Here is a 72,089-nt window from a genome sequence, read left to right on the forward strand (position 1 = left end):
CAGCTTAGTGGGGATATTTGGCTGTAAAGGGGCTGTAACACAAACAATACTAGAAAGTTCTCCAGGGTCAGAAAGTGGTCAAGTGAGTAAATGAGTTTGTTATAATGGGACTAAACGTACACCAGTGGCTTGAAGAGGGCCGCAGTGACCTCTTGAGGCATTTGCAGTGGGAACGCAGAAGCTACTTAGTTTGAACGTAGAGGGCAAAGGTTGGAGAAATAATAACTGTCGCTCAAAAGGTCATAACCCAGGTTGTCGTATAGTGCGTAAGAGAGCAGGACCTACAAGTGTAACACGAATGCCGCTTACAGTGAAGTTTGATCTTTAAATCATTAAATCTAAATCCAGGATCAGATATTATTAAAGCTTTGTTCTCCTATCATTAATTTTAGATAACAAAAACCTAGGTTTGAGTTGTTATCTCGTTAATTATCACAACTTGTAGCTACAAACTAAAAAATGAGATAATCACACAGGAACTATTAGATGAATATGTATGGGATGCAGTAACACAACAGGTATTTTGTATATTTTATAATGTGTGACGTATGAGGTGTGTTCTATGTTTTTAGTGTGTAGCTTTTTATGTTAATTTTAACGTTTGTTAAAAGTGTCTTTGAGTACTTTGAAAATTCGCATGATCAGTTGCTCCCAGTTGGGTTCCAATGTAGGAGAATTATTGATATGATATGCCTCCAAAGCAGAGCACAGGCGCTGTACTTTTGATGAATACAGTTGATTTATTATTCAGATGATTTATCAACCAGTTCAAGTTTTTGCTGCTTGGCTGTTTTGAAAATCTATAGGTTTTGCATTATTGCTCATAAGGGGCATGATGGTGCGTTGGTTAGCACTATTTCCTCACAGCAAGAGGGTTCTGGGTTCGAATCCTGGCGGCCGACCAGGGCCTCTCTGTGTGGAGTTTTCATGTTCTGGGTTTTCTCTCTCCCACAGTCCAGAGACTCACATGTTGGGTCAACTGAGAGACTCTATATTACCCGTAGTTGTGACCAATATATTTTAGATCTGATAGATTGTTTTTCACCGGCCTTTGAGTTGAACTACAAAAATGAACTGTACGTGTTTATTGTAAAGTCGCTTAGTAGTGTTTATTTTTCTAGTAGAGAAAAGACACTGGAATCTCAGTAGAAGTGCCGTAAGAATGTTTCCTGTTTAGGGCTAAAGAATAACTGAGGCCAGAGGTAAATTCTGCTCGAAACTGTTTGTCATTGAACTGCACTGTGTGTTTAGAGACAGTAAGAAGTGACGGCCACTTTGAGCTCACCTCACCTTTCTTCAACTCTCTGACAGTTTACTGTGACATCTTATTGTGCTGCTTTTGTTTTCACAACAGGAAGTCAGTTGCCAGCCTGCTTATCTGGCCTGTTTGGCCTCTTATCACACGATCACTTATCACACAGTTACCACCATTTTGATATCAGGCTGTTTTTTGATGACGGGAAATTAACCATCTAAAGAATAAATATGCTTATACTGCACTGTCAGTTCTCCTGAGAAAGTGTTAAATTGAAATGTCTCGTGATTATTGCCTGAATACGTCAGTCATTTGAATAAGCAAGATTGTTTTTTTTTAAAGTCTGACAGAATAAACCCTTTTAGTGCCAACACCACAGATCTTTGTCAAGTGTCTGTTGAATAGAAAATGGACCAAGTGCTACTTTATAGTTTTGCAGGCAATTAACGAAACATACACTTTAAATCAAGTAATGACAAGAAAACATCCTGTCAACATCTTTGACATCTCACTGTGATTAAACTCGTGTGTGGGGTTAAAAAAAAATGCAACGCTGCAGCCTGTTGTATCGAGATAATGAGATAATTATGTCATGATTATGAGAAACAGTTCGTTATGAGAGTGAATGAGATAAATTAACGTGTGAAGTCGAGATAAAGGGCCTTGAGCTGCTCTGGGCGTCACCACTTTTTACCTCAAATAATGAACCTCCTGTACTCCACTCACAGGGCTTAACATTTTCCTGTCTTAACAGTCATTCCTGAGGTTTAAAACACCCATGGGTGAACTTTGCACATCCTTGGACCACAGCTCCAGCCTCTCATATCTTTATATCTCATATCACAAGAGTTTTGGATGTGCCGCTGAGATCTGTGAACTGCGGCAGTTGACATAACTTATTCTGAGCTGATTGTGTGGGTTTGAGAATCTGTTGCTCCCGCTGTGAGGGAAATTGCTCTCCTGGCTGCTGGTTCTGAAACTGTAAAAGCAAAACAAACCTTAACCTTGTTTTTTAGCCATTCTCATTGGCACCCGTCTGGACCGGCTTCCCGAGACCAGTCTGTCATCGCGAGGGAGAAAGAAAATAGAATTTTTTAATTGTTGAATAGCCGGTAGAGTGATGAGCTTATCAGCTGAGTGCAGATCGGTGGGTGTGTTGTTTTTACTGTTTGCATGAAAGTGTGTGCTCGCAGAAGCCTGGCAGGATGTGGGTTAAGTTGGCAGCACAGGGAAATTACAGTTGAGACGTCCGTTTGTGCTGGTATGCACCTTTGAGATCGTTTAATGAAAGATGAAGAGGAATGCCAGCGCTAATGCACTTATCTCATAACCTTGACTTGTGGCACAGTAGATGCATATTTTCTGTACACACTTACACTCAGACCCACACACACACACACACTGCAGTGAAAGTCCTTCTGTTTGGGATATAGCAATGCTGTTGCGCTCTGGAAACAATTACCCCGGCAATAATCTTCACATTCTTTCATCCCACCAGCAGCTCAGCTGATTGGGATATTCACTGCTAACCTCAAACACGCTAACACACGCTCGCACATTTAATGTTTCTACTGTAGAGTCCGGTATAGGTGCTCCCGCTCCCTCTGTGGTTACTCCCGAAGGCCCACTCTGTTTCTCAGGCTCGCACACACACACACACACACACATACACACACACACACACACACACACACACACCTGACATCTGATTCCCGAGCGATGATTAATGACCCTCGAAGTCTTTCAGCAGGGACCACCCAGGGTCAGAACAACTTGCCATAAATACAGAAGCAGTAAATTACCATTCAGTCGCCACTCTCCTATTTGCACGTTGCCCCTGAAGCATCTTGCAGGAGTGAGAGTGTGCATGCGCATAAGTGTGTAGAATGGTGGACAGGTTAACTGCGAAAAATGAGCATGACCCCTCCTCACTTCTTTGATGATTAGTGGGGAGGGGGGGGGGGGGGGGGGGGGGGGGGGTTACTTTGCTAACACCCTTCAAACTGCATAACCTCACATTCATTTTCTGCCCTCTTCTTCCTTTTCTCTTCTCTTCCCTGTCTTTCAACAGACAGAAGAATTGCCCCGGCTGTCCTCTAATCTCTCCGTAGAGCTTTTTTCCCAGGGTGGAAACACTGCCATCCTTTTTTCTCTCCACTGTTCCCCCCTTCCCCCTCTTTATCAGTGTCAAATGATTACCCGGAGGGGAAACCGACCTTGGCAACAATATGCGTCAGGTGAGCCACGGGGGAGTGCGGCCAAAAACATCTCCTCTACCTGTACCCTCCCTTTATCCCTCCATCCATCCATCCATCCATCTCCCCTTCTCCTCCTGTCATGCCCTTCCATCACCCCTCCCATGTAGGTAAGTGTGATGGCGGACCCCCAAGTCCATCTCAGAGGAATTTCCCCGTCGAAATTTATATCAATTTCAGAGGCCTCAAGTTTATCCCCAGCGTGTGAAAAACTAAAACTCCCCTCTCCCTCCAGCATTCACTTTCCATTCCTTCCTCTCTCCTCTGTCTGCTGCGTTCTTTAAATGTTTCTCTCCCTTTCTGCTTGTCCTCTCCACATTTCCCCTCTTTTTTTTTTTACCGTTTCCTTCACAGTAGCCCTGCTCCTCAACTATTTATCTCTTTAAATTCGCTTTCCTTTAGCTTTTTTCCCTTTCTCCCTCCCCACCTTTTTTCACTCTGCTTAACGGCCCTGCGTAGGCACAGCTCGGTGAATGCCAGGCATTCCTTTGTAAGGTTAGAACAGACAAAGGTGGACCACATCACCTGAGAGAAAACGGCCCTTTTTGGGACATCGCCCGAGTGGATAGACGCTGATAGCGAAGAAAAGAGGGAGTGTAAAAGCAGAGGAGAAGAGAGAGATGGAGGCAACGAACACCTGTCCTTCGCTGTCCTCGTGTGAACCTTCAACTCTCACCTTTGCTATGTTATGCCTCGTTTGAATAAATGGGCCTGAGCTGAAAGAAAAGGGCTTCAGGTGTAGGTGCAAACGCCCAAATCCAGCGTTGAAAAAGCGACGTGTTTGTGAGCTTATAAAGGGGTTTTCTGTGCATCCGAGTAACGAGATCGAGAACATATTTAGCTCGTGCTATCAATGCATTTACTACCATACAATACTTCACTCAGTTTATTCAGGGACTTGAATAAACAAGGTTCACATTACAGCCCCAAAGTTAAATCCAATCAAGGTCACAAACACAAACAACTCCACCCTTCGACACACTCCTGCCATTTACAAAACCCAGTCAAGGGAAATACACGCTCAACACACCCCCATACAAGTTCACCCCACCACCGCCTCCGACGAGAAGAGACCCCTTCACGTGAACACATAGTGGGCCTATGTCTGGTGATGCTAGGTGTGGTGCAGGGTGGAGTGTATCGGTGACGCCAACGCGCCCTTCACAGCTTATTTTTGGGCTCTTTGACCAACATCAAGGGCAAATGTGCCTGCGTGATGCAACGCAACGGTTTTCCAGTCAGTTAACGGCTCCTGTTTGTTTTTACTCTTACTAATGGAACAGAGCGAAGGGGGAAAAAGTAGGTGAAAAAAAAGACGCTTATGACGACCAGGTGTTTTTTCCCCCTCTTCTCGGGAATGTTTCACCTTGTAAAAGCAAGCGAGTGGTGGGAGGGGACTTTGTGTGCCATGCTGAAGTGAATGGTTTGGGGATTTGTCAAGGGGTGTGTGCTGACCAAAAGGGTATGAGTGAGAATGAATGTGTGTTGTGTGAGCGTATAAGAGGGTAAGCTGAGTGTTTTTGTTTTTTTTTAAGATGCCAGAAGGCAGAATTCTTCAGTGGAACTGTAGCATAGCCATGACTGGAAGAGGCGGAGGCTTTCTCGTGCTTGGGTATGAGCCTCCACCAACCAATTTTTTGCCTCATTGAGCCACAGAAAGCTTTTGCTCTTTTGCGGTAAGGGTGTGATTCACAACACACGCACGCACGCTCACGCAGAAACACACACCTGGGAGGTTGAATGAATGGCAGGCCTGAGTACCACACAGGGCTCCTATTGATGACATCATTGCTGGGCATCTGGTCACTCCACCCTTTCCATGTTCAGAGAGCCATTCAGTCAACTTTCGACTGCACCATGGTTCTTTTACAGACATGACGGCAATTGCTTATTTTTTGGAAATTATTTAATTAAGCCGGCCCCAGCCGCGAACAAAATATTTTTCAGTCGACCCTAATAGCACAATCAACAGTCGGGCCGCTTTCTGACCTGCGTCAATTCCATCCTTTATTCCTCTAATTCATGTTTAATCACTTTGCAACAGAGAAAAAGAAACATAAAAAACCATGTGCACTGTAAAAGTTGACATAATGACACTCATTACACAAATATGTCCTTATTGAAATGTAGGCTATAGTTCTCATGCAAGGGACGGCTGACTTTGTTTCTAATGGTTGGTAGATTACACCGTCTGGAGAAGTTTATTAGTCTTCATGAGCAAAACATGAATGAAAGGAGGCCAGCCGGTCTGCCAGCTTTTGATAACTCGCTGGAATTTATGCAGCGATTGAAAGTAATGAATCAGCGGATGTTACAGACCTTTTAATAAATCAGTCCCAACCTGATGACCTACGAAGCCAAAATAAACTTAATTCTTTCTACCTCTCTCTCCTCTCGCTGTAGCATTTCAAGATCGACTTGGAATAACAGTCTCTATCTGATCTCCGACTCAGCCAATGGCTCAGTCCAAGCAGGTTCTTTCAGGAAGAGGCTAGGCCAGCTTTCCTGCCACTCGTCCAATCACGAGCACATGCACAGCTCGCTCTTCAAGGTTCACTACCATAGCATAGGCCCAGCTAACACTCTGCCAATTAAAAGCCTGAAAGCTAAGCCTGCACTGAACCCTCTGCTCCGTTGAAAGTTACAATAAGAAACCCCTGTAGTTCGTCCAGGTTGTTCGCTAACGTCCCCAAAACACGATTTCCAATTACCCATGTTGACGAGATTTCATGTGTTTTCCCAGCAAACGCTTGGCACGTTTTAAATGTAAGTTCTATTAGATGCTTGTAATACATCTTTTAGAAATGAATGGCTGGACTTGTAGCAGCGAAATGTGAACCGCTGTCATTTACTGCTGTGCTTTGGTGATTAACCCCAAGAGAGTGCTATCATGTAATGACTACAGGTGAACTGCAGCGGGTTTTGGGCGGCAACACAATGCTCCTTTATGTATTATACACTTATCCAGCGTTATGTCATGGACACAGGTTATTAATTGGCCATTAGAACCACAAGGTGAGTGAAGAGAGAAGTTTGGTCGGAGACTCTATGATCAAAATCTCTGGGGTGTGTCATACCAGCAGGTACCGTTGAATTTCGATTTGATGATTTGATGATTTGATTTGTGAGCGTGTTTGAAAAGCAAAAGAATGAAGGGCCGGGTGATATCATGGAAGGTGAGTTTGAGAAGGAGAGGAGAGGACAGTGGAGGGAGGCAGAACATGAGCGAGAGCCGCCTCCCAGCTCCTCTCTTCTCCTCCCGTCTTTCTTCGTTCCCTGCCCTCCTCTTCATCCTACCCCACTCCTCTTTGCGCGGCTGCTACCCCACCCCTTCCTGATCACTCCCCTCGGTGCAGCCAGCCACAGACACTTGCTTTTTGTGTGAAGGGGTTTAGCCCAATGAACAATCCAGTCTGTCTTTTCCCAAAAATAAGCCAGTGGGAGAGGGATCGGCGAGTAAGCCAGGGAGATTGGAGCAGCAAGGTGCACAGCCCCTGGTTATAAGTCCTGGGAGTGGGAGTGCAGCCTGCTTGGACTCACATATATGCTGCCTTGCTGCCTGCCTGACTGCCTGACTGACTTGACTGACTGACTCACTCCACTGTTACTCACTCGCTCTCTCTCCCTCTCTGTCCTGCTCCCTCGCTCCTTCCCTCCTACTTTCCACCCTGGAGAGCGAGAGTGCACGGATTGGGAAGGTGCTCCTCAGACCTGCGTCTGGACAGCTTGAAGACAGCACAGAGAGGATTTTCCCCCTCTTCTCTCATCTCCTCCCTCACTTCGACCACCTCTGCCACAGAGCACATGGATGAACTTTTTCGCTTTTTGCTGGGGACAGAAAAATAAAGAAAAAAGTTGAACAGACAATTTGCTCCACTCGCAGTTGAAAATATCCAATTTTTTAACTTTTTTGTTTTTGGTTGTCTTTTTTTCCTTCCCCTGCACTTGCGAGCAGCACTGGACCGATTCAGGGTGCCGGCTCTTTGCCTAGGAGGACAGCACTACTCTTCTCTTGCTGCATGTTCCTTGATTATCTGATGCCATCGCATCCCATGGGAGACATGCGTGGCTGAAGCAAGGAGGGAGGTAGAAGAGAGACCCACCTGAAGCTTGCACCTACAGCTTCCCTGACCCAGTGCATCCCTCTGTACCGTTACACGCTCTGAGGAGAGAAAGGTAAGCCCTATACCTGCCCTTACATTTCCTCTGGCTGTGTTAGCATCCTCCTGTCTTATCATCTCTGTTCTTGTCTTTTCACCTGGGGCTGCAGTGAGAGCGGCCAAAAGAAACAGTCGGAGAAAACAAAATAAATAAAAACAGACGCTGCTATATCTTAGTCATGGGACCGGCATAATTCTGCTCAGTCCTAAACTAGTGCACAACATGCAGATTAGAAAGATCTGGTACAGTTGGTTCACCCAGCCCCAAACTAACCCTAACCACCATATGGACAGAGATTCTAATGTTTAAATCGTGGCTTCGCAACTTGTATTGATCTGTTATGGAAGATAGGGATGTTTGTGATGGTATTGATTATGGATTCTGCCCTGTGTATGTAAAATTCCAGGTGTTTTGGTAAAACAGTGTTGATACATCCATACCCACATTCTGTACATCTGGGACCTTAGCTGATGATATTTAAGTGGGTGTGCTGTGCATTAGGAGGGTGTATCAAGGTGGGACAGTGTGATAGTAGAGATATGCTGAGGAGCGTCCTCAATGTAGAGAGATGTTGTGTTTGGATCATGAGTGATTACTGTCGTGACTCACTGTCACGTGCAGTTGGCATAGACTGCAGCTTGTTTTATAGGCTTTTTTTGGATAGATTTGGTAAACACACATATTGTATTGCGAATGGAATGTACTGAGAAAGACGGAATATTTCAAATGGTCATTTTTTCCCCTCTTTTCCTCTCTTCTCTTCTCCTCTCCTCTCCTCTCCTCTCCTCTCCTCTCCTCTCTCTGTCCATCCACTGTGACGCCTCTGGCAAGCGACGCTGCATTCCACTGTAACGACATCCCTCCGTCACAAAACAGAGCGAAGGAGGGATGGTCGCGACAGTGAGTCCTCAGGTACCCAGCGTGACAGAAATAACGGAAAGGGCAAAAGTGAAAAAGGAACAAAATAAAGAGTGAAAGGAACACAAAAGTGAAGCTACAAAAACATGCCCCCCAAAAAAATAAAAGAGAGGATTCCGAAGTGCATGATTTGCTGGGATGATACATTTCCCGATCACATGTGTTTCAGTGCACTGACAGCAGGCTTTCTGAGGGGGGAGAGAGGTGGAGGGAGAAAGAGAGAGAGAGAGAGAGGTATAGCTTGAGAGTAAGAGAAGGAGAGAGAAGGGGGGAGGGGGGAACGAGTCTGGAAAAGACAGTGGACTGGAACTCTGAAATCCAAAAACATTTGGCAGCATCCGTCTTTTTCACTGGCTTATGGCGAGAAAAGTCAACTGAATATGTACCTGTGTGTGTGTGCGTGTGTGTGTGTGTATGTGCTGGTACACGTGTAGCCGCACATGCACGCTCCTAGGTGACTGAATCTGTGTTGCGTATCAAAGTGTGTTACACAATCTTCAAGGGGAGCGGGTGAATGGATACGCATTAAAGTGTGAACTCTCCCTCCCCTGGCAGCGAGCTACGACAGACGTTTCAGAGGCGGACGGAGCTGCTGGTGCGCAGCAGCGTCTGCTTTACTGTTCAAAGTAGTATTTGCTCATAAATTTCAGGGCCTTTCGTAGGCCGTCCAGGCAGCGTCCCGCCCTCTCTTCGATTCTATTAAAGTATCTGTAGGTGAGAAGATTTATATTCCTCTCAGGTGCTGCCAACATCACTCTGCGTTTTTTCATGGCATGTAATTCCATGCCTAGAACAAGGGTGATGGCAACATTATGCTGGGACGGCTGCAACCCTGTGCCACTGCTACTGGTCAGTGGTTGGTTGGCTGGTTACAAGCAGCTGAAGTGTGTGTGTGACACATTGTTTAACCACAACTAACATCCTCCAACTGGCTGGTCGCTCTGCAGTCTTTTGATAGTCTCTGCCGAAGCGTGACCGACCGTACACAAGCAACAATCACTGTTGATGCACAGCGACACACACATGTAAACTCTATGCCCTGTGCAACATAAACATGGATTTAACACAGTTACACACAACTCAAACAGATGAACACTCACACTGTCCGCTGCCAAACCGCCTGCTCACATGGCTCAGAGCCTCACACGCCCCACTGCAGTTACTTTATAGGCCAGAACGTGTTGAAGTTGGGACTCAAAACTCCAAGGTTAACATCGGCTGTTGCATTTAAAAAAAATACTTGAGTATAATTCCTGTTCTGATGTCAAGGTGAAAGAACAAGGTCTTCTTTATGGGTTTTTAAGCGTTTTGGTGAACTTTCATCCTTGAGAGTTGGAAGGCTCAGTCAAGGCTGATTCTTGCTTAAAAATCTGTCACTCCTGCTTCGTCACAGGGAGTAAGGCAGAGTTGACCTATACTTGCACCATTTCTAGAAGCCGACAGGATTTTAACTGGACTGTTAGGAGCTGTTACTGCACTAATGACTTCTCAGTATCACCCTGTCTGTGACTTGTAAAATAATCTGTGTGGCCACAAGGAGGCACAATACCAGTCAAACGCTGATTAAAACACAGTATATTGTACTTGGCGGTTTCCAAAAAGATGCCATAAATAACTTTAAAAATTTGATACACATGCTCAACCAATCGCAAGTGGTTGAGCATGTTTCACCCCATTTTTATTGCGTCAAAGAATAAAACCGAAACTTAGTAGAAAAATCTTGAACATACAGTGTGATAAGAACTAACTAACATGACAGAAAACATATTTGAGAAACATTTCTTTGATGAGTACTTTTTAGTTTGGCCCATGTCCCATCCACTAACATGGTGGAGGTGGGATTTACAACCTATACTGCAGCCAGCCACCAGGTGGTGATTGAGATACTTTGGCTTCACATTTGGGGAGCTGACATGTCATCCATCTTTATATACAGTCTGTGGCATGTACAGTACCACCAAAGATGGTTGCCCATTGACATTTTTAATCCATAACATTATTGCAGAATATATATGTTATTCCTTAACTATTTAATATTTAGTTTGCTAAATAAGAATACATATGAAGAGGTCTCATGAGGAGGGGTAGGGCGGCTCCCTATCGCCCTCTATTGACCAACCTACCACTCGGCCCCACTTTTCCTTAACTTCATGTTTGTATGTGCTTTTCTGTTTGTGTGTGTGTGTGTGTATATGTATGTGTGTGTGTGCGTGCGTGCGTGAGTGTGGGTCAACCATGCTAGCAGGAAATGAAAGAGAATGCCACTCATTCTCAAGGAAAAGTAAACGCCCACTTATTCCGTTAGTTCTCTGGAACGCAAACACCTTCAGAACACACTCACACACACAAATGCACACACACACACACACACACTTTCACATAAAGAGGAAAGACAGGATCCAATAGATAGTGTATTTTCTTATGCTCCTCTTTTCTGCTTGTAATTACATACACACACACATATACTCTACATGCTCACACACTCATCAGCATGTGTTACGAAGCTTGCTAACTGGAGCTGCTGATATTCTGGATGAGGAATTGCAGTGAAGGGAGGTGGAAACAGAACACAGGCCCTGCTCTTGATCATTCCCTGGACCACAACATTTAAGATTAATTGACCGGATTTGTTTTTCAGCTTAAAAGGGGTGAAGAAAAAGAGTAAGAGTAATACATGTGGAAGTCGGTCAGCTACAGTATATAGCCAATAGGGAATTTGCACAAACACAAGGCCCCAAATTGTGGATAAAGCAGCAAGTTATTAATCTTAACAATAGAGGACCTTGTTTTGGCCCTCGACTCTGTATGAGCTGTGAAGAAACAGACCTAACAAAAAAACAGTAGGAAATCGTTCTATTATTTGATTTCTGTTTACATGTATTAATATTTCTTGCTCTCTGTCATCGTCTGATTCATTCGCCCGTCTCCCACTTGCACTTTCATTTTCTCATCACTGTGTCTGGACCGATGGGAGTTTTTCCACTGGGCTGGCAGCGGCGGGGGGAAGAGGGACAGGGAGACCGAGCAGTCGGGAGGCTTGGCACACGTCCCTGGGTTTTTTTCGTCCGCCTCCCGTTGACTCTGTCAGCACTTTCGCCGTCTTAGAAGACCCTGTAGACTCAGAGGAGCTTGACAACGTGCCTTCTTCAGCTACCAAAGGGAACTTATCGCAGGCTAGTTCATGAGACAGAACTTATAACATTCCTCTTCCTTCTTGATTTCGTTCCTCTGCTTCTTCCCTTCTTTCAACCGTTTCCATCATTTTCTACTGGTGTAGGATACAAATCCTCTTGAATCAAACCCTCACTATTTACTGGGCTCAAACTGAAACCCCTGCGGTAAAGCAACCTTATTCTCCGACGCCAGACATTGCTTTTAGTCAGTGAGGCCTGAACAAGGCGCAGTGACTAAGCCGCGGACAACACACGTATTAAGCAATGCTTCCTGGACTCAGATGTATATTTTTCCAGTGGTGCGTCAGAGTTTTTGGGGACGGCAGCTCGTGTTTTCAAAGAGAATCCAACAGGAACAAACAGGAATGAGAGCCCAGTTGCTCATCCAGCAACTGTGCTGTTCCTAGTTAATGGGTTGTGACATCTTGCGCTCTTCCGTCGAGGCTTAGTTTTCCCTGGTTCAACTCTGGATGCAAGGAAGCGAGAGTTTCCCCATGTCTCCTGTGGATGTGTACAACCTCCCCGCTTACCAGCCTCAGTTATGGGGAAAAAAAGAGGGGAATCCATCACACTGAACGAAACCAAATGTAGTTTGTCTGATGTCGGGTTGGCTGTGTAGCACAAACATTTGTATGTTTAGGTACAAATGAGCATGTGCGTACGGTGTGTGTGTGTAGGTTTATTTGCTTTTGGCTCTTTCATTGCCCCTCAGTTCACCGTCTGGCAAGAGTTTGGTTAGGAGGCGTCCAAAAGGAGGGCGTTAGGGCCAACTCTTAACAGGGGTCAACTCCTCAATATAAAACTCCCATTATGCCTCTTTTCATCTTGTTACAGACACACTTCAGAAGCCAACTCTTCATTTTTATTGTTTCACTTCAGATGCAGGATGGATATCTCTCTCTCTCTCTCTCTCTCTCTCTCTCTCTCTCTCTCTCTCTCTCTCTCCCTCTCCCTCTCCCTCTCTCTCTCTCTCTCTCTCTCTCTCTCTCTCTCTCTCTCTCTGATGGGTCAATATTGAAAAAAAGGGGTTGGAAACATCTCTTCTGAGACCATTTGAAAAGTTCCAGACTTTGTTATTGTTCAGTCTGAGGGTGATTTAGACGTGTGCTTAGGTGTTCGTTAAAAAAAAGAGAAAAGACTGTCAGGGTTATTGTGTTGTTATAGTCCCCTCGCAGCAGGATAATAAAAAACCTTTTATTTCACTGAGACAGATTTTCTGGAGTCTGAGATGAAGGCTTACTAGGTGACACATGCATCATACATTTCACTCGCAGTTAATTTCTTCCTAATCTTCAGACAGTAACATAATATCTACCATGCATCAAGAAGTTTTGTTCCTCCAATTAGTTCTTGGATTTATTTTATGAGAAATAAAATTTTTATAGATAAATAAGAGTCGTACTAGACATTTACACTTCCATTTCACCTCAACTTGGCCAAACCAACCAGCAATGATAAGTAGCTTTGTGTTTAGTATCCAGACAGAATCCTTGTAATAAAATAAAATCCAATCTAATCCAAGATATGCTTTAAAAGTTGACAATGGGAGGTTATGGCACAAACATCTGAGAAAAGAATTGTTTGCATGTCACTTAAAAAATACATTTAGCACCTATATTGATGCTAATCTATTCATATATCATTAAATTATGATATTGATAATAAGGTTAATCCTGCTCAGCATAAAATGACATGTAATCATCAGTCAGTGTGTCTCATGTCCTTTCACATCGTAACCACTGTGTCGTCTGTCACTGGCAGGTGACTACAGGTGCCGACCACATACATCTGTGAGCCCTCTTTCCTCCGGCCTTAAACAAACTGACTGGGGCTGCCAGTTTCTGCCCAGATAAACACCTGAAATTTAGCTTGGCTCACAGTTTTCCTGTAAGAAAACAGATGTAAGAGGACTTATCCCCTGCAGTGGACCACCCTCCTGGACTTCAGAGCTATTTCTTTAGCATCACAACCAAATACAACGCAACCAAATACTGGCAAAACAACTTAATACTCATGAAACAAGCAAATACCCTCAACAAATGGAAGTTTTTCCATGCGACATTGAAAAGTGAACATGGCTGGGGGCCCTTTAGCTTGCCTTGTTAACTAATCAGAAGAAATACACTTAATCAATTGAAATACAGGCTAATGTCATGTTAGCTATGTAACATGCTAAGGTCAACATGTGTTGTCTTTATTGTAGCACTTTGATGTGAAAAGATGAGGCTAAGATGTCATATAGCCAGCTGACATGACCTTTGCCTGTCTCTCAATTACTGAAGTGTATTTCATCAACTCATTTTCACCATTTGCATGTATTGTGTGTATTTGCATGGGTTTTCTTAAGTTGTAGTGAGTTGAGCTCTCAGGGCCACCGTATTAATCCCATGTAAAGACAGTAAATAAATAAAAGACATGATTGTTCAATGCAGGGTGCTGGTCGCTCAGACTTGATGTTTGAATGGCCTTGGCTTAAAGACGTAATCTTTTCTGTACAGACTTTGAGCTCATTGAGCAACATGTGTTTCATAATGCAATGCTCAGGGGCATTAGGCAGCATACAACACAACCAGTCCTTCAAGGATTTTGTCCTAATCATTTCCTGTAATCAGCAGCAAAGTAGTGAGACGATGAAATGAAAAAGCGACTTTGTGCTCATTCCAACTCGTTCTAGGTGAATGCTGTGTGAGCATTGCTTTGCTGAGTGATTTTTTTTTTTGTGTGTGTACGTGGTCTTAACTGCAGTTCTCTTGTTTCTGTTTATCCCTACAATATATGTAATGCTTCCTGAAGTTAGACAGGAGAGGCACAGGAGTCTGGCACCATTCCTAGGCGCGTCAAGAAGTCGTTGAAGAAGAATTATTTTGTTTCATGCTCATAAGACAGGAAGGGTTACTGCTCTGTCTCCGGTAATAATTTAAGTTAAGGGATACAAGTTGAGTAGAGTTTCATGGAGAACATGTGAGATGCTGCGGCGCAAAGACCAAGATAAACAAACACAAGACTAATTGGATGACAGCGGCGCTGTTTGCCTCTTCGTCATGCATTTGCTTGGTTTTGTCTGTCAATGTCAACTCAAGTAGGTAACATAAGTAACCATGCAAGAGAGTACGGAACGTATTTCCTCATAAAACCTGGCATTTAAGCTATAGTGGTGCCTCATTCACCATATATAGTGATGACATTACGCATTATCCATTAAAGATATGGCACATTCGTCTCGTACGAGGAACATTTTTACCCTTTTTCATGTGTGTGAACCCGATTCAAGGGTTTTGGAAGCTGTAAGAACTCAGCTGTAGCAGCATAAAGCACCACAGAAGTAAACTGTCTTACTAAAAACTGAGGAAGGTCAAAGATTTACATAAGCTGAGTTAAAACCTGGATGTCCTATGCATGATAGATTGCAGAATAAAAACATCCTCCAACGAACGTTAACCGTGCAAGTCTGCAATTGTTTGGACAGTGAACTCTACAGAAGTACAACCACTTCTGGGAGGATGTTCTTTGGCCAACCAACATAATACTTAATTAGAGAGGGCTTTGAAACAATTACCTCTCACTTTCATGTGGTTTGCAGATGGCTACACATTCTCTCTCCCCCATTCTTCCTGCTCTTTCCTCTGCGGGCCGCCAGCAAAAAAAAAGCCCTGTTGCGTTGCCTCAGTGCTAATTTGAACCAGAGAAGTGGTCATTTCCTAACTGGGCCCCGGTCTGCTCCGCAAGCCGAACCGACAACCAGCCCAGTGGAGCCTGAGCTGGAGCACTCCCAGAGCTGGGCAGAAACCACACAAACCTCTCTTCCTGACATGTGGTGAAAGTGTGATAGGAAATATCAGGCAGGGTTAGGGAAGAGGAATGGCAATAGATCCATTTTGAAAAGAAGGGGAAGATTGAAGTAGGTTATGATGAAAATAAGGAAAGAAGAGAAGTGGAGGGAGCGGTGATTATTGTGGGAAAGAGGCGAGGAGAGGTGAAAGATTTGGAGGTAGAAGAAGCAGAAAAGAGAAAATAAGCTTAGTCGGAGGAGCGCTCAGTTTGTTGCAACCATGTGGCGTCTTTGATCTGGCCAAGGTTTTGAACCAGTGTCAACAGAAACATGCAGGGGCCGTCTGTTTGCTCCCAGACACAGATCATTCCTCCATGAATTACTCTGCTTCAGTTTGCCACAACCTCTTTACTACTCCAATGTTTGTTTACCCTGTCGGGAACACCCGGGCCCATTCCTCAAGCAAGCTCGGTAATACCCCAGTACTCCTGCAATCAGCGAAGCATTCAATGGCGTTAATCTCCAGGGGGAAGCAAAAATCGGTGTAGTTTTGAAGATTGTAAAGATATATTTGATTCACACAGTGCAGCCTTTATGTTCTGTAGTTTACTCAGCAACACAGCCATTCCTCATCGAGCTCAGGATCCAAATCATTCCACTTCAGTCACTTCAGTCTGCCATCACAGGGACGAGGCATGTTCTGTATCCCTCGTAGTCTGGAAGGAAGAAGGAGGGATAACACGAAGGCGGAGGAGGAAGACGAGGATGCAGACATGTCCGCCAGATCGTTATAGTGAGAGGATGTGTCCTGAATGCTGTGTCTCTGCCATATGACAGCCGACTGATTCAAACCTCATGTCGGGAGCAGAGAGACAGTGAGGAGACAGTAGACTTAGGGGCTTGTTCATGGTTAGTCTGCAAACAATGTCCATCCAGATAAGGTCTTTTGTCGAAGAGAGAAACCATTTTTGTTTTTAAAACTGCACCTGGTCAAATGACTGTGCAATGTGAAATTGATCGATAATACTAGCGAACCCCACAGAGAGTGATCATCCAACTTTGTTGTTGCTCTCTATAGACCCTTCTTAACATCGTTAATCTCCTTGCTTTGGCTTTATGTCCCAAAACCTTGGCCTTTGATGGGGCTTTCTAAAGTCTGATGTCATCAAGGTCATATTGAGTTGTGTCACGCAAAAAATACAAATCTCCAAGAGAGAAATGTAGAGATGTTATCAAGGTTGGCTCCTGTGTTTGACCTGTGCAAAGTGCGAAAAGTCTGCCAATGAAGTTGTTTTCATTGCTGTTTGTCTGTCTGTTAGCAGGATTACACAAAAACTGCTTGAACTGATTTTAGTTGAAACTTAATGGAAGAGCGGGGTGTGGGCCAAGGGAGAACCCATTAACTTTTGGAGCAGATTCAATTAAGGGGATTGATCCGGACATTTTTTTTTTCACTTTGCGAATATCTCAAGAAAAAATACAGCGATCTTGATGAAAAAAAGCAGGCATGTTTTAGGCACTGATATCTACAAATATGTGGAATTTGTTTCAGCTTGATTGAATTTAAGGGAACGGCTGAGTGCCATTCTAACTCTTTAATTGGCTTCTCGCAAGTCTTCAATCCTAAATCCCAGGAGAACCTCTTAATAATATTCTATATTTATTTAATCCCACAATATAATATGACACGTAAACCTTGAAAGTTGTTCTCTCTAAAGAGGGATCTTGTTTAAATTAAATTGAAAAGGAGAAAAAACTCTGTCATGGTGTTATTGTATGAAAAACAAGAAGGTATGCAGATATGCAGGAATTCGATTTTCGAGTTTCAAGACTGAGCCTCGTCTACGGTTGTGGATGTCCATCATGTGCAGTATAAAAACAGACATCCTTGTTGTGTGAAAATGGTTAAAATATCAGCGACGTTAGTAGAACCACATATCATAATCCCTCTCTGCGAGTGGATCAGCCAGGACATCTCGTCTTCAGGGATGCCGAGGAAGGCCAGCTGAGGCAAACCAGGCGCAACGATGTAGCGAAACGCACAAACAGCCGTCCACTCACATGAGACAACGACAAATCCAGACGCCTTCAACACTTGTGGGGAAAGCACATAGACCCCCTCCAAGTCAGCAGAGTACACACTAACAGAGCCCCGATGGATTGTGGGTCTTTCCCCAATGGGCAGTATATGGTGTGTGTTATCCAAAAACCAGGCTCTCTAACGTTTCTCTGTGTCTTGTGTCTTATAATGTTCCCATGCATAACTCTGTTGATGTAATGTCTTGCTGGTTCCTCTGGAGTTTTGCTTGTCGAAAGACTTATCCCAGGGAGAAGGAAGTGATAGTCATCATACAGAGTTACTCTCAGAGACAGATAATACTTGTTTGCTATGTTGTACAGCATCGCATGTGAGGAGAAGAATCCCTTTAATGCAGGAGACCACAATCAGACCTGCAAATAACTTTTCCATTAAATACCTACAAACACAATGTATCCCTAAACTTACCCATAACATAGGTACCTTGTGCAGAAATTGTTGTAAGAGATGTTTTTTAAAACAGCATAAAATAGCATATTTTAGCCATAATTGTTACAAAATCTAGAAATATCTACTTTCCCTTTCTCCATGTGACAGCATCGGCTACAGCGGCTCAGTTTACCGCCCCAACAGAAATGTCTGCATAGGTGAATAGGTGCTAAAATCCATATCAGCATTCTTGTATGGTGACAGGGTTAGAAAAGGAAATAGCAACATGTTTAAAAGTGGCAGGTTTATAAGCCATGTGCGTGCCATTGTTAAACATATATTGTACACCATAGTTGTGAAAAGGTTGTGTGAGGGAACTAAAGGGGAATCAAACCTCAGCTAAACAGAAGCTTGTGGGATTCCGCACTGCTCCATTCCTTCTTGATCACTGGTGCGTATCGACCAAATGGACGAACAACATTGAGGTATGCACTCCATGGAGTCTGCATCGATTAATCTGCTAATCTGCTCCATGTGACGCTCCCCTTGCCCTCGTCCCTACCCATTACACTGCTCTCAATACAATTATTCAGGGAGGAGAGGAAAAAGAAAAGCATTAGTTGTAGCGCTGCCAGGGTTCAAATTGTCCAAATAGTTCTCAGGCCTGCCAGACACAACAGCATATTCACAGTCTCGGCCTGTCTGTGGATTCTATTCCATCTGGCACATTTTGATTCTGCCCTCTGTTGTGTCCTTTAGCATTTCTGGCATTTTGCTAAGATTACTGCCTACATGTCTTGTCTGTCTATTGTCAAGAAATGGCATCGCAGCGTTGACGCGTTAAGCTGCAAAACACACACACAAGCATAAGTCATGTTCCCATGCAGACACTCAAACTTTATGTCTCAACATATTCTGAGCTCCAGGGAGCAGAGGGTCTCGACATGGCTCCTCTGTAACCTCAGATGCGCCTCATCCTATGTCCTCTCTGCATCTTCATGTTTCTCAGTCGGTCCATCATTCACTCGGCCGTGGGCGTCCGGAATGTGTCTGTAATCGTTTTCAGTGCATTTTTCAGCGAGAGGGAACCTCAAAACAGTAACAGAACGTGTGTGATAGATGGGAGCTTATGCAGAGATGCAGACAGCATAGACAGGCAGACAAAGTAATGGATGGTGACGTTTGTGAGCTGAGGAAATCATCTGATTTACAGATATAGAAATTAAAACTGGACAGGGCTGGACTGTTTTCTTAAAAGTGTCTCAGAACAAAACACATCTTTGTTCGATTGACTTGCGATGCTTTGTGAAGCAGGTTTTTCGACCCAGATGGTAGGGTTTTGTCTCCACTATCAGTCCAGACTCCACTTACACATCTGTGCTCCTGCGATAAGCAAATTGTAGCCATTACCTTAGGAGAGTTTGAGAGGGCCATTGTGTTTTTCCCCACGGTGTGGACAAAGAAGCTGAGGCAGAGGGGGGAGGAAGAAAACGCACACAAGCAAAAATGAGTGTGACCACTGTGGGAGATGTGGTGAACATCAAGAAGTGGGGGTGGAGGTGGAGGTCTAGGGAGGGGAGGATTTTTCGTGGGTGGGTGGGTGGGTGCAAAAAGTTTGGCATCGCCGATGGAAACGGGGCCTGGAGCCGGCACACACTCGCGCATAAACACATACAGCGCATGCACTCTCAAGAGGACAGACCCAGCACCCATCATTCAAACAGCATTTTAAGGGCCATTTAAGTCATTCCAATAAAAACCACAGCCATTATAATATGTTATAATATGTCCAAGGGAGATAGAGGGAGGGAAAGTTATGGCATGGTCGGGCCAGGCTCGGGGGATGAGGGCTAGTAAGAAAAAGAAAATGCAGGAAAAGTAAGTCAGACAATGTTTGTTTTCAAGTCTGCACTGGATCTTTTTCATGTCATTCTGCCGCCCTGCTAGTTCTCCTGTCTGGGAAAATGATTTAGTAATAGCAGGAAGGTGCGAAGGGTTTATATATCCTGCCAGTCTTATCAGTAATCACTTCAGTTCCTCTAGTAGCTAAATGTGTGATATTTCCCACCGGCCTATGTGTCTGTTGGCTCGAACGCGGTGTTTTGCCAATATCACGGCGGCCAGATATCGACCCCATGTTGGCAGCTTGAAGCCAAGAAACATTTCACAGGATGTCGGACCATATGGTTGTGCTTTGCTGCCATTGCTAATACCTGTTTATTTACCCTGGTGTGTAACCCGTCACCTACATGCCATTGTTTGATTCAGTTAATCATCCCTCCCATTGAGACCCCAGACTACCTTCGGACAACAACCTCCTCTGAAAACATGACAGAGCGACATGTAGCAGGAAAGTGTGTGTGTGAGGGGGGGGTTATCTGTCTAGCTCACAACCTTAAATCTCCATCCAAGGCCAACAGCCACATATGCAGCGTTGCATTCCGACGACTGTTATTTCGGCATTATGTCTATTTGCACTGTTCTCAACTGAGGAGCTGTAAGAAGCCGTCTAAACACAGCTCTCTCATACCACGCGATCCAGGCCAGTGTTAGCATAGCCGACTGAGTGCAAATATGGAGCAGGGTGAAGGAGATGTCGGATAATCACCGCTCCTTCGACTTTCTGGCCTGTGGTCTTCAATTTTTTGGTGTCTTGATCCTTTTTCATCCAACTCTTTTTTCTATCATCCTCAGTTGATCTCTGAAACATACCAAATTACAAAGCCTGTTTTCTTACATAGTGGTGCCTAGTCATGCGAGAAGTTTTTTGTGTACCCATCAAGGTTTTTCCTTCTTTCGATCTTTTTGCACCCATACTAATACAATCCTCCGCAGTGTGAATCAGATTCAAACCAGACTCTGGTCACATGTCTGGTGATTTTTGGACCCGACTCAGCGAACTCAACAAAAGACCTGCGACTCAACTTTGGCTCTGGCACGACCGATTCATGACTTTTAGCCCCTTAACTTGGAATGACTTGATATTTCCCCCAGGCCCAAAGATTCTATGTCATTAAAAAGTGCAGAGCATCTAAAAACAGACATATTTTTCATAAATCAAACAGCAGACAACCATGCTGCACGAAGCGGATACAGGTGTTCACGGTGCAGAGTTGCAGACAAACAAATGACGACTTGCAAGGGCTTTCAAAACCAAGTTAAGGACTTCACCTTGGTTTATTGGTGTTTGGTTGGAAATTCACAGCCAAGAATTGGAAAGTAATTGTGACTTTCAAAACAAAGACTTTGTCCTAAGGAGCCGTCAGCAGAAATCTCAATGACAAGTATCTAAAAAAATATTGACATGTTAAAACCAATTATATTCATTTATATCCTGCTGGTTTTTGCACTCTATAGTGGCTGTGGCTCAGGGGCCAGAGCAGTTGTCCTCTAACCAGAAGGTCAACAGTTGGATCCCAGTCTTTTCCATTCCACATGCCCGAATTGTCCTTGGGCTAAATACTGAACCCCAAAATTGCCACTTCTCATAAAATGCTGCACAAAGACGCACTGTATGAATTTGTGTTAATGGGTGAATGGCAAAAAGTGTACTATAAAGTGCTTTGAGTGGTCATCAGGACTAAAAAACTGCTATATAGATACAAACCATTTACCATAGCAATCCTTTTCACCCACTATTTTATTTTATTCTTCTCTATTTTTACTGAGACTCGCATTCGGTTATGCATATGTATGCGCACACACATCGAGGCACGTATGCACACCCTCACCCCCACTAACGTGCTAAAGGCCCAGAACATTTTAACACACCATTCAAAAGCCATTACCCTTGATTAACAGAACACATACTAGCCTGTTCTCCTTTAAACCCACCTCTAACAAACCTCACCCTCCACGTGAACCACCTCCAACCCACGTTAACTTTTCTGAAGTCTCGCAGTGTGAACATGAATCGATGTCTCCCGTCCCCCATCTTAGTTTTGCTGTTGCATTGGACACACACACTCGCACCAAGAGCTTTGGGGTTTTCGCTCCCTGCCCCTCCAGACCTAAGTAAACACGCCGGCTTCCAAACCATACAGAGTCGTGCTAAAGAGACGTGTCAGACGGGGCCTGGGGTTGTGCTTTCTCAGCAGTGGATGACTGATTTGAAAGGAAAGAGAGGTTTTGTGGGCAATTTACATGGCAGGACCTCAAGTCATTTCGGGGTCGTTTGCGGTGCTGCAGGCAGTCGTTCCTCCGGCTCTGACCGGACCATCGTATCTCTGTTTGATGGCCTTCGTTCACACGTGCCCTTTCTCGACTCGATTACGATGGCACACATCAGGTTGGGAAACGGGGAGACAATTTTTGCTCCTGAAATGAAATAAAAAAGGGGAAGTCACAAATGAAGAGAAAAGACGGAAAGAGTTGACATGCAATCTGTTCCAGTTGTGTATTGCATGGCCTCAAAGCACAGATTTCAGATTTTCATTATTTTTTCTTATTTGTGTTGCCCTCTAGCTAGATATTGCTCAACTGGAAAACAATGGCAGAAGTTCTCCATCTTGTCCCGGTTGTATCCTGTGCCAGTTTGAGTGGCAGTGATACAGAGACCTCCAATGGCTTTAAAACAACAACAGTTCACAGTCGAGAAGACTTTTTCCAGCTACTGTGAAGCAATACACACATGCTCACTCGCATGTGTCCTGTTCATACACGGAAACGATTAAATTGCTATAGTTTAAAAATAGGGTGACTGATTACATTTAGGGGAATAGCAGAAGGGATTGAAAAGACATTAAAATTATGAATTGTATGGCGAGACGGAGGGTCAGAAATGTATTTTGGGCCTATGGCAAGTGCAGCGGTGGAATGCGGTGGGATGTTTTAATGGAGTTTGTCTCTCCACACCTGTGGAACTAATAGCGTGCCACTGAAGTCAGATGTCCTATGAAAATATTTGGTGGAATGAGAGAGCGGGAGAGGGGGGGCGTGGATCAGTTCAGAGGTTCATACCTAAAGACAGGCGTGTAGTTTGGCTAAGACCTAGGATTTCCATTAAACGGCAGGTTTGAGGAACAAGATAATTGCTCTAGCAGAGTCTCCAGCCTGAACCCCTTCTCCTCTGTCCCTGTTTCTCATGGAAGCACTCGCGTCCATGTGCTGCGGAGAAAAAACACTCTGTTTATGGGCATGCTGTTCCTCATTTTCCACTTTCTTCAAATTATAATCAATGACTACCTAACACAGCCATTCTTACAGTGTGTTTGTGGAAATTGCATCACTAGCCATGGAGATGTGCACATAAGGTCCAGTCTAATGAATATTTACACGTTGAAAATACCTTTAATTCAAGGCTGTTTCGTGGATTGAGCAACATGTGTCCTCAGAGTGTGTGAAACTGTTTGATTGCCAGTTAAATTTATTTAAACATTTTCAGTGCTTTCAAGCTAAAACACATTTTCTACAACAATAGTTATATCTCGACGAGGGTTTTATGAGGTCAGTGATGATGGGAAGCCAGAATGCGGTATGGAAATGGGCCGGGTAGCATTAGGGGATTGGTTGAGGCTTTGCACTGGTGCAAATACTCCCCCTGTCGCTCCCCCTTTCTTTCTTTGAAGTCAGTGATGGTAATAGTTATCTCAAATGATGCTGCTCCCAAGTCCCGCTAACAACTTGGGAGTCCTTGGACTGGGACTTTCAGTTTGCAAAATATGTATGTTGTGAGTTATTTTTCCAAAAAAGGCAGAACATGTTTTTCAAAAAATCTCTAGCTCCATTGGCTGTGCTTAAAAAAAATTCTTAGATCATTTTATGTGTTAGAAACGCTGCGTTTTAAACCATTGTAGTAACATGGCTCTCAAAGCGGCAGTGTCTTTGGTCCACCACTTTGTCCAGAGTTATATCGCAACAGCTATTGGATGGATTGCTAAGACATTTGGTGCAGATATTCATGGTGCCCAGAGGATGAGTCCTAATTACACGGGTGATCCTCTGACTCCCTCAAGCATTACAATGAAGTTCATGTTTTCTGGGTTTTGACACTTTGTCTATCCAGCATTTGTTCTGTACTTATGTGTGTGAGCAAATACTTTCTACAGAGGTTTAGTCAAACTTTTTTTTACTGCTAATAATCAAATATTAGAATGCTAAAATGCTGAAATATTTTATATATATCTTATACCTGCTAAACATGAGGTTGTTAGCCTTGTCATATACAGCCACATGCATTGCTCTTCTTTTCGCCTTGTTTTAGTACAAATATACTTGTTTTATGTTATAGTCTTTAATCACATTATTAAGTTTACTTTTTCAAGTCTAAGCTGTTTCTTCCCCAATCTATGAAAACCCATTCCGTAGAATTATTACACCTGTTTTGGATTTTTGCAGACTCAACTGCAGTTTTGTCACTATGATGGATCAATTCAATTTCGTCATCCTTTTCACATCCTCCATCCTTGGCATTGAGAAAAACTACAGTAAAACTATTTTAAAAAGAGGAGAGGCTTAGTGGGAAGAAGGAATAGTTCATTTGCTAACCGTGTAAAGAAATAAAACTTTGCTTAAAGGAATGATGGAATGTTTTACGAGCCTGCTTTCAAAGTTATTACCTAATCAGGGGTAAGGTCGCTGACATCGCACCCTACATGAATATGGAGGTGAAGTCCACATTGATTTGAGTGGCTCAATCATCAAGTTATATGATAAAGAGAAGGCCTGACATTATCTTATGAAATCTGTATTCAAAAAGCAATGGCATGAAAGTTGGATCTTGCGGCCTGAAGAGACTTTTCATGTGCATTGTCCTCATAGGAACAAATAATGTAAAGACTAAGAAAGCTAAGGATCATGGTCTCCTGCATAGTCATACAAAACTACTCCTACTAAGTATTCAATACCTAAAAGTACATGTTTTTGTGGTAAAGAACCTGCGCAGGCAAACATAGAGTTTGACAACAGTAACAAACTTGACCTTTAAGAATGACTGACATGAGATTTGACCTTGTGACTCTCTGAACAGCTTCATAATTGGTGACATCTTCTGGGTCATGGTGGGTCACAGCCCATACACAGTTGGAAGCGAGGAAGTGGTGAAGGTCTGGTGGCCTATGACTGACAGATTCATCTCATAGACACATGCGGGTTGATAAATGTAAAAATAGAGAGCGGACAAGAAGTTCACAGAGAAGGTTTTTCTTCATTTTTACAGTGCTGTTGGGTCACTCTCCTCCCAGACACAGACTTTTAAATCCTTCCAGAGATGCTGGAGCATGAGGTGTGAATGGATAATGGAGTTTTTTTTTCTTTCTGCTCAAGTGAATATGTGTCGAGTGGAAAGCAGATGTAGAGCTGTCAAAGTGAATCGAGTACGTCAGCGTGGATGAGACGAAACAAAGGCCCTCCTTCATTTCCCAGCCACCTTCGGTCACTAGAACAGAGCTCAAAGTGGGCAGACAGAGGGCGAATTACTCCATCCGCTGTGGCAAAGTGCCGGTGCTGCTCCATACCGCACAACTCCTTCCCCTCACCCAGACTTTAATCTTCTTCCCACTTTGATATCAAAGACAGAATCACTAATGTGGGAGGAATGGAGGGAGGGGGAGAGAGGTAGAAATAGAGGGGAGTAATGGGGGAATAATTGAGGAATATGGCTTTCAAAGCGGTGTTATTTTTTGTGAAGCTGAGAGTTGTATTCAAGTCTGAAGATCAAACGGTGCTGGTGCTTTTTATGTTCTCAGACCACAGTGAATGAAGGAGCTGAGGTTTCCCACAGCGGCCTGCTCTGTGTCATCTGAGGAACCCGAGCAGCTCTCCCTTTCTCTGTCTCTACCTCTCTTTTCCTTTCTTTCTCCCTCCACTGTCTCTCTCAGTTCCAGCCATTGAGCTGCTGAGTCAGTGGTTGGAAGTCAGTCTGAACTTTGCATGGTTCCATGTAAGTCGTTCAAGTCCCTTAATTAGTCTGCACATGATATTTATTCCGAGAGTTAAAATGTCACAGTGTTGAACGTGCCTGTTATTTTGTATTATTTCAGAATGAAATAAGTTGCTTTACGACCGGCAATGAACATTTTCCTGAAATTTTCTGTAGGGACTGTATGTGAGTTAGTTGCTCCAGACATTTTGTGGAACTTTCCCTGTCCGCCCCCATATAAGATGTCCGGAAAATGTCCAAGTGAGCTCAGGTGAGAATACAGCAGGAAAAATTCTCAGCAAGCAAATGGGCGTGCTGATGGCGTTTCTACCACACAACAGGAAAACTGCAAAACTGAAAACTCGAGAGACCACGAGATTTGAAAGCTGTTGATGATAATGGCCGTTTGACTTCTGACTTGGGCAATCTCCTGCTGCGTTCTTCACATGAGAAAGAAAAAATCCCCATCTACCCAATTTTGCAGGGGTACTTTCCAGAGTCCATGTCTGAAAACGGCTTTAGAAAGACCACCTTTTCTTTGCAAATCATCAGAATAATCGCTAACTGACTCGTTCTCTGTATTTGTAGACGTATCAGGTGTGTAACAGAACATAAAGTCCGCTGTGTGTAAAACTTAACACATCATTAACGAGGGTGTATCCCAGAGGAAATGACACATTTTCCCAGATCTATGATCTCACTCTCACACGTAGTTCGAAGGCATCTGCCTGGGCAGGGCCAGATCACATATTCAACCTAATCTGACTCACTGCTGCCTCCCCGCCATGTTCCAAGTGCACTTGGCCCGGTGCCCCCTTGCTCCACTTTGCGCTTATTTGCAAAACTGACAACTTGTAAACAAACTTGGTGAAAGAGGCCACTCAAGGACCACTTCGCCCTCAAATCCGCTCTTCATCCTCGTCATTCCTTATTTTGGCGGGGTCTGTCATTAAGGTTTGTTTGGAGTAATAACACTGCTGAGGCCCCCGCCCTTGGAGGAATTTAGTTCACTGGAAGGACTGAACATGACTTCATGAAGATATACCTTTCACCCTGTCTTCCTTATTAATGTTCTTCCTGTGACCCTCTATGTGTCATACACTGAACACAGAGGAGTTATTGTGCTGGATTGAAAGTACAGTAATTCATTTTTTGTGGGTTCTTAAATCTGTTCAAACTGATTCCGTGGCCACTTGGAGGCAGTGCAAACAAGCTTTGAACATAACAGTGACCTTTTACCACCTTGCATGTTTACACAGCGTGTGCCACTACATTCACCAAGTAGTCTCTAACTTAATATGTCAACTGTTGGGCAGGTAGCATGCAGGTGGCAAGTTCAGGGCTTTTTCACAGGAGTTAGCTAGAGAAAAAGGCCACTATCTATAAAGGATAATATTACGAGTTGGCACACCAAAACAATGTTGTGGACATTTTTCTAAACCGTTGTAGAAGTGAGGCGATAACCGCATCGGTAATAATCTTCATCAATACTAACATCTCTCATCTCATTTTTGCCTGTCCAGAATACAACTCAGCGGCAGAGTTTTCAAACTGAAACCGGCCCTGCAGAGTTTCCAAACTTTTTTGTTTCATGCGCGTTCAAACTCCAGAGCAGTGTGAACATTTGTTGTGTTTTAAAACTGAAACATAGCGTGGATGTGGCCTGAGAGTAACTCCAGGCAATGGATGATGATTCTTAAGATAGCCCCTTTTAGGTCTTTAAAATAGTAGAACTTGTTGAGTTCAGATATAAAAATTGCTGTATCACTCATGTTCAGAACTGTTTTTTGAAGCGCACATGCACCTGCAGGCTCTGTTTCCCTTTGGATTTGCTTGACCTGGATATAGACACTGTGTAGGGAGCCTGTCCTCCATCACCTCTCAGCAACTCCACCCTCTCCCCACTGCTCCTCCAGTGTCCAAGGATGTGTCTCATTCTCATGTCTGTGGTGTAAGTTTTATTCCTCTCTAACTCTCATGTTGCTCCCACCGATCCTCCCGTCCCTCCTCGCTGCCAAGCGGAGACAAAGAAGCTGCTTCAGCCCTCCTTTGGTCTGGTGATTATCTAAGCAAGAGCCCATCAATCTAAACTAACTCCAGACTCTCAAGAATGTCCCCTTCTTCTGGCTGCCAGCTCTGAGATGAACACGTACTGTATTTGATCTGGAGAATCAGCGTTAATGAACCACTAGATGCACGCAGACTCATGTAGCCTCCCGCAGGGTTATCGTGCGTGCTCTCCGTTGTGGTAGACTCGCTGATAAAATCTGACTGAAGCACCGAGCACAGATCCTACTGTTCAAACACAGGAAAAATTATTATTCCATGTTTCTTTATTTCCACTTACTTTCAACCATTTTCTACATAAAGCATAATTAGGAGGTTGTTATTGCGTCTAGCATTGCAAAGGTTGAATCTGCTGTTTTATTGGCTCTTGGCAGTCCTGCAGGAATTCCATGAGGCAGGTGAGCGAGGAAACGGAGTTCATTCAACACTACACAATTATGTGAATGTTTATTGTCATTAAACGCTCTTTCGTCTTTTCTCCTCCTCCCTTCCTGATGAACCGTGCTCAAACTTGACATTCATGGGAAGAGACCAGACACTTTTACAGCCCATTAACAATAGATTTGTGATTTTTTTTGTATCAAACAGATGTGCAAATAATTCCTTTTCACTAAATTAAATCATGCATGAGCTATACAGGCTCTCGTGTAGTAATCAGACATTTAAGAGGACTTTTGAAGTCATACTCACATTATATAACTTTGATGCATGGTTATTATCAACTCAAGCTTTTGATCTTCGACGTTACATCTTTTCTCATCACAGCTCAAACATCCCACATTTTGTGTCCGAGCACCTCCCGGTGACTGGGCCAAAGAGATAAGAGAGGAAGAATGTAGAGATATGGTTTTAATATGAAAAAAGGAGCACTGATGAAGTCAATCACTCAAACGGGAACTGAAGAGGGAGTCACCCCGATCGCGATTAGTGTCAAAAGAGCGGAGGGGTGTTGACAGGACGGGTGGGAAGGTCAGAGGGAGGATACAATGTCAGAGTGGAAGAGAGAGTGAGACAGAGAGATAAAGGGAAATAAAACGGATGTCCTCCTCCTCATCTGCATCGTAAGGTTTTAGGGAGGAAATACTGACTTAACCTCTGTATCTGCGAGGCATGCTCCGTCTGTCCTGCTCCAAGTTGGACTTATTTATTCCTCTTCTTTGTCTCCGTCTCAACTCCCACACATCCACACTTCAGTTTCTTTCCTCCATTCACCTGGATTCAGATTAACTGACAGGATGATGGACAGACATGATCAATGAGAGGGACAGTTACACAGTGACCTTGCTGTAGTGTAGGGGATACATCCATCCATCCATCTATCCATTATCTATACTCCTTATCATTTGATGGTCGCTAGGAGCGTTGGAGCCAATCCCGATTGACATTTGGTGAGAAGTGAGGAAAACCCTGTAAAAGTCCTCAGCGTATCTGTCCAGCATGCAGTGACAAACAACCATTCACACTCACATTCACGCTGACGGACGATTTAGAGTTTCTAATTAACCTTAACCCAAATTTGCATGTCTTTGGACTGTGGGAGGAAGCTGGGGTACCCGTAGAAAACCCACACAGACACAGGGGGAACATGCACACAGAAAGACACCAGCCGAACCGGGGATCGAACCGGGGCTCGAATCGGGAACCTTCTTGCAGTGGAATGACGGTACTCACCACCCTGATAAAAAACAAGCACACTACTTCTCAAAGAAAACACATTACGGCCTGTCTGCCAATGTGAGCTGCACCACTGCCTTTGGATTTGAAAGTGAGTCCTGCGTAAAGGCTGTGTTCTTTCTTTTCTTTCTTGGCATGACTGCAGATCTGCAGCATCTCATTTAGCCCCCTTTTTTTTTTGTTTCAGTGTACACACTATGATTATTAAAACAAGGTGCAACGCTTCTGGCCAACCAGCACGTCCCTGTCTCCCTTCCCTTCTTTGATATTTAACAAACACATCTGCAGAGCTGCACTGGATCACAAGCAAAATTGGCAAACGGCATGCCCAATTTGTCTTGTGTCTAGAATCAGGAATATCTCAGCTAATTAGTGTAAATAATCCAAATATGATTTCAGATGTTTTAATGAACATGTTGGCTGTTGTAAGCTGTAGCAGGCAAGGTTTTTGTTTTTTATTTTGTGATATTGCCAAATTTACATCGCCACCTGTTTCTAATTGACGGACCTGGAGAACAGGGAAACGTCTTTGTTACCTCTGTGAAGTAGCTGGTATGACATTCTTGGTTTCAAGGAGTTATAGACTACAATACACATACCACATCCCTTAGGGCTGTAGGTGTGTGAATTGTCTGCGTAAAGGATAAGTCTGGTGATGCTCTGTATCTCATTATCAGCGAAGACCAACAATTAATTGATCTTGATAACAAGTATTGTTCCATTTAGCTCCATTGTTGAGTTGCAAACAACATTCATTATGACTAACATGAGCCCTATTGGTTTCCCCCTGTAGTTCAGTAGGAGGTACTTGGAACCAAATTGCAAGTGATCCATTTCAGCAGTTGATATGTCCGACACATATCTCAAGAACACCTCGAGGGGATCTCTTCAAATTTGGTCCAAATGTTCACTTGGCTCAAAGATAAACTGGTTAGATTGTGGTGGTCAAGGGTCAAGGTCACTGTGACTTCACTAAGCACATGTTTTGCCTTATGAACACAATGTCTCAGGAACAGCCCCAGGGAATTCTTTCAAATTCAGTACAAATGTTCTCTTGGACTCAGAGATGAACCGATTAGATTTTGGTGGTTGACTATCGAAGGTCACCGTGACCTCATGTTCTTGTGAATGTGGTACATCAAGAGCACTTATAGGGGATTTCATTACATCTGGTGCAGGAATTCACGTAGACTCAAGGATAAATTGATTAGTATTTTGAAGTCAAAGGTCAAGGTCAACTGACCTTGTGCATTTTTGTGACTAATAAATCTTTCATGAATATAACAATGCAATAGACTCCATAGAGACGATTTCGTATGTCAAATTCTTATTAGAGTTTGGTTATTTTAGTTTTATTTTGAAATCATTTGCAACATCTGAAACAGCATTGTCAATCTAGAAGACATTCCCTTTACTGTCCAGCTTAGTTAAATGCAGTGTCTGGAAAGTCAGTCTGATACACAACAAACACACACACTGAGTTTAAATCAAACTACATCAGACACCCAGTTATATAGAGTCATGTAAAATAGGAGCAGACATGAATCCTCCACTTGTCCTCCTCTTCACCTGAGTGTCTCTCACTCCCCAAAGCTTCTTCTAATAGTGTCTGGTCTGACCTGTGTTGCTCTCTGGTGGCTCCTATAGCCTTCATAGGACCTAGCGTGGGCCCACAATACACTACTCAGATGGGACGTATCACCTGGCTTTTCTTACTGTTTTTACATGACCCCTGTGGAAGCACGTCTGCAGTCATCCAGCTTCCTTTATGCGTTTTATACTAGAAAAGCAGACTGAATATGACTGCACAGATGTAGCCACAGTAAAAATACCACTTATCACATGCTTGCTCCACTGACACTGCGCTGTTGTTTCAGCAGCCCTGCTAGGAAGTACATGGAAATTCTTGAAAGTTATTGCTTTGTATATGAGGGATGACTGGATATTCACTGTGCTTTTTCTGTGCTGTACTCCACATATGTGTCGGTGGCTTACATTGTTTCACTTGCGTTTTTTTTAAACGTCTTCTCACGCTTTGTTTAACGCAATGATCTGTATTTTATTTTTCACCATAGTTCCGATTTTATTCTCATTTTCTAATGGTCACTCCTCCCTTCACTATGCTTTGTAAATCTTTCTTTGTTGCTTTGAACCTTTCAGCTTCACACAACCTGTATAGACAGAACTTGTATGCACACACACACGTTCACACACACGTACACGCACACACACACACACACACACACACACACACACACACACACACACACACACACACACACACACACACACACACACACACACTCACAGACAGAGCGATGTTTATCCAGCCCAGCAGTGGATTTTGGGAGGTGTGAGGCCAGAACTGGCAGGGTCCTTTTACACAACCAGGGCTCGTAGCCAGCAGCTAATAAAGACTTGCATTGATCCTGATGGGTGGGGTGGGTTTCAGGGAGGACCACAGTCAGAGGGGGCGATGCTGCATGCTGGTGGTCTGGTTACTATGCATGCATTTGTGTGTGTCTGTGTGTGTATGTGTGTAGCCACTCTGTGGGTTCTTTTCTGTTGGCCAGCCCTGGAGACTGAAACACCCAGCTGGGGTCAGCGGCGTTTTAAGTGAGTGATCAGTCAAGCGGAGGCCAATGAACAGCTAATGGTCCACAACTGGGATTCAAACCATCCAATGAATTTCCATTCAAAACATAGTGTGAGGTGGAAGGGGAAACAAGTTATTTCTGAAATGAGAGCCCCCCGGAGCAGAGATGTAGTGGGAAAGTTCGCTTCAGAGTAGTGTTACATATGCATCGCTGGTTTGCTCAATGCACTGCCTGTTTGATCCAATCTCTAGACCATGTTGTATGAAGACTTATAAATCACTAGCACACTATACCAACACTGCACTTAACTTTACACTATTGGATTGACAGGAACATAGTTGCGATGGTGGCCAAGAACTGGCAGCCCATCACTTTGTGTTTGATCCTGAGATGGCCCTGTGTCCCACTGCCTGAGGACTGGAGCAACAAGCGCAGGTTACTTACGAGCTCATTTCCTGGCAGTTGCGATATTGTTTTTGAAAGCTCACAATGCATTTAGTCAATCCCTTTTATTGTTGATTTAAAAGAGTTTGCACTTTGCATTGGCCTGGGGGGAATAAAGAGCAGAGAAACTTGAGTGATTGTTTTTAACGATTTCCTAAATGTGTATTTTTTTTAAGTCAAACTGTGTAATGACAAAAACAAACATGTCCAGTTCTTTTTCTTCTTCAAATGAAAGATTCATTCATCATGAGACACACTCTTGGACCTTCCGATGCACTCAGTGGTTTTGCAGCCACAGCCTTAATTGGTCTGGTATGGGCAGCTAATGAGGGCCAATGTTGGTTAGCATTAAATAGACATTTCTGTTAGTGACATTACCGAGTCAATTTGCAGTGAGTCCTCATGTTTTTGTGGAACATAAAATGTTTTCATACTATAAATAAACATTTCAATAATTAAAACAAAAAAATAAACACACCATACTTCACCAGGAGCCTCCATCCTTCCACTCGTTCTCTGTTAGGCCAATTCTATTAAAAACGTTTTAATTAGGCAACCTAAGAAAACCTTTAAACATAAATGGGAATTCAGTGTGTTATTATTATTATTATTAACTTGTAACTGTACTTGTGGCCACGGTGGCTTTTCAGTAGTGATGTAGCCTCGCTTATTAAATGGAAATTCAGTGGTGGCCATTGGTAACTGCAGCATTGTTTTTGCTCAGCACTTCATAGAGTTCCAAACCATGTGTTGTTAACATTAACTATAAACAGATATTTCTCGAGTTGTAATTTTGCCAATTTTATTAACAATTTTATTTAGTCAAAATCAGTCAATGGCTGCCTGCTTTAATACAACATTTAACACTGCTTTGCTTGATAGGTTTAGCTCGTTTTGGTAAATGAACAAATAAAGTTTCACAGGGAAAAATTGTATTCATAGTTCATAGAGTAAAAGTAGAAAGTGTTGACCCTAGGGTACTGTATTGTCACCAGCATCCAAATATTATTATATATAGTAGATGAAACTTAGGTTAGCAGTTAAAAAAGTGATATATATGGTATATAAACATGTGGAAGAGTAAGTTTTAAACCTTTGGGCACTGAGCCTCTATCCGTGTGTATCCTGCAGAAAGTACGCAGCTGATACTATGGATTTACAAATTGTTGGTTTGATATTTCATATGGGAATATGGCTCCAAGCCGGGGTCGAGCGGGATTCCTCTCTTCCCGGTCTTTTGTCTGCTTTTGTGGTTGTCAGGGCCGCCGCCTGTGCCAGAGAAGCCCATTCAGATGGAGCCCAGTCAGTCTGTAGTCCAGTAGCCTCCAGCACGGAGGCATTTCAGCTCCTTCAGGGGGATTTGACAAAGATTTCCTGCCCCTTATTAAATTATAATCTCCCTTCTACCTCTCCTTCTCTCCCTCCTTCCCTCCACTTCGGACAGAAAAATAGGCCTCCCTCTCTGTTTCGCTGCCAACTGATGAGTGTGTTTGTGCGTGTGCGACGCGTGCATGTACGTGTGAAGCTGCCTCGGCTGCCAGCAGCAGGAGTGTGTGAGATGATTGGCGGGGCACGCATCTGAAGTGGGTCAGCGGGGAGATCAAGAGCTAAAGCTTTTACTTTCAGCTCCCTTTCATTCCTCTCGTCCATCTCCCTGTTTTTCTTTCTGCCTGTCGTAATGATTTCATGTGTCCTTCACGGCTTCATGCTTTCTCCTCCCCTTCTACTGCTTCAATCTCATTTAGGGTCTTAATCCGCTTCCCTCCTTTTCTTCTTCCTCTCCCTATCCCTTGACACAAGTTTCCACCTCCCTCCATCACCAGTGGTAGCCTTTGACAATGTGATCTGTAATAGCTTAGTGTTTTCATGGAGTGTCAAACTGTGGAATCCTTTGGTAGAAGCAGACTACAAGAGGACTTTTCTGGGCTTTTCCCTCCTGGAAGTTGGCCCCAGCTACGTGCAACTTGGGAGTTTTTCCAGTCCTGGCAAAACAGAATGGAACAATTGATGGTGTGCGATTGTTCCTGCATGGTTTAGCCCCGCTACTTCAGCGCCCCAAAACATTTCTTACCTTCAGAGAGCCGAATCTTGAATAGACCCATGCTCTCCCTAGCCACATGGGCTTTGGCTCCTTGCCACAGCCAGCTTCGCCTTGGAATGAACTGCCACCATGGATATTTTGACACACAGTCAGGAAATAACAAAGCTGTAACGCAAAAAAAGCTCACAGAAAATTGCTGCTTGTTTTGAGCTCTTTCCCTTGTCCTGACTTTTTTCTTTGTGTTCCCTGGCCTGTGTGCGGACTGCACATTTCAGAGGCCCCCATTCTGGCAGACGCAAAGCCACCCACCCAAGGAAGGGAACAAGGGAACAGCTACTTGAAGACATGGCATAGACATAACACAGACCAAACAAAACCTAGTGCATTATAGAGCCCCACAGGATCCTGCATTCAATCCAACTACCGACCAATAGACTATTCACTTAAGCCTACCCCCAAACAGGGATTATCAATTCATGCTGTATATAGATACAGCAAGTTTTACTTATCCCCGGATGACAAAATGCATGGGTTTCTAATAGACCATAGTACAAAGAGTTTTGAGTATGGCTGTAAGGAACAGATTTTAATAGATTTAACTGTGTTTATCTGCTTATATACTTACATACAATGCTCGAGGACCTACAGATAGAGCACATCAAAGAATTTATGTTTTCTTATGTTATGTTAGCCGAAGTGTCTCGATCGCCACCTGGTGACTGACTACAGTATAGGTCATAATTCCCACCTCCTCCATGTTAGTGGGTGGGACATAGACCAAACTAAATAGTCAAAGTACATGCAAAATATTTTTTTATATTTATTTATTATTTATTTTCCCAGAGATTTCACTCCTTTTCTCTCCTGTGTGCTCGTGTCTTCTCACCAGACCTTTACCGTTAGAGGGGGGGGGGGGGGGGGGGGGGGGGGGGGGGACGCCTTGCTTGGTCAGGTCTGGGCAGAAAACAATAAAAGTATTCACACCAGAAATGAGCGGCGCAGCGAGCTGGAGGCTTAAGCAGGAGAGAATATGGGGAATCGAAGAGAGGGAAGAAAGAGCTGGGGTTGCCAGTGGAGTCGCAGTGATTCTGATTTACAGGCGATTATGTTACCAGGGGTCCTCAAAGTTTTCCCTTTTCAGGTGAGGTCATCTCCGCAGTGCCCCCTAACACACAATCCTCTATGCAGTAATATATTCCAATACTGGAGTCTCAGTGTTTGTGTTAATTTCAATTTTTTTTCATGTGATGGGGAAAATGATACTAGGTCAGTAACGTCGGTTGTGGGGAGTGTGGATGTGTGCTTTCAGTGGCCCGTCTCGCTGCATTGAAAAGAAGAACATTTATTGGCCTGGAAAGGTGGAAGCAGTTTGGCTTTTATACGATTATTTTTGTACTCTTTCCTCTCGATTACCTAATCAAGCGCTCATATTGGGTTTAAGGCTCACCGACGGGTCAGACGGAAAGGTATAGCCGTGTCTGTCTGCCCACAGGTTCTTGCTTTCTCCCATCTTCGGCTCCCCCTGTTCTGCACTATGAAGCAGTCAGAGTGAGGCTAATTTCATTATTCACTGTTATTAACCTACAGGACCTCACACATGTACGGTTGCCATGTGTGGTTTAAGATGACCATCAGTTATTCTTCAGCCCCAAGCCATAATATCATATATATTATTATATTATATACATATATGTATGTATATCATCTTAAACCACACATGGCAACTGTACATGTGTGAGGTCCTGCAGGTTAATAAAAGTGACTAATTAAATTAGCCTCACTTTGACTGCTTCACCCTTTGTCCTCGAGTGTAAGCGTACACTTTCATATGCACGCTCCATCTCCTCCCTCCATCTTACGATTAGCACATCTGCTTCTGCACTTAGACCCGGGCCCAGGGGTATTAAACGGCTTCCTCTGGATTAAGTCATCAAGAAATGAAAACCCTCTATCTGACCTCCTCGCTCCTCTCCCCTCCTCCCAGTGTTTTCTTCACACCCCTTTAACCTGCCTCGCGCCCCCCATTTTCCGAAAACTACATCCTCCGCTTGGTTTTTGCTCCTCCCTCTTTAACCGTTCCATCGGCATAAACTCAGCACAAAACACCTCCAATCCTTTTCACACCCGCTCTGACCCTCCGGCACGTTATAGGAAAACACAGCCCTGCTCCACAGGCACCGTTTCCTGAACTGACGAGTCTCCTTTGCTTCGTCCTCTCTGTGTTTTACTAACTTTTTCCTTACAAGAAGCAAGATTAGGCCTTTTTCAGTCCTGTCTTCAGTTCACTTTTAGTCGATTTTTGACTGTCATCTTCTATTTTGTGTCCTCCCCATAATGGTTAAGACAGATGAAAACCAAGGGTGCACAATCAGTTATCAGTTTCTGCCAGATGAAGAGCTAGCACTGAAACATCACAAATAAATATATCACCGCATGACAGACGGTGTGCAGGAGTGATTCCAATAACGTTTGCACAATCTGTTAAACCATTTCAGGGGAATCCCAGGGATCAATAGAAGTCAAGAAGTAAAACAGACGATAGACGTTTAGGTAGGCATGACAGATTCACAAAATGTGATTAAACATGATCCTGCACTCGAGCGTGCAAGTGTTTGTAGTCAGTTTGTCCTTTGTGTGTCAACTCAGATGTATATCATCATTATTGCTATCCACAAAGAAGAGAGAGAGATGGATGAAGTCTCTGTGTTGATTCTCCATCATTCTCCACTTTCCCTGATAAATTCTGATAAATGAACATGTCACATTCTGTAATGCTGCTGTAACCACCTCTAATATTTTATGGTTTCCCATAAGATGTTGGGGCGTGAAGTCGTAGCTCTTGGAGAAGTTCATCCTGTAGGTGCTTAATGAGGCTAAGTTTAGGGTTGTAGGCCAGCGACGCACAGCAAACTGGGAAATCACTTTCTATATGGACCTCACTTTGTGCATGGGGACAGCATCATGTTGTAACACATTCTTGATGTGGGCCGAACTGGGGCTCAAACCAGGAACCTTCTTGCTGTAAGACAGTGCTAACCACTGTACCACTCTGCCGACCTTATATTACACTCCACTAAATATATTTGCTTCGTTGACTACTTGGGCTTTGGGAACTTGCGAAGAGCATTTGTTATAATTTTTTCAAACAAATGATTTATCATTGAGTCGAATAAAATAATTAAGTTTGATTAATCAGTGCTGCAGTCCTAGTTGTTGCGATGAGATTTGCCTTTATTGGAACTAAATGGCCTCACTATGAACAGACCCCAAACAAAGTATATAAATGGTGGTGTCCACATATATTTCACCATGTAGTTTGATTATGATGGAAATTCTGATGTGTCTGTATATGTACATACTGTAATTATATGTGACTAAATGTGGTCACGTAAGTAAACAGTATACATCACGTCTTGACTTGAAAAATAATCATTAACAGTGCTTCTAATGACTCTTATTTACATGATGATTCATTGGAAACACTTATAAGAGAACATAGGAGCTTTTATTGTGGCGGGGCAGAGCAGGACAAGTTTTTCCCGAAAAGAGACCAAACAAAATCTTTACTACACTTTCCACATGGTGGCAACAGACGTGACACATGTTAACGTCTCACCACATGCATGAGGTCTGTGGTCACTCTTATACACACGCACAGACATGTTGTGTTGAGTAAAACAGTGTGCATTCAAAAACCCCCAAAAACATGTGAGCACAGCTTAAATATTAAGTGGCGCCTGAAAAATGTGTGACGGCCCAGGTGCCACTCGGGCTGAAGGAGAGATTAACTCATTGAAAAGAAGGTGATTCTCTAAACAAAACCCCACACGGTCGATTTCCCCTCACACGCACACTCAAAACCCGCTGTTTGTGTGTTGGGTAACTGCTGCGCTCACTTTCTCCCCTCGCTGTCGTTCCCTCGCTCCCTCTTGTATAGAACAAGGCGTAGTCAATGGTCAATGAAGCTCTGTGCTGCTCTGAAGTGATATATCTGGAGTGAGTCATATTTGGGCCTGCTTGTGTATGTTTCAAGACGTCTGCAGGTGCACGTCTTTGACTACAAATCTGTGAAATCTGCTAATACTTGTACGTCTAGACTACAGATTGAATAATGAACCACAGATGTATAAATTGAATTTACTTTTGAAGTGTGCTCTTTCTCCCCCTCCAGTGCTGGGAACTCGTTGTTGCCGTGAAAGGGACGCTTCCAACATTCGCTTGTTGAATGTACTGTAAAAGTTTTGGTAAAAGGAGGATGGTTGTGGGTGAATACCAGCCGACCGCTGGTGGATGCAGTTAGCAAAGGTTACTGTCGTAGTTGTGGTGAAGGTTTGTCACGGCTGTACGAGTCAGCGAAAATGTGCGGTCGGGGTTTTAATTGCGCCCTTTAGCTGCCACCATACCTACGTGACCATGGAGCGTGGTTGTTGTTGAACTATTTGCTGTTTTCGCAAAAGCTGGTATTTCGTGTTTCATTATGCTCAGGTGACGATTCCTCCACTCAATCAGCGGCTCAATCGTTCGCCACAAAACCAACCGTCTCCTCTTCCCTCCGTGACACTGAAACCTCACACTGAGTCTACCTATAAACTCTCTGTGGCACGTGGTTTAGGAAACGCTCGGCAGTCTGGACCCACACATGTGCCGCTTTAGGGAAATGAAGGCACCTTCAACCTCACCTCCCCAACGCTGCTGATTTCATTAGCGGGCAGACCGAGCTGTCGGGAAAGTGTGCGCTTGGCTCGGGCTCAGCTGCGGTGTCTGTGTCTCTTCTGCCTGTCTGAGAAGGCCACTTGAGATGCTGCTGAGTGTGGCTTTGGAGACTGTTGAGTCTGCTTTGGCCGCCCCGAGGCTTTTGCAGAATATGCGTTTTGGGCTCTGTTAAAATGGCGTCCAACAACATGTTCAAGAGAAGTGACGACTGCAAGTTTTGGAGTTGGGTTTTGTGTTGGTGAATCGGATTACCGGGTGGTTTGGAGACGGATCTGTGAGGCGGACCGTGTGTGGGAAAGTGGGATGTCTGTCTATGTTCTTCATGTGCACTTGCCAACATGTGTCTTTGTGTTTGGTATGGGTTATGAACGATGGATTGCTGGAAAGGCCCACCAGGCACAGGCCGAGACGACCATGGACTGAGGAGGCCCTTTTTATACTATCCAACCAATATCATCACTACACATTACACTTCATCGGGTCTGATTATGGTCCTGCTGCAAATCGTCACTGAAAAATTCATACAGACATATGATAACTTCAAATAGGAAATTATATGTTGCCATTTTTTGCCTATTAGTAGTATTTGGTAGTATTTTCATAGTATTTGAGTGTCTTACTCATTTGATCGTCATTTGGAGCCAGAGTCGAGGTGGTGGTGCTCCATGTGCTCGACCAATCAAGAGTCAGTCTAAGCTGTCAATCCTCACGTTTACCCCAGTTTTTATAGCATCAACTAACCAAGGTCATCAGAAACACAACACTTGGACATACATCAGTGTGAGGTGCATTCTGACTTTTTAGTTTGGATCCTAACATGGAGGAGTCTGGAGTTTATGACTTATACTGCTGCCAGCCACCAGGAGGTGAGGAAGACGCTTTGGCTTCACTTTTAGGGAGCTGCCATATCGTCCATCTTTATATACAGTCTCTATAGTTCGTGCTAGTAATGGCATCAGACAAAGTGTTCAGTAACTGGACAGCTGCCTGGAAGTAGGAACAGCAAAGTCCTGACTTTAAGAAAGTAATGGTGGAGCTGGCGGTGGCCTTTCATACCTTCTGTTCAGACTCTCTGTTATTTCCTTATTAATGCTGCTTTTCTGTTCTGTTCTTGGGATCTGTTGCTGTAGTGTGTGTGTGTGTGTGTGTGGTGATTTCATTTCTCAGTAAAAAATCTGTTTCATATAAAGTGTCACTCGACGCGCCAGACGTGGATTTTTCGCTGCAACTTTGAATGCCGCTCACGTTTAATGACTGAGGGAGGCTTTGATTCGCCATTAGCTCCTCTCCTCTCAGACCGAGGGTTATTTGTTCTGGTTTGTTTTGAACGGCTGGATTTTTATGTAAAAAGGGGAAAAGGAACGTTAACGAGAATTTTCGAGACCCTACGCGCAACCACTTTATTGTGTATAGAGAGTGCGTGTTTTGTTTCACGAAGTGTTCTTGGTGTGCGTTGTGCGAGTGTGGGTCCAGCAGTGGTGACCAGGCAGGGAGGATTGCTTGAGAATTTTTTTTTTTGGGTCTCACAACGTCTGCAGAGCTTTTCAGCAAAAACATTTGATAAACAGATTGTGGAGGTCTGCGAAACCGCCCATCTGGGTCTGAGCCCGGCTCATGCAAAGCTTCTGTGTCTTGATGCGCGTCGCTATGGTTCTTCGAGAGACTTTGACGCCTGCAGAATGGTGGGCATCTCCAGCTGCCTGCTAAATTACATCTGCACCGAAACCACAGACCCCCATACCAGACGAGCCTCCCTGCCAGCCAGCCGGCAAGTCGGCCAACGACCAAACACCACCCTCCTGCTCTCCCTTTCTTTCGCCTGTTTATTTCTCTCAACATCTTCGCTTTTCTCGTGGATTTAGCCTCGGTGGGAAAAACCCTGATGTTTGATTCACGGCGGCAAAGACAACACAGCAACAGAAACAAGCATAAACAGACACCACAGACACACACACTTACGAGTAATTACAAATAAAATAACTCCGAAAGCTAAAGAGAAACACTTTGGTGAATGGCTGTAAAACAAGAATCTGACTGCTTAGCTATGCGGTTGCTGAGCAGTCACACACGGCCGGGGAGAGCAGAGCTGTTAAACAGACCTGAGCTCAGCACACATGGTGGCAATGAACACACCTTTTCCTAAGTACTTTAGATCTGAGGTCTGCTGCGGACTCCCAGATTACGCCCAATCCCTGCTTCCAATTAACTGCGCTGGGTAATTTCATGTCATTTTCAAATTAGGAAAATGTCAGATCGTTGGCAAATTAGAAAAAACGTCAACTGGTGTTTGTTTAACTCCCGTGCTTCTGAATAAACTTTGTGAGAGAGCTCTCCTCGACATAATGCAAACCTCAGCTGAGGCTATTTCTAAACCTGACCCCCCCTAACCCTCCCTCATACACACACACCAAAAATAAAAGAATATTCTATAAAACCGGAGAGATTAAGAATAAAGATTAGTGTTTTATGTGATTGGATCTGCAAACATAAACAAGTTAAGGTCTTGATATGGTTGAATAAAATACTGGATGAGGAGTGAGAGACAAGGACCAATAACATGACTGTTGACCTTATACTGTAAGACATTTATTTATATTGCCATTGAAATGTTACAGAGCATAGTCTGACAACATCTCCCATGATCCCACGCTGTTTCACAACATCATCAAACTCTGTCTTTTGTTATTGTTTTGACTGAGAGACCCCTAATGGCCAAAGTAACATATTGTATGTTTAATTCTGCTTTATTCTAATAAGACAGAATAACTAAAAGGTGATAGTGTTGAATTGAAAATGCCGGAGTGGTGAGGTGTATCTCTTGTGTTTTCTCCATCCCACATATTTCTGTGACTTACTTGCTCCGTCCTGTCCGACAGGCTAATGGAGAGAAACTTGCAGTGAACCCTTTCCGTGCCTCACATACAGTAACCGTAGCATTCTTGGCATCAACTCCTGACAGGTCATCAGTCCGGAGAGAGCTGATGAAAACAGCTCATGGCAGAATTGGAGTGGAATTTTTCCCTTCTTTGCCATTTTCACACATCATTTCACCGGTTAAAGCCTGTACTGGAAAACGTACAGTTGCCCACTTATGGTCGACAAACACACTCACCCTCCTCCGATGGTTTCCTGTTCGCACCTGACCACGGTTGTGAAAATATTTAGCGGAGGACGATGTGGTCACTTCTTCCTGGGGTAAATTAAAGTAAACAGATCGGCCTGTCACAGCCTCTTAGGGCCACCTAGACCAAACAACTGCCCCGGCCAAGTACTTACCACATCCTGCTCCCTACCTGTGTGGCAGCAGACTGCAGGGACTTACATGTTACGCTTACATGTCATATTTGTGTGTTTTTGCATCTTGCGTTTACAAGTATAAAACTTTAGGGATCACTCCAACTTATCCATCATCAGAGCTGGAGGCTGTGTCCACATTCCCTTTATATTTGGACATATATGTACCAAGCAGGTTCTAGGCTTCTGAGCAAGAAACATGTTTCCTTTGCTTCCCTTGGTTTGCTTTGGCTAAGTGTGTGTGGTTGGCTGACACAGACAGAGGAGGTAGAGAGAATGTCAGACCAAACCTTGGTAGATTCGTTCAGTGATTTCAGCTGATCAACACATGTTTCACCTTGCATCTTTCGAACAAATGTGTGGTACTGTGCTGTGTTATTCAAAACGTTTATCAGGGTTGCTCTCTCACTCATTATCACTGCTATTTCTATGTGAACAATTCAGGTCTTCAATCAAAGACAATGAAGCTCATATTAATAAACACTCCCTGTCCTCTTTCTCTGTCTCCTGCAGTTCTTTGTGTTTGACGCCTGAAGCCTGGGATGCTGGTGACCATGCTGTTGGCTCCTGTTTGTGTGCTACTGATGCTGGGGGGGCGTGCTCTTGCTGGAGGCTATCCCCCCATACCCCACATGAAGTACATGCAGCCCATGATGAAAGGGCCCATTGGACCCCCGTTTCGAGAGGGCAAGGGGCATTATGTTGGTAAGTCATCCCTGTGGGTGTGAAGTATATGTGTGTGTCTCTTTTATTTAAAGGTCTTACTCGTCAACTCTGCAGGTCACTAGGTCCAATTCATTACACTCATTTTTGATCAAGGGAAACCTGGTGCTTTTAAGAACCAGTAGAGGTTTTAATAGGTTTTAAGCATAGAGCCACGTCATCACCCAGTGTTCTCTTTTCAGTTTTATTTCAAATGTTCAATCTTCTTCGCAGATAACACACGACCCAAGCTCTGAATTTAAAAAAAATAGTCGTCATGCTTTGGTTGGTCTTATTGGTCTGGTTGATCATGATCCCGCCCTCAGCCCCTGACGTAAGAGGTTCTTTCTTCCAGACCAGCAAAATGTTGGAACAGAATCTAACCTCTCTTCTGGCCAAGAACCAGTTCTTTGGCTGTCGAAACACAAAGAACTGGTTCAAGATTAGTCTCTGGCTCTTAACCGGCCCTTGAACTGCCGTGGTGGAAACTTTATAACAGTCCACTGGGTCAGTGGAAGCACTAATACTTTACACTGATTCTGTGAGATACAACCCTGTCTCTGTGTCTCTCTTATATCAACTCAAGTATTCTCGAACATGTTCACAAAATAGTCCCTGCATGGCCCAAAGTGATTTGCTGCAAACAGCATATTTCCATGCAGTGTCCTGTTGGCAGCAGCCTGAGATCTTTTTCCAGCTATTTGCACCAAAGTGAGCATGATAATTATCATATGATAATGATCAGTCTGCACAAAGTCTCCAAACCTATACAATAATAAGGATAAATATTACCTTCTTCGAACAAAGAGGTCTCCATCATCACAGTTTAATGTGTAACTGATAGGGAGTCCAGCCCATGAGCAGGACAGACTTTTGCACTAAAGCCACAGGTTTAGTTTATCGTTTCTTCTCAGGCAGTTGAAGGGCTCACGAACGTGTGGGTCCAGTAGCTTTAGACGGGTCCTAATGGAGGCCCGAGTGCCCACTGGGCCAGTTGTTGCTCCTGCCATCTGGATGGTGTTAATCCATTGTTTAACACATGCTCCTCAGCTGCAAGAAGAGAAGAGGGTGTGAAGGAAATAAAAATAGATTCAATAAAAGTCAGAGACGGGAACTGGGAGAAAAGCCGTGTGGCAATAATCATCCCTAAAAAATGTGCATTTTGTCACTGCCATCATTATCAAATTTGACTCAAGCTGCGAATGGGATTTCTGGATCCTATGAAATGTGCTTTGCATTATCGAAGGCCCCTTCTTCAAAGCGAAATGCAAAGCAAATTATTATTTCAGCGTTATAAAACGATGTTTGACGGTGGATTGAGATCAAGTTCACTGCTGAAATTGAAGATTTAAATCTCCCACAGAAACATCAAAGATCTGCTAAAATAATTTCCACACTGTTAAATTGTAATGTGGAGAGCAAAGAGGAACAAGATTTACTCTGGGCTGAGAGCAACTTAGACTTCATCTGCCTCACATGAGTGCACTGCTCTGCCACCCAGTGGTCACATGTGCACATTGCACATCTGACACATCCCACAAGAAAACAACTGCATGAAAAAACATATTCAATATATCATTTCAGCTTTTTTAATTTAACTATATATTTTATAGCTTACAATCGTCATTAGATCTACTGTGTTAGGTGTTTAATCAATCTCCTGCAATGGTCTTTTATTCACTTTTACAGAAATGTGGGATTTTACATGTTGTAAATCATTACTATAGCGCTATCAGTCAGACCATGATTACTAAATACTACCCAGGATAATGATATTTAATGTTCTACATCTATGCAAATCCTCAGTCGTATGGGTCATGGTATCTCCAACTGCTGCACGAAAGCAATAGGACTTAACTTGAGTTTTTTTTAGATGTTTCACCTCCGATCTCATCTTTTGCATGAGCGGTAAAAGGTTTTCCAGAGCTACAAGCAAGTCCAGTAGCATTCGTATAGCACTTGAAAAGATTCCTAGTGTATTCATTTGAAGGTAATTCTCTGTCTACTTCAGTGAGGAGAATGTATCATATGATATTTAATGTGACAATGTGATCAATACTATTACATGAGCTCCTCTTCCCAGTTTCTCCTGTGGGAAACATTAAAATTCCAACTGACACTTTATCTACTGGAGTTTGGGTCAGACTGCAACCTTTGCTGCAGTTTTACAATTACTGGGCATAATCAGACAGATATATTTGAAAACACAACTATCACAACTTCTGTGATCACAACTGGACTCAGCAAGATGAACCACATCGCACCCATTCTGTTTTCTTTACTTTGGCTCCCCATTAAATTCAGAAATCATTTCATGGCTCTTTGGCTCCAGCTCCCCCCGCGACCCTTCACAGGCTAAGAGGAATAGATAATGGATTGATGGATGGATTTTAAGGTTCTCGTTATAACATAAAAAGCACTCCATTGCCAGACATCTATATATCTCTGACCTGTTGCTACTCCACATCACCAGCAGGTCACCTGTAGGTCATCTGACCAGGGCTTACTAGTTGCTCGCAAAACAAGCAAAAAACTTATTCCAGCATGCCTTCGCCTAAAGAGAGAGGGAGAAAAGAGGAAAAATAGAAAAGATGAAGTAAAAACCTCTAGGAAATAGAGTTTTTAATGTGTGCTAATGCATTGTCTGTTTTTTTTTTTCAGTTTTAAACTGTACTTTAGTGAAGCACTGTGTTGCTTGTTCTGTTAAAGGCGCCATATTAACTCAACTTTACTTACTTAAGACACGAAGAAGCCTTTATATTCTAAGCACCTATCTTTCCTCTCTGTGTGATATATTAAGGTGGTTTACAGCACAGAGCTGCATAACAGGAAACAAGACTGAGCCTTTAATGCTTATTGCACATTTCCACAAAAAAAAAAAAAGAAAAAAAAGAATTGCTTCTGTTGGATGTGGTGCAAAACTGCAGTTCGGCCAGAAGGTGTCCCCCTCACTTATGTAGACAAACCACAAGTTTAGACACGCTATGTAAAACATGTATGTGGGAGTGAAACCTAAAATGAGGCGACCCCAAAATCTCATTATTGTACAAAACCTGCGGTGAATGAAAGAACGGATGAAAGTTAGAGCGGGAAGTCGGTCTGTAATTTAAATCATGGATACTGACAATACACATATTGGATATTCATTTTAATATCTGCCACATTTCCCCTTTAAGGGTTTTGTTTATAATCTGCCTGATGGTTCAGCTTTTTCAGCTTTTTTAAGCATTTTAGCAGATTTTTGCAATAAAGTTGGTGAATAGAATAAGTAAAAACAATAGGAAGGATGACCACAGCCCCTAAAGTAAGATACAGTGTGTAGGGCCATAGACGACCACTTATATTAAATGTGCTTGTGTTCTCTGGAACTTTTTATTATAATTTTCAGGCTTAAAACCACTTGACGTGTCATGCTGCTCACACACGTCATGACTGTTACAATAAAACTCATAAATTCTATTATTGTTTTCTGTTGAGGATCATTAACCCTTTTCTGCATCATCTTGAAAAGGCTGCAAGTCTCATCAACTGCCACAAGGGGGAAGTAGTGGGCTGTGGTTGCATTCAGGGATCGAGTGGGAATTTGAACTTTCCTTGCAAGCTTACTTAAAAGGAATGGAAAGAGTAATTTATTGCTGCTGAGGTGCCCTCCAATAAGCATTTATATTAGGAGTAATATAATGTGATAAACTGTCACACGTTTATTTTGATATGGATACAAGTTTCAGAGGAATTATTCACACGACTGGAGGACTGAGCAGGCTTGGATTTCCCTCGGGGGTCGTGTGAGCCGCCTTGAAGAGTGACATTCAGGCCCAGTGTTTCTGAGATGAGGCAGTGGAACAACAAGTCAGCAGAAACTGGCTCGGGGTTGTTGTTGTGTTCTGCAGACCAGGCTTGTGTTTCTCTCTGGCCCGGCCTCGCTCTCCGCTCTGCTCCACTTTGCTGGGAAAGAATAATGAGACCGTTTCTGAGTTCATGTGGCATCCGTCCTCAGTCCAGAGTTTTCTGTCTGCTACACAAAACAAAAACATTTGCATTTTACACACACACTCAAACCCGATAAGAGCTCTCACGTCAGTTAGTTGGAGAACAGAAGCATTATCTAATTATTATATAGGAAGTGCTTGACTCAGGAACTCACAGAGAACTGTTTTACGTATGGATTCACGACCTGTCCATTATGTACTCTGCCTTCTGCCCACTCTGTGCCGGGAAAACTGTAACCTCACACAATCCATAACCAGCAGTTATTAAAAAAGAATGGATACATTACCTGAATGCTCTAAAAGATATTATGCATTGGATGGAAAAATTCACAAGGCACCGAAAATATATAAAAGTGAATCCAAAGGACTCGAGATGTCCTCTGAGCAATTTCTAATTTTTCTTTTGACAAGCGTGAAATTTGAGTTTTCATTTTCCTATTATTGATATTATGATGTCAGATATCACCTTTATGTTCACCAGTTTTCATGGAGACTGAATAATCAGCCGGCTTTTTCCAGTTGATCTGATCAGCTGGTTCATGGCTCACAAGCAGGGCGGAGATACTGAGGTATCAGACCATGCAGGGCATTAAAAACAAGCATTTTCAAATCAATCTTCCCGAGTACTACTCAAACTGCACGTTTCAAGACTAATAAGACAGAGAGAGACTTCTTCGCTTATATCATCTCCTCTGGAACAGGCGCTTCTTAGAGACTCTCACTTGTAATGTGTTGTTCTTGACACCAGGTGTCAGTAAGAGGCCATAAATCGTATTGGCACTCAACGAAGAGGCTGCACCATAAACACAAGTAAACCACATTGAACAGTAAATAAAACAGAGTGCCATCTAAAACGTATTTACATGTGTCACTGTAACTAACCACCATCCAATTACTGTCAACATTAGACTAAACTCGACTAAACTCGCCTAGACTGTGGAGCCATGTGACCGCAAACAGCATACAACTTCAGTCATCTGTGTGTGTGTGTGTGTGTGTGTGTGTGTGTGTGAGTGTGTGTGTGTGTGTGTGTGTGTGTGTGTGTGTGTGTGTGTGTGTGTGTGTGTGTGTCTGTGTGTGTGTGTGTGTCTGTGTATTTTAACTAAGGTTATAAGGAATGTGAACAAGATCTGAGCTGACAGGAAGAAGTTGACGGGTGATCTTGGATGTCTTAAGCAAAATTGAAGCCTGGCGTATCAAGGAGGAAAGACATGAGCAATGCACATGTTAGTGTAGGTCAGTAGGATAATATTAATAATAGCTTTATTTGTATAGCACTTATTTAAACAAGGTTACAAAGTGCTTCACAAAAAAATCCATGGCAAAAAGCTTAATGAACTCATATAAAAGGAATTCCATTCAGTTCAATTTTAAGGGCCAAATCATAACATGTTAAGACCTTAATATTTATAGAGAAACCCAACAGTTCCCACAATGCGCAAGCACTATTATCTACTACTATCACTGCAGAGTGGCATCCAGGTTCTTCAGATTCTCTTCCTCTGTCTTACTGGTGACACGTTTGTCTTCAAAGGAGTGTGGAACTTCAGATAATCAGATGACCTCTGTGGATTTTTTGTTAACTTTCCTACTTTTACCTGGCTTGTTCATTGTGCCACATTTCTTGTGTCTAGGTCCTTACTCCAACACTGCTGCAAAATGCGCTTTTTTTGTCACATCAATAACATTTGCTCTGAGCAGTAGCTTGTTTTATTTCCTCTCCTGCAAGTGCATCCACAAGTGGCTCTCACGTGTAATGTGGTGTTCTTCCCAGCAGGTGTCAGTATGGTGCCATGAGTACATGTAAATAAACCAAGAAGTAACTTTGGTAACGATAATTGTTGAAGAAATAAGAGTCTGATAATTCGTCAGAATCTTTCAGAATAAACATAACACATATACAATTTCTGAATTCTACTGGAAGTGGACTTTGTGGAAACTAATCCAAACTAAGCCAGTTACTAAGAACAATTAAAATTGATTATGTTGTCATTTCAAATACATTTACAACAGAGACGTGCAGTCTCCTTTTCCTGAACAAATACAGCTTTTGTATACACCCTTATATGATGTGTGGTTAAAGGAATCAAAAAACAATATCATGCAATACAAATAAACCATTGTTGGTAAATATTTCATCCATTGTTTTTCATTTTGGCCCCTTTAACAGCCTGATGGGAATACCACTAAGTGGCAGTATCGTGCAAAGCGTTCCAACTGCTTCATGAGGACGCTGTAGGATAGAGTTTCGTATTGTGTTGATATGAATTGCATTTTTCATTTTTTGGTAATATTTCTGAATTACAGAATTTTAAAGAGTTTATTTTTTTATTTTCTCAAAGAATGTTAGTGGTTTACAGTAGTGCAATCGAAAATCAACTGCCAACTTCTGATATACCATCTCTAGCCACAAGATGGCTGCAGTAAACAAAACATTTACAAAACTGTATTCTACATCTTATTTTAAAAAATACATGTTTTTATGTTCATTTTGTCTGTTTGTTTATGTGATTCCTTAAAAGAATTTTGAGTATTTCTTTTCTGAAAAGTGCTATGAAAAGCAAATGCGAAAAAATTTGATTTGTTTTTATTGAACAACATTGCCAACATAATGGTATTTGGTAACAACATTAACAACATCTAGTAATAAAAAATAAAAACAGTCAAATATACCAGATTACCTTTTTACTACCCAACCCTAAGATACATACACTACACACAAACAACTTAATTTGACTCTAATTTGTCTGTTTTCTTTTTCAGTTTTTAAATACACTTTATTTTACCAGCAACATGTTCATCTTCTCATTTTTAGATATGCCACCCATGATGGAAGTGAAGGGGGAACCAGGCCCTCAAGGAAAACCTGGACCAAGAGGCCCACCTGGGCCAGCAGGACTTCCAGGAAAACCCGGACTGGGGAAGCCAGGCCTCAATGGCCAACCCGGCCCTCAGGGGCCTCCTGGCTTTCCAGGAATTGGTAAGCCTGGACTTCCAGGTCTTCCAGGAAAGATTGGGCCAATTGGAATGGCAGGCCTTACTGGTGAGGTTGGCCCTCGTGGCGAACCAGGTGCTAGAGGTCTTCCAGGGCAGCCTGGCCTTCCTGGCCCAGCTGGTCTCTCTCTGAATGGGAAACCTGGGCTTCCAGGCATCAGAGGCCCCTATGGGGCACGGGGAGAACCAGGACTCAAGGGTATTTCTGGCCAACCCGGAGAGCGTGGGCTTAAGGGCGAGAATGGAAATGGTAAGACAGGGGTTCCAGGTATAAGGGGTCCTCCCGGTCTAAAGGGCAGTACAGGATCACCTGGTCTTCCAGGTATAGGCAAACCAGGACTAAAAGGTTTGCCTGGACTGCCTGGTCTTAAAGGTGACCATGGACTCCATGGGGATCGTGGGGAACCAGGAGAGGTTGGCACTCCAGGTTCACAAGGTCTTCCAGGGCCAGTCGGGGTTGGGAAGCCTGGGTCAGATGGACTACCAGGAGCACCAGGTCCACTAGGGCCAAAAGGAGAGTCAGGAACCAGGGGTCCTCCTGGATTTCCTGGGACTCCTGGCTATGGAAAACCTGGTCTGAGTGGGATAAAAGGAGAAAAAGGCCATGGTGGCCTGCCTGGTTTCCCGGGAGACAAAGGACTGCAAGGAATGGTGGGCCAAGTTGGGGAGCCAGGTCTTGATGGACAACCAGGGCCAGCAGGACTTCAAGGCCCAATGGGACTTCCAGGAAAACATGGAATGCCAGGACAGACGGGAGAGCTGGGACCCCAAGGCCCTCCTGGACTGCCTGGCCTCAGAGGTGACCAAGGCTCCAGTGGACCCCATGGGAAACCTGGCATGTCTGGGGAAAAAGGCATCCCTGGGCTTAATGGTCCAATTGGAAAACCTGGACCCAAGGGTGAAGCAGGGCATATTGGCCTACCTGGGAATCCAGGGTTTATGGGTGGTCCAGGATCTAAAGGGGAGAATGGGTTTATTGGGACTCCAGGCCCCAGGGGCCAGTCAGGCATTCCTGGTCTTCAGGGGCCCATGGGTCCCATGGGGCCACAGGGTGGTCCTGGCACAAGAGGTGAACCTGGACTTCCAGGGCCTCAAGGACTGGGTAAGGTGGGAGAGAAGGGAACTATGGGTCCACAAGGTCCTCCAGGGAAACCAGGCCCTTCTGGGCTCAATGGTAACCTTGGCCCTCCTGGGCCTCCAGGGCCCCCTGGTCCTTCAGGAAATGGCCAAACAGTTGTTGCAGGGCCAACAGATTCACAGTTGGAAGGGGATGAAGTACCAGGGGACAGGAAGGGGTCAGTGTACAGTCAAGTTCCACTTTCTGCCACTGTAGCACCAGCGTTCACAGCCATTCTCAGCACACCTTTTCCTCCCTCTGGCATGCCAATCAAATTTGACAGGACCCTTTACAATGGGCAAAATGCCTACAGCCCTGCTACTGGCATGTTCACTGCTCCTTTATCTGGCGTCTACTACTTTGCATACCATATGCATGTAAAGGGAACTAGCCTGTGGGTGGCACTGTACAAGAACAATGTACCAGCCACTTACACATATGATGAATACAAGAAAGGCTACATGGACCAGGCGTCTGGTAGTGCTGTCCTCGAGCTGAAGGAGGGTGACCAGGTATGGATCCAGATGCCCTCGGATCAGGCAAATGGCCTCTATTCTACCGAGTACATCCACTCCTCCTTTTCAGGATTCCTGCTCTGTCCCACATAACCTTGTCCTCTCCTTCAAATATGTTCCTGTATTGGCACCTCAGAGCAGCCCTAAACCTAAATTACCTGCAGCCATAATAGAAACACAAAACCCATACGATTCTCAAACTAATTGCCTTCATCTTTAAATATCTCACCCTCAACAACATGAGCGAAAGAGAAAACAAACTTTGTGAAAGAAATGGAAAGTAAAAAAAAAAGCAGGGGATGGAATTTCATACTGTGTTTCCTTGTTTCAGTGTCCTTCAAATGTGTGTTTTGGGTTGTATTTTATGTTGGTGTTTTTTAGCTTATATTATTTTAATTATTATATTGTCATAATTTTATTGTTATTATTTGGTCCTCGTCATCATCGTTGTTGTTGTTGTTTATTGAATTCAGACTATTAAGTGCCTTACTTTGTAATGTGCTAGTAACAGACCTTCCCGTGTGACTGCACATCCTGCCCAAAGCTCTGACATCATAAGGACGACATCACCAGACCCTGGTGGGGGTGGGTGGGGGGGTGATTGGTTCCTCTGGCTGCAGTTACTTTCCCCATGTCCTCTTATTTAAACCGAGAATACTGACTTAAAGAGCAACAGTACAACATAGGAAGTATAGACAAACAATAGCAAAAGAATGCATTTAGTACATTTTTCTTTTATTTGACCTATTTGGTAAAAAAAAATATTAATGGGATTGAATCTTTGTTTTAGCGTGAGATATATATAGTTTGACATTTAGTTGGTATAGGCATCTGTTTGGTGCTGATTTCTTTGCATCTTTCTGATTTTAGTTGGTGACCATTTTAAACGATGGGTCTTTGTCTTTTTTCACAATTTACTAATCTGTCCAGAAATACAATCCAGGAAAAAATGGCCTTACAATATTGGAATTATTTTATATAAATCACCCGTGTTAAAAGGATCAACACCATCATGCAAGGATTACATGTATGTATACAGTCAGTGTTTACATGCCATAAAATAAATACTGAGAGCAAATGAAAATGGATTTTAAGGACTCAACTACAGATTGATCGAAGGCCCTGCTTCCTTGTATGGATCTGATTTCCCCATCACCATGTGGCAGGCATCATCTTCACGACATCCCCACTTTTCTATTGGTATACTACCTACTAATAAATCAGTGTAACATTAACATTCCAAGTCAGTAATCTGCACTGCCATACTATGAAAATCCCATTCTGACCATGTATTACATAACATGTGAAGATGCTGTCAACTTATGCTCATAAATAAGAAAGGAGGCAAAAGCATAATAAATCAAATAGATCCACTTCTTCCCTGGATGCGAGTGGTCCGTGTGACTTGTTCCCGTGCAAATGAGAGCAATTCTGAATCATTTGTAGTTCTGGTTGAAAAAGCTTTCTATTAATTCCCAAGCCATTGTGTCGGAAATGGCCGGATTATTATTTAGCTTAATGGAACATCCGTGAGTATGAGGACAGGATGTGACAGAACTGACTAATGTCAAAGCGTACAGCTGGAAATGAGATTGGATATGCATTTACTGGATGAATAAGTAAAGGGACTTGACTGAGGCCCACAGGTTGTGAAACGCAGGTTGTGTAACATTTAACAAATCCCTGCCAGATTTCTGGGAGAGGTAGTAGGCCAGAGGTGAGAGCTATGTATTCACTCATTTCTGTTGAATAAGTCGTTAAAGATACACGCTGAATGTGTGTGTGTGTGTGTGTGTGTGTGTGTGTGTGTGTGTGTGTGTGTGTGTGTGTGTGTTAGATGTACCTTTCTGTCACCCTGTCAATGTGTGTATGTGTGTGTTTGTGTGTGTGTCGTTGTGTCACGTTGGGCCCCTGGCATTCAAGTCTTGAACACTTCCGCAAAGGTAATAATAAACTTGAACAAAGTGACAAAATGTTAGGAAGACCTCACAGTCCTGTTAATGTTCCACAAGAAATCTGACTTTTAAATGGTGCTGCATCCTTTTGGAGGAGGGGCGGGGGGGTTAAGGAAATTCCATGCTTTCTAATAGTGCCTTTGCAAAGTAAGGGAACAGGTGATGAATGTAATGGATCGATGATGGGAGACAGACAAATCCTGGAATTTAATTTACACAATGAGATAAGAAGATAACATTCCTGGTGAACACTGAATGGGCTATTTTGCTCCAATGGTGTGCAATAATTCTATGTTTTACCAAGTCATGAGCAAAAAAAAAAAAAAAGACAGTTGGGGAAGTGTTGCGAGTTCTTTATTCAATATTGCCGTTAAAGAAGAGATCTGGGCAACATTGCTGTGATTAAACGATGAAAACGCCGGTGCTTATATTACCATATCTGTGCCTGTACATGCCTCAGCTCAGGCAGGATTCTGATCAAACTCGTGCCGCCCAATAACGCTTTCATTACACTGAATTCTGACTACCTTACACCCTGATGGAGGGAACGTCAATGTGCGGAAAGGATTGTGCCAAACCTAGCTTTGCAATCAAAATGAATGTCTGCTGTTTGACTCATTACCAATGGTTTCTCCAAATCATGCTGCGTCACTACGTGTAAACAGTTAAAGTTGCTCGAGGAGAGCAGTGCCAGGAGGAGGCCAAATCAGTATTTTACATTTATGTAATGCAGACAATGCACTCGCTCTCGCCCTTTTCCGTCTAATAACATGAACACACCTACAACTGCTATGTGTCATTATTGTTACGTGGGTCTACAAGGCAGTCCGAGGCTCGTTATGTACTGTATGTTGCCTTTTTTCTTTGTCACCTTCTTTTTTCTTTTCTTTTTTTAGTTTTTTTTTAACATATGACATGGTGATGTGAGTTACACATGGCTAATACTCGCTCTCCTTATGTTTTCGTAGACAATGTCACTTGCTTGCAGAGTTTGCCCCGTGTGCAAATCATTTCACAAGTGAAGTGTCAGTTAGATCCGTGTACCGTCTCAATCACAAAACTGCTTTTCAGTGTTTGTTGTTTTGTTTTTCTTTACAAAAATGAACAAAAAATATGGGGAAAAAAACAGCCTCGCTTCGGTTCTTAAGGGATATTTGTTTGTCTTAGTTTCAAGTAACACAAACGGTCATTCCCATTTGCACATGAAATTAATGAAGATGTATTTATACATTTATGATAATTTAATAGGGATGCCAAAATCGACCACCGAAGCCTAGAACGTATAAAATGGTATTTAACGGCATTGATGAGTTAAGAGCATTTACTATTTTCTAGTTAGCATTCTAGTGTTGTTTGTGAAGGATTATTTTGTGGACTTTTATTTTCTATTTTGTGTCATTTACAATGTATCAACGTATAGGATTTTTGTCATACAAGGCTATTGCGTGCACTCTATGCAATAGAATTTGGGTATAAAATGCACTCTTTATGATTGAAAAATGTTTGTCTGCTTATACAAAATCTACAGTACTTGATTGTATTGATACCACATCAATAAAAACCTTCTTGAAAGTTGGTGTCCGGCTCCTGTTTCTCTCTGATGCATATACTGTATATTATTATATGTTGATAATATGAATTTAACATAAAATGCACCGAGTCACTACCACACAGTGGGATTAGTGTATTTTCAGGGGCCACTAAAAGTTTCTTGTTTAATTTGCTTTTTATTGGCCCTCAGAGAGAAGACAATTAGAATTGTTTTACTTCATGCCTGCTATTACAATCATACATCGCAACAAAAACAGTTGCATCTTCCATTTCTGGTACCAACCTCAACAACACAAAATAAAACAAGACAACTGGGAAATTCAAGTTATGCACCTATCTCTCATGTACAATCTTGTCTTAAGGGCTGGATAAAGTCAATCCACATGGACCACATACTAAATTGGAATTTTTAACAAATCTTGGTGCCTTCAGGGGGAATATGTCGAACAATTAATTTTGTTTTTCCAGGTAAAGATATCTGTGTTGTACTTTTGGTGAAGATATCTGTCGCAGGTAATAGGAGTAGACACTAGGGGGAGATATTCAATTATAGGATACACTGTGCCTCAGGCCTCTGATACATCTGATCTGCCCTTAAGCTCAGATAAGCTTTTGCTAATCAGTTCAGATCACTTTGATAACAAATATGTGTTGGTCAGACACTTGGGATATCAAATAATTGTAAATAACATCACATGCGTTCACCTTAAAACAGACTCTTCATGACACGGTCTCCCAAAGATGCTAGAAACACTGACATTCTGATCCATGATGACATAACCTCTTCGCATAATGTATGCACATTTTTGGGCTGCACATACATGCCGTTTATCTCCTGCTCTGCAACGTCCCAAAGTTGTTCTGCTGGATTCAGATCTGACAAGTGAGGAGGCAGCTGAACTCTCTGCCATATTCATGAAACCAGTTTGAGACGATGTTTGCTTTGTGACATAATGCATTACGTATCCATTCGATATTGTGTAAAGACGGATAAACTGCTGGCGTAGCCTCTCTGCCATCTCATCTTTCTTCCTCTGGCCTCTCTTGTCAACAGGGTTTTTTCGCACCTTTGTAAGAAAACTCTACAGACTGGTGTGTGTGTGTGTGAAAACCTCAGATCAACGGTTTCAGAAACCAGCCTGTCAGCTCTCAACACTCATGCCTCGATTAGAGTTTGTGTTAACGTGGACAGTAATATTCGGATATTAACCCGATTAGGACAACAATTTGAATGAGATGCTGCCATGTAAACAGCATTATCTCATGACCGTAACCTGAATAAGGTCATACCCAGAATAAGCAATACTCAAATGAAATAATGTGAAGCATAGTAGACATGTATTTATCTTATTTGCATTACACTTCCTGTTGGAGGTTTACAACATTTTGTGACACAATGACACAATGCTCTGTAACATGTAAAACGTGAATTTGAATGGAATATTCTATGTAAACATCATAATCAGAATAATATCTTATTCAGAATAGGACCAATAGCTGGGATGTTGCTGTCCATGTAAACATAAAAAAAGAAACAAGCTACAAACGAGATGAGGAAATGCAAATTGCTTCAGGGGGAACTGGGTAAAGTGTTTGCTTGTTTTTGTTGTGCTTGATGTGTTATGTTCCATTTGACGGGGTTGTCTTGTTTTAGATTGGGTGCTGAATCTGATATAATGAAGTCTTGCTGTGATAGTGGTATCCATCTAAAATAGTATGTAGTCCAAACAAGTATATATATATATATATATATATATATATATATATATATATATATATATATATATATACACACACAAACACACTCTGAAATAAATTCACTTTTAATTAATACAAGAACTGTAGAACACCATGGTGTTGTTGTCTCCATATAGATTCTGTATCTATTAATCTAATGGAGCTACTTGACATGTGACTGGAAGAAGACACCGTATTAAAATATGTATGTTACAAAACAAGCCACGAGGGCAGGGATAATATTGTGCGCTTATTTTCTGGAACTGTCGTCACCATGGTGAGCTGTCATCACGCACCCGGATTCTTCTTACGTCGTATTGACGCCAGAGCCTCGGTGCTGCGTTCAGTGATCTCCGGAAACTCGACTCCTTTGCCTACACAGTGCTTGAGGATGTGAGTTCACACGCTTACATCAGCTTTTTGTAGCAGAGTGAAATAACAGCTGTTGTTTACTTATGTAGTTATAATAACGCGCTACAACCGGGGAGCAAAGGGAGTGACAAGCATTGAACACATGAGTAGGAAATGTGTGTCACTTATGATTATAACATTTTCTATATGATGACATTTTTGTTTGCGTAACTCTTCTCTAATATACTGTTTATAAGGCTCAAACGTTTCAAACGGCCTCACACACATGATGCAATCATTGTAGTGTAGCCTGCACCTCGCTGTGTGCATTTTGACAATTATAATTTAATAATTAATTCTCAGAATAGCCGGAATAAGACAGTGGCGTATAAACAACAAGTCACGTTGAAGACATTGTAGTGTCGTCTCAAAACTACGAATTTCATCAACAAAAAACACAACATTTTTACAGATAAAAATGAAAAAAATCCTTGTTAAAACATAGTAACCAGATTAAGACAATAGTCTAAATAAGACACTGCCATTTAAACAGCAACAATTAAGACATTGTAGTGTAGCCTGTATCTTACGATGTACAGTGTCAAAATTTCTCATAAAAACAGACATATTGACATAAAAAAAGAATTTCCCTGTTAAATTATATCAACCAGATAGTAGGACAGTAGTATAAATAAGACACTGTCGTGTAAACAGCAAGTAACACTGTGCATTGTCAAAACTACAAATAAAAACTTGACAAAAAAAAAATCCCTTTTGAACTTTGCCAAAACTACTAACGTCATCTACAAAATAAACTACACATTATAAATGAAGCATTTCCAGTTAAATCCCATAAACCAGATTAGGACAATAGTCTGAATAGGAAACAGCAACTCGTGTCGATGACATTGTGCATTGTCTAGTAACTAGCTGCTCTGTTAAACTACGTAGATCTACAAATTTCACCGTCAAAAAACGATGTATTTTTCACAACTACAAATCTCCCCGAGTGAAGAGGTCCCCGCTCTCGCCGTGTGGACAGGCCGCCCTGAAAGCCACATTTCCCACTGCCCCTGAGGGAGTCTCCGGGCTGAGGAGGCTCCTCCTCGACAACACTTCTCCACTTCCGCCGAGAAGCTGCCACATTGAAGAGGAACACAAACAGCGACCTGACAGCTCTCCACTCTCCCTCCACTTTCTCCGGGGCAGTCACGGGATTTCAATGTTCAGCCTGCTCTTTGTAAGTAGCACGAATGACCCCGAACTGAACTGAAACTAACCGAGATGCCTGAGCTCGTCTTCTCTCGTGTGATCGGACGCGATTGCAGCGACACTAACGCGCCGGAGTCCGACGATTAAAAAGTTGTTTTCCATATTGTCGGATAATATTACGATCGCTGTGATAACACAGGGGCAGATAAAGAGGATTGTGAGTGAGTGGTTGTGTCTGTGTGTAGCCACGTTAACATTAGCTCGCCGAGCAAAGCTTGGGCGGTAGTGTTGGGGCTACGTACGCTTTTTAAAAAATGGTGTTGACATTTATTATTATTATTATTATGTGAAATCATCTTTGAGCATATTGCTGTCAGTAACGCGTGTGTTTAAAAAAAATGTCAACTAGCGATAGTTGATGTCTGGGCTTGTTGCTAAACGCTGCCGGGAAATGCAAAGTACGGAGCTGAGCTAGCCTGCTAGCTGATGTAGCCATGCTAGCTTGCTACCAGGGCTAGGGCTATTTCCTAGATGGAGAAGAAGCTCAAGAAAAAGAAAACACGACGGAGGAAGAATTACACCAACGTGCTCTCGTTCGCTTTGGGTGTTGTCGTGAAACACGGCGACATAGGGCGTCTGTTAGTATTGTGTTGTTGTCTCAACTTGACGTCGACTGCAATCCTGTAAAAATAAGAGCTAACCCTTAGCTACACAATGAGCTCTGGGTACATCCGTGAAGGTAGCATTCCTCCTGGACAACATCTAGCTCCGCGTTAACGAACAGCGTGGGTGACATGTTAACAGCTGTCTCGGCTAATGTTTAGCACCGTGGTTTGGGGCTTACATTATAACCGGCGCCCGTGTTTTCTTGAGCATTTTTTTCAGCTCTGTCACAGTGCTGGTCACGGTGCGGTCTCGACAGGCGTCGGTAGCTGGGAGAAGCTTTGACTTAAAGGTAGATGGCGACCGAGCGAGCTGCCTTCCGCCCTTTGTGACAAAATCCGGATCCACAGCACGGTCTACCCATTTGTTTCAAAGCCTTGTGCTAAGCTAACAAACCGAATGTCAAAACATGACAACATAACAAGTCAAGATATGTAATGTCTGGTGGTTGTTTGGCTGCCTTTAGTGTCATCATTTGATAAGTCAGACTGCCTCTATTGTCCACTGGCCGGTTTGACCATGTGGAAATGGAGCTTACACCCGGGTTAGGTGGGTTCTTTAATTTAGCCATGTCTGCTTCCCTTTAACAGAAAGCACCCAAAACCCCATTTTAGCCATGTGGGCTGGAGTGAAATGAGGAAACTCGCTCAGGGAGGAAGTTGACTGGAGCAGCTGTGACACTAAAGGCCGCAGCACATTCCCATGCCTCTCAGTTTTCAATTCATGACCTTCCAATGGTTTGAGCCTCCTCTCCGGTAGTAAATTCTCATGGGTGGCTAAAACAAAAGAGTAGCTTCCGAACACTCCCACCCACATTAGTGTATGAGTCAATGATTAACTGGAGTAACAGGTAAGCTAATTATACATTCCTGCTTATGAGTCACTGCAAGGTGACCCATATTACAGGCACAGAGTGAAGAAGACGGGATGCGTCGGTCATCAAAACAAACTTGAGGCCATGCCAACGTACAAAAGACGTGACGGTTGAGATTGTCGTTGTAATCAGTATATTCATTATGCAAATCACATAATTCCACCGCTTTGTTTTATGCAAAAGAACAAACGGCGTCCACTCGAGTCTTTATGCTCTGTTCGTGTTTTTTTATTGAGGAAGTAGGTCACTTGAGCCAGTGACCTGCTTTATTTTATAGCTAATTGACACATGATGCACAACTCAATCTAGAAATAGCCTAACTCTGCTCGGTCCACTCAGAGCAGAGGCTGCGGTGAACGTCAGGCCCCGCATAGTGTAAGGCACTCTATCACGAGGCGCCATTCCTCAAGTGAGACCCCCATCATCCCCAGGCCCACGCTCCGAGAAGTGTTTCAATACAAAACACACAATTTCTTTGTAACACCCACGAAATGGACATAATCATACGTCACTTGGTAATATTTTCATTTGAAGAAAATTGTAACTAACATAATTGGTATTTTTGGCCTTGTATGCTTTTGTGTTTGCAAAAAAGCAGTTAAGAGATGTTTCTTAAGAATCTGGCTGATGGCAGCTGCTACGTTTTAGATATGCATTGCTTTGTTCTGCTTATGAATAAATTGGTTTATGTTGAAGTGTGATAGTAGGCGTTTATATAGCTGGATTTTACCCCAGCAAAAGGGTGGTTCCTCTGTCTAAAGGCGACATTTAAAAATAAAGGCTATGTGACAAGAGAGGAAGTTCTTGGCCTTGGTTACCGTAACTGAAAGGTGATTCCAGTTAACAGTAACATGACACCAACTTAGGAAGCAGAATTATTGAGGTAGAGGAACACCTATGTTGTAGACCGCTGGCATTCAGCCCATCTCGCCACTGGGCGGCTGTGAGTGTTGAAAGCTGGGGTCCGTTCCACAGTGACCAGCTGAACAGATTTAGCCAATTTAAAATCCAGTAATGCCCCTGGGTCTTTGGCTGTGATGAGCTAAAAGGACAAAGGTGTTGGTTTTACTACGTGTTCAAGATCCTTGGCTTTAAAGGAATTGTGTTGTTTTGAAATCAGCCCAAGAAGAAAGCCAGGATTAAATGCCCACACTTTTTTCTTGTCATTTCAAGCCATTAAGTGAAAAAACCTCTATATAATTATGCACCAGTCGCTATGGGCACCTTTTTGTTTTTCTTTTGCTTGTGCTTGTGTCTGTTAATGAATCATGTTCGGGTCGGCACGGTGTTCGTTTACTGTTGTTGCCACAGTGCTGGGATAAAGCGAAGGCACAAGCTCTGTAGCGCTGGCCGTGTCTGACAGATTGATGCCTCTTCTAGATGAGGCTGCAAGGCTGCCTACTGAAACTATAGCAACAGGTAGGCATAGGATTTACCTTTTGTTATTAGTGTTTTCAGCCACCTAGTCTAGCTAAAGCTGCCAGAGCTTCAGTTAGCTGGGGGAAACACAGTCCTTTGCCAAAACATGCTATAGTGAAGGGTGTTGTTGTTGTTGTTGTTGTTGTTGTTATTAGAGCTGTTGTTTTTAGGCGTATGCTCACCTTTGCTGATCCAGAAAATGTTCCAGGTTTGAAGCAAGTACAGTCCAGAAAAGGCTGGGTTGTTACACATAAACAAGCCTGCTGTGTTTTCCTACTGCCTGGGCACTGTGTTGTTTCTCGGTAGAGCTTGACTTTTCCTTAATTTCCTTAAGCAGCTTATTAAACGCATTAAATGTGTGGGTACCTCTTACAACATGACCTCAAACTAATGTGTTAACTGTGGCCGTAATCTTAAAAAGATGGATTTTCTATCAGGGACTATTCTAAGTTCAGAGGGTATACGTTAAGCTTCTGGTAAGAATACTGGCTTTCACAAGTTAAAAAGTTCCTAGATTAGTGTATATGTGCTGCCATCTACTCTGAACCCTGACCCTCTCAAAGGCTGTACCTCCTGCCGCTTCTTCAGCTTCGCTTTGTGAATGTTTAAAGAGAGCACCATTGCTCTTCTCTGATCGCTTCACGAGAAGCACCAAAATTCCCCTCAGGAGCACTTGTTGCTACCGTTGGGACAATTGTTGATGTGGCAACAGGCATCCCCTGATGCTGCTGTCAGAAGGCCACGTTAGTTTCCAAATGTCAGAAGAATTGATGGCGCAGTGGGACTCTGCACCTCTCGGCAAAATGCGAGCAGACATTCTTCTGTCTTCTGGCCTCTTGCACCGAAACTTATTTCTTCAGGCTGTCATGGAATTTTGCAGGTACATTTTTGCCTCCTGTAAACACATTTCAAGAATTAATTTGACCAACAAAAACGCACAACTACATACAAGTAGCTTTTGTCGGCACAGACACTCTGGTTTTACTTCAGTGTAAGTGTTTTTTATTTGCCAGAATTTCTATTGTGATTGACTAATCTTTAAACCGCTTTCTTTAAAACCTGATTTTAGCTTCATTGATGTGTTGGCCAACAGGTGGAGGTGTGACTCATGTACATGTCCGCCCAGGCTGTAAGATGTTATCCTAGATACGAAATTTGAGATTCTGACATGAGATAATGATTAACCACAGTAGGACAGTGATGGCTTAATATAATCCCTCGACCATAGTCCAGAATAAACTAGAACACCTGACTCGTATTGGTGAAGTTGCAGTAGTACTAAAAAAATAATCAATCTTGATACACAGAAAGGTATTTTAATGGGGGTACTTTCGTACACTTGGGCTTGTGAAAAGTAATGCGTAACCAGCTAGGTATGCCTCCAGTCGGATGTCTTAAACTTTGGTCCCTGATTTTACTGCTAACCAACATATCTGCTACTTGGGTAAACCAACCCATAGCTACCAGGTAAAATAAAAGCATCATCTATCTGTGTTGGTTGCATAGTGGCAGATGCCCTTCCTTTATGCAGTAAATTGTGCCAGGTGAATGAGAGAATTGGTCCGAGAAAGTGCGGGAACAAAGGGGAACAATTATAAAATCTGATGCTGTCATTATTAATTGGTTATTACATGTTCAAGCAAATTTAAGTATATGTATTCACCAATGTGAACACGTTATTTCACACTGTAGTTAAGCTGTAAAGGCGAACCACAAAATAGTTTACCGCCTTCAATCACAGTGCCAACTTAAGGACAGAATATTGTTTCTTTCGTCTTTTTTGACTGTTGGCAAATTCTCATTAGCGGCTACAATTTCCAGGCTGAAATGCTCCAGAGCATTTAGTAGTAGTCAGCGATTTTTACTACAAAACACTGACCCAGTTTTCAGAAACCTGTGAACGAGATTGAAAATATTTACCTAATTGTAAAACTGCACTTCTATGTTGACAAAAGTAATGAACCAGAATAGTTAATTTGATTTCCCTTTTTGAACCACATTTTAGGCCCAAGCACTTGTTTTTGTTGTCCTTTTTCACTCTGTTGTCAGCAGATAATCAGTTTGTGTCGTCACTCTAAATCCTCATTCAAATCATAGTCAAATGTCAGTGTTATCTCTGGCTTTGTTTTGCTTTTCAAATGTAATTGTTTTTCATGTGCTGGAGTTTAATTTTGTGTTAAGTGTGATTAAAAGTGCAATAAGGCCACAGCGAGGAGAGAATAGGCCTTTGTCAGGAAATGTTTTTCCCCTTTTCATTCCCGTTTCTAAGGTACCAAGCCCTGGTCTCTTTCAGTCTTTTCCAGAGACGGATCAGTCCTTGTCCCCCCTCACCCTCCCCCAGAGCGCTATCAGAGGCCTTTGATCGTCACACTGTTTATCTGTGCTCACTCAGAGGCTGCACAGCAGTGTGATAAGTGGGCTTCGCCGTGTGTGAGCGCGTGTGTAGCTGGTGCTTGTCTGTTCATGGAAATAGGGGTGTGTATGGGGTGGTGGTGGTGGGGGGGTTACATATTCTCTCACCTCCCCTCTACAGGCTGCTACACACGGAAAGCAAAGGCCAGAATAACAAGTACTCCACAGGAAGATCAGCTCCTGTCATCTGGGAGCAGATGAGGTAACCCGTTGTGCCGTATAGGGGACAGAATGAGGATGTCAAAAAAACTTTATACATTTTTAGTCTGGAAATTGCTGTGTTACACTTGCTCAAGATACAGTGAGGAAAGAGGAAGTAACAATTGACAACTATGAAGTTGTAACAATAATAGTCACACAGGAAGTGAATAGAAAATTATGTAAATGTGCTGACAGTAATGTGTCCATGAGTCTCGAGGTAACAGAATGCATGGTGTCTCAGTCCATTGCCGGGGGGGGGGGGGTGTAAACAACAAACAGGATGACTCCCTGGGTATGTAGTATGGACGTAGTGTATATAATAGCATGTTGAGCTAGTTTCAGTGCTCAATTTGCACAGAAACTTGAGACATTAAGTTGTTAAATGTAAATTGCAATTAGTCTACACAATTAGCTCTACACACCAGTAACAGTTAATGTTATGCACTGTTAAGATGGACACAGGCTCACAACAACATTACATATTGTGCTACCATTGACAAGGCTTGCATGATAAGTGGATCTCATCAAAAAGATGAAATGATAAAATGACATTCCTTGTGTTTTTGACAAACACTGCAAAAATGTTTGTGGACATAGTTAAATGTTTACAGAGAATCTATTACCGTCATGTTATTTATTCATTTGCTTTTAATACACATCATCTCTCCTGTGCAGTTATGGTACGTGTGTGTTATTCACAACTGGTAGGCAGCTATGTATCCCAAAATCTTTCATCTGATTTGGGTGGATAGATGTGGTATTGTAATCTTTTAGATAGTATTTGCTTTTGCTTGCAATTGTTAATAGTTGCAGCAAAAAAATTCTGTACGTTTGCCAAAGAAGAAAAAAATGGGAGTTTTGGCTGAGGTGTGGTTAGTGTGCGCTCTGGAACTTGCGTCACTGCTGCAGTATCTATACATAACAAATATTTTCTCTGGAAACAAACAATTTGGATCCAATACTACTTCTATTTTCATATTTCAACTAAAGCTGTTGGACAGTATCACTAATCTTTCTTCAGGAAACAATCTAGTAGTTAAACTTCTAATGAAGTGTAAAGCACCTTATTATCTTTAGCTTCTGAAATTAAAACGTCTGCATCAGAGTCAGGTTATTGTCACAAAGACATCATCTGTACTTTTGACTTAAACCATTTGACTTTGATTGTCTTTTTTACCAAAAGATTTATTTGCACCTCAATACTGTATTCCTTTATGTCAGATGACACTCAAGTGCTAAGCTGTTGTGTGGTAGATCTATAAATTCAAAGAGGTCTGCTGTGGCTTGGTGGACTTAAGTTGTAAACAGCCCTCAGGATTTTTGTGCATCTGTTGAATCTGGACTGTTGCATTTAAGAGGCTCATACTGTACCCCCAGCATATTTCTAGGCTTGATCAAATGCGGTCCACCCACAGACAAGCTAAAACAGGAGGAATGTTTCCGTCTTTACAGGCAAGTCTTGAAAAAGTTATTTTTAAATATAGTGTTGCCATTTCAGGTTACATTTTGTCAGCAATGGAAGATGTTTGTGTTAATTAATATACATCTGTTACCTTACCTTTTGTGATGGCATTTCTCTGGAATGCTGTTCTTTATATTACTTCCCACAGTGGGTAAGCTGTATATCTTAGGGACCTGCAGTAATAGCTCTGTGTAAACCACAGGTTTGTTATAGTTCAAACTGAGTGTCTGAGAATGAAAATACAGGCAGCAGGTGCTGCAACTAACAATGACTTCCATAATCAATTAATGTGCCACTAATTAATCAATAATGTTAAAATAGTAATGAGAGAAATGCCATTTAGCATTCTCCAAGCATGTGTTGACACCTTCAGTTTGCTTGTTGTGTCTGATCAACAGCCTTTGACCTAAAAATATTCAAGTTACTGTGAGATATATATATATATATATATATATATATATATATGAAAGAAAAGGATCAAATAATCACATGAGAAAAGCTATAACCAGAGAATGTTTGGTATTTTTGCTTGAAAATGACAAATTATAACTAACAGCTCTTCATGTAGTGAGGTCCTATTCTGGCTAGAGATCAAGTTGCTTGTAGTTGAGGCAGCATTCCCCACACAGCTATAATTAAGTTTTGCTATGCTCTTCTTGCTCTACCTGCACAGCAGGTGACGTAAAGATGCCTTTCCTAGAACAATTTTGAATAAACGTCTACCGCTTCTTCCCAGAGCCATGGCTCCCTTCTCAGAAACCCATAGGCGGGCACGTTATCAGAATTCAGTCAACAAAGCACGAGGCCTCACCGAATCTAGTGACTTAAAGTATCACTTTCAGCCTGAGGCTCTTGTTTGCGAATCCCAGGAGTGTGCAGCTCATGAGAGGGAGGCACAGCAACAGTTTGGGATCGCTGCTGGAGTTCAGGTTTTTTGAATATAAGACTTCTCTTCTCCATCTCTCAATGCTGTCTTGTCCAGGCATGCCTAGGTATTTTAGTGTTTTGCTTGTTACACTAGATAAACTGGCAAGGCTCAGAAAAAGGGGCAGAGGCTTAACTAGTGCAGCTTATTATAATTTTGAGTGTGTGTGTTTGCGCTGCTGCTCGTCTGTTTGTCTTTGTGCGTTTTTAAGTATGACTGATGGTGAGGGAGAGGTGTGCACACTATTTCCTTTATGTGTGCACTGTTTGCGGAATGTTGTGGTGACCTGTCACCATACCCCTCATTGACAGGCCCCCTTCGGTCCATGAAGTTAATGCTGTAATCTAATGACCTACTGAGGGCTTCTCACATGCAAATACTTGAAGTTAAACAAAATTTGTGAGGAAGGAAAACCGTTGTGGGTGTGTGTCATTTCACAATGCAGCTGCACCTTCCCCCACAAGGCTAGATTCTGATGATGCTTCTAAATGTGAAAAAGTCTCCCGGTGAAAAAGGAATGACACACACGTGGAATAGCGAGTTTGTGGTAATAAGAGCCGACGCGGGTGTCTGTGTGTTGACAAGAAAATCCCGTGATCTCCGCATTGGAGGTAATACGTCGCTTACTGCCTCTGTCTGCTGTCCGGCTCCTCCACCTCTTGCCTGAATAATGTGGAGGATTTGTTGCTCCTGTAAACGCATCTTTGAAGAGAACCTCCTGCTGCGTTGTGCATGTGTGAAAGGCAGCCTGCGGGTTAACTCCTGAGCCATGACTCTGGATTTTACCCGCTGGTCATGTCTGAAAATGGCTCAAGTTTCACAAAATGTATATATACCCAGGTCTGTGCAAATGGCCTCAGGCCCATATGAACATCCCCTGTTCAATGTGTGAAAAACACCATAAAAAGTGTGTGTGTGTGTGTGTGTGTGTGTGTGTGTGTGTGTGTGTGTGTGTGTGTGTGTGTGTGTGTGTGTGTGTGTGTGTGTGTGTGTGTGTGTGTGTGTGTGTGTGTGTGTGTGTGTGTGTGTGTGTGTGTGTGTGTGTGTGTGTGTGTGTGTGAGAACAAGGCTTTTCATATAAGGCTGGCCTCTGCTCAACTTTTCTCTGTCACCAAATCCCTAAGCTCTGCTCAACCAGCCGCTGCTGTTTTTTATTCTCATAAACCAGGATTGGTTTGAAATGGATGAATGGTGCTTCCTTTTATCTCTTGTTGCTGCGAGACATGAGTTGGGTTGAGGATGGCTCCAATTTCAGAAATCCACGCACTCAGCCCATCAGCAGCATTGACGTCACTGCATGGAACCAGCTGGACCATTCAGCAGGTGTGATGTATCTCAGCCACTGGCACTGCCAATCTCTTGGCTTGACTGTGTTTTTTTGCTCCTATTTGGCCTATCCATTGTTATGTCCTCTTGAGGATTTTTCTTCAAGTCTTACCGGCTTTCTCCATGTCACAATTCCTTTGTCGCCGTCCCTCTTGACATTTCCATGGATATCAATTATCTCTTATTTGGCAATCACTGCGGCCATAGTAATGAGGAAATGCTTTTGTGACACCTCATTTCACTTCCAACCAGACTGCTTTCTCTACATTTGAATGTGGTTTTCAATATTACCTCTTGGTGAGTTTGAGATCAGGCAGTGTGAAGGAAAAGAAATATGTCTCTGACACCTTGCCTGTATGCGTGTGTGTAATTTTGTTAATGAAAGTGTGAAGCTGAGTCAACAGCCCTTTCAAACTAAAAGGAGAGGTGGGTGTTGCAAGCAGGTTGTATCTGGGGCAAGTGTATCAGGACCTTAATCTTTTCTTTTGCTGTCCATGCTGCTCTCACCCCAAGGAGAACAGGGGCTTCCTCCCTCCCTCCCTCCTCCTCCTCTCAAAGTCCATCCTGCCATGGATGACAGGCACTCCCCCTGCTCCTTGACTCGGCTCCCACACATCAAATTAGCCCTCAAGCTGCTTCAAGGCAGTACAGTCTGGTCATGCCCAGTCTGGCTCCAGACAAAACATCAGTAGGACTCAGGCACGACCTCAGACCACCAGACATGGCTGGATGTGACACTAACATCTTTCACTATGGGGGAAGAAGACAGACTAAGACGTTCCACATTTTGTGCAACGGCCTGACGTTTTGCCACAGTGCCCCTGTACATGCCATATCCAGACATTGGAGCTCATTTGCTCCCGTGACTGTCTTTTTTTCTTACTAAATTTAGAACAACCCTGTCACCCCTTTGGTGAATTTTTGGCACATTATAGGCTATTGATTGAAGATGGGGCTCCTGACAGCTATCAGGTGTCGGCACAACCTGCCCACGGCAGTACTACTGGTGGTGAATTCCTTAACAAGTAAAAGGCTTTCAGTTAGCACTCCCACTGTAGCAGTTCAGTTTCTGCACTTTACACCTTCCATGGCTGTATTCCAACCTTGTGCTACTTTGTCAGCTGTATAAACTTGATAGTGAACAGCTGCCTCATTCTCATTTTTTGATAATTAAACTTGACATGTCGCGATACTTTGCTCGACACATTGATGAATCATTCTAAAATGATGTGTTGGCATGAGCAGTTGCACTATACCCATGACCCAGTTCCCATTCGTTTGCCGCTTTATCACCTGTTTAGGTTTGCGTGTCCCTCTTCTGTTCTGAGATACTGCGCTCCTTATCAGCTCGTACTGCTACCCTCTGCTCTCTCACACTTCCCTTCTCTCTCTCTCTTTCTGTTCTTTCTCCTTAGTCACTGTAGGTGGTTTCTGGGAGAGGCCAGCTGATTTGGGAAGGTCTCCCTATCAATGCGTCCCCCTCCCCACTCACTCCCCCTACCCCTCCACTTGCAGCTCTAGTCCAACATTGGAACACGTGATGAGGAACAGGGCACCAAGGGAGCTTTCTCTGGGCCGCTGCGTGGGCCTCTGCCTTTACTCCGTGACCTTTCTCCCAGTTGAGCATATATACTTGTACATAGACACATGCACTAATGGCCCAAATGTACTTTGTACCAGAAGTGCATCATTAGAGGCCGTTTAATCAGATTTGGCCGTTTAATATCTGCCCTTTCTCTTTCATATTGAATATCAAGCAGTGCCTTATTGAACTGCCAGATTTCTGACTGGGGCTTGATCGTAATTTCCAGGTTACAGCAAAGGTCATATAATAGAGTAAACAAGCCAAGGTATCCTCTGAGCTGATGTCTGCTTACTCAGCTAATAAGTTGCTTTGATCGGTAAATTCACCACCTCTAAGCAGAAGATAAAGAACAAGTATTCTATGAGACTACGCAGGCCTCCGTCTCACCCAGATTCAACCGGGGTTAATTTCGTACCCGTCAACGACATCTTTCCAGAGTAGACGTGATGACTGCGATGTATTGGGAGGGTTTTACCCCAGAGAGCAGTGTGACTGCGAGGAGTGTTCACTCTGCAGATACTTCGGGGGACCAAAATATATTGATGTCCCCCTGCACGCTGACAAACACTTGTTTAGTCGAGGTGCACTCCTCACAGCTGTGTAGTTCATCACACACGAGAAAAGATGGCTTCATTGGCACCTGTCACTGTAACTTCATCACTAAAATAGAATATGATGAGTGGTGATAAGATGCTGTACATTGCTTTTAGATCAGTTTTCACATTTCATACCTACATTTGACTTGATAATAGTGGCTGTGTATTGGAATTTCATTTGGTTACTTAAGGTTAAATTGAACTTTGAGGATTTTGAGGACTTAAGAATGGAATTTAAAAACTGTTATATCTTGTCTTCTATTATAGAAAACTGGCTCCCTATGTGGCTTGGACTGTTGGTGGTTCAATTCATTTTTTGTACTAGCAATTAAACACGAAAGGAACATCCATCACCCATTCACGTTCAAGTCTACAGCTTTCAAGTCTTGAGTAAACAATGTGTCTTGTTTCCTGTGTGGTTAAACGTGTCTATTCGCTTCAACAAACAGATTCGACGTGCATGTATGTGCGTTTGTTTTGTCCTTCCTGCATCTGTGCAGTGTCTCACTGCAGAACCAGTTTGCATTTCAGAGTGATTTGCATGCGTTCCCGACAGGCTGGCAGACTGTGTTTTTGGGCTTGATCTTACCACGGTTCACTCTCTGCTCTTTTGACAAGCGTGTACTCAAGGAGGACGAGGAGGCATCGCTTTCACTCATCTGCCGTCAAATTTTGAATTGCATTACATGAAACCTCCAGCTTTCAGTTGACTACTAAATAATCAGACATGTACATTGAGACATGAAATATTTCTACTGTCCCCCGTCAGATCAGTGCAGTAAAAGTGTGTTGGATTTAAACAGTTGAACATTGTGAGGGGAATGACAGTCAACACAGACAGTACTTACAGTATAATTGCACTGTTTCTTGGCCACTGCTCGTACTTCCTGCCTAAACGTGATATGTTTCCACTCATGTGTGTTAACCTTGAAGTGGTGTTTTGATCTTCCTTTTTGCCTCAGTAACCCCTGCTATTGGCTGTATTTAAAACACTTACCGTATAAAGTCATTTAGTGCCTCTAGGCAACCCTCCACAATATTGATGTTTTTTTTAATCTTTAAGCTTAAGCTGTCCACACTGTGTCTGTCGATTCTTTTGTTCTTCAGTGTTTCCTCTATGTCTCAGTCCGTTCTCTCCTCTCCACCATCCATTTTCACAGGTGACAACACATGTTGATGTCCCTGCTCTCCCCCCCTTCTCCATCCTTTCTCATCTCTGGAGGATTAGAAGCTGATTAAAACAAACCTTTTAGCCCTGTTACCCTTTGTCCAAGCTTTAGCTGCGTACATGCAGCAATGCCATATTGTGTTCAGCACTGCTCAGAGGTGGTAATTAAAGGCCTTACAGAGGATCTCAGCCGTCTCACATGGAGAAAAAAGAGAAATCAAGGCTGTTTCGAGTGGCCCTTTGGCTATTGCCAAGTACAAAAGATGAAGGGGAGGATAGAAAAAATTTAGAGGGTGAGTTGATACATCTTTTACAGAGGCTCTGTGGTTGGCAGCTAATTGAAAGGATAAGTTACAGAGGAGTAGTGAGTTGGAGCAAGAGGAAAAAAGGGAGATAGTTGTAGTTTTTAAGAGCGACATTGGCTTGCAAAAAATGACTTTTCGGGTTTTATCTGTACTGGAAACCAAGCAGGTGGGTTTGAGAGACAAAACAATCGGAATGCACTTTCATAAAGTTTAATATCCTGAGTAAATTGTGTCAGAGTAAAATGGGAATGGAGGGAGTACAGAGAGTACTGTGTCAATCTCAAGGAGGTGAAAAGAGGGAGCATGGGACTTGAAATACTTTGGCTGTTTGAAGCTTTGCCCAC

The 72,089-nt window shown here is 43.0% G+C and overlaps 2 protein-coding genes across 5 annotated transcripts in view; both read left to right on the plus strand.

The window, feature by feature from the left end:
- The first annotated feature begins 6,948 nt into the window (after positions 1 to 6,948).
- On the plus strand, positions 6,949 to 55,074 carry col8a2 (collagen, type VIII, alpha 2). Of its 2 annotated transcripts, XM_034600162.1 has the most exons (4): positions 6,949 to 7,429; positions 7,466 to 7,685; positions 43,198 to 43,391; positions 50,193 to 55,074. In XM_034600162.1, exons 3-4 carry the CDS (start codon positions 43,229 to 43,231, stop codon positions 52,094 to 52,096), a joined length of 2,067 nt encoding a protein of 688 aa, XP_034456053.1. In that variant the 5' UTR covers positions 6,949 to 7,429; positions 7,466 to 7,685; positions 43,198 to 43,228; the 3' UTR covers positions 52,097 to 55,074. The 2 variants fall into 2 exon arrangements, with proteins under 2 accessions (XP_034456053.1, XP_034456054.1); XM_034600163.1 differs by lacking the exons at positions 6,949 to 7,429; positions 7,466 to 7,685 and adding an exon at positions 35,802 to 35,820 and having other exon boundaries at positions 43,200 to 43,391; positions 50,193 to 52,096.
- Positions 55,075 to 58,628: 3,554 nt separating this feature from the next.
- Positions 58,629 to 72,089, plus strand: part of ptp4a2b (protein tyrosine phosphatase 4A2b) — a 21,613-nt gene continuing 8,152 nt past the window's right edge. The window contains exon 1 of one of the 3 annotated variants that reach the window (XM_034600007.1): positions 58,629 to 58,837. The gene's annotated coding sequence lies outside the window, so the exon portion shown is untranslated. Of the gene's footprint in view, positions 58,838 to 61,673; positions 61,766 to 64,578; positions 64,596 to 72,089 lie in introns of those variants that run through there. The other 2 variants (XM_034600008.1, XM_034600009.1) reach the window with 2 other exon arrangements.

Source organism: Hippoglossus hippoglossus, chromosome 11 (genome assembly GCF_009819705.1).
Source record: "Hippoglossus hippoglossus isolate fHipHip1 chromosome 11, fHipHip1.pri, whole genome shotgun sequence".
NCBI classification, from domain to species: Eukaryota; Metazoa; Chordata; class Actinopteri; order Pleuronectiformes; family Pleuronectidae; genus Hippoglossus; species Hippoglossus hippoglossus.

Excerpts from the sequence above, each read along its gene's own strand:
- col8a2 (XM_034600162.1), top strand. The coding sequence starts at position 43,229 with ATGCTGGTGACCATGCTGTTGGCTCCTGTTTGTGTGCTACTGATGCTG. Across the intron at positions 43,392-50,192 it reads GGGCAAGGGGCATTATGTTG|ATATGCCACCCATGATGGAA; the intron begins GTAAGTCATCCC and ends TCTCATTTTTAG.